This window comes from Humulus lupulus, chromosome 1 (assembly GCF_963169125.1).
Source record: "Humulus lupulus chromosome 1, drHumLupu1.1, whole genome shotgun sequence".
NCBI classification, from domain to species: domain Eukaryota; kingdom Viridiplantae; phylum Streptophyta; class Magnoliopsida; order Rosales; family Cannabaceae; genus Humulus; species Humulus lupulus.
In genome coordinates this window covers 26338036-26410124 of record NC_084793.1, presented here as the reverse complement: position 1 = coordinate 26410124, position 72089 = coordinate 26338036, and the positions used below count along the sequence as shown (strand labels likewise).

Here is a 72089-nt window from a genome sequence, read left to right as displayed (position 1 = left end):
AAGCTTCAGCTGCTCTACTTGGCTCTCAAGAGTGGTGATGGCCTCGTCCTTGGACTTGAGCTCCTCACCCAGTCTCTTGCATTCTCGATATTGGACTCGGCTGGACTCCTGATACTCCTCCCTTTGCTTCCTTATAGCTGCCTTCGAAGCTTCAGCCTCAGATAGCTTTGTCACCGCAACATCCCTCTGCTGAACGACCGCCTCTAACTCCTTCGCATGCCTGACCTCTGCAGCCGAAAGGTCCTCGGCTGCTTTCACCTGGTACCTCTCGATAGCCTTCGCCCGAGCCTGGTCGATGGTAGCTTGGGCACGAGTGCGGGCGGCAGTTACAGTCAACAAAGCCTGTGGACAGAGGATAAAGTTAGAACCTGTTGCAAAGAATAAAAGACTAAGGCCAAAGAGATAAGAAGCACTTACGCTGGCCATTTCATTTAGGGCCCTGTTCAGAATTTGATCAACCCCCATAGTCTCTGCCTCAGACATCGCCTCCTTGCAACAGTCGTACCTCACGATGTGTGCAAGGCGGTCCTTGGCCGCTCACAGAGCGCGGTTTGAGAGTTTGGCCCCGAGGGCTTCGTCCCGCTGAGTTTGTTCCTTGGCAGCTGCAGGTTGAGGAGTCATCGTCGCGGGCGGAGCTTCCTTTTCAGTAGGAGCCGAAGGCTGAGCATAAGTTTGCCCAGTTGGCACGTCCTTGGAAGGATCTTCTGTTCGACCCTTCTTGGCAGGAGGTCCTTGGCTTGTTTACCAGAGGAACTTCTACTTCCTCCTCAGCCTCGTATAAGTAAAAAATGTTGGGAGTGGCCATATCTGCATACAAGTAAACACATGCAAATGATAAGATAAAGGCAGATAAAAACTCTCGATAAAACAGAAAAGAGGTCACAAAGTTAATACCCGAGCTACAACTGCTGGTTGCTACACTATTGACTCTATTAGTCATACACTCACTATCTGGCATGAAGAAGTCTGGCCCTAGATTTGGAGTATATGTAAAGTTGCCCTCCCTGTCAAACAAGTGACAGGGAATTGGAAAGCTATTTAAAAGAAAAATAATTGTACCGTTTTCATCAGAGGATTCCCCCAAGTCCACAATCGGCTCTTTCGCCTTTTGTTTCCCCTTGCCTTGGGGAGCAGAAGGCACTTCTGTAGAAGGATTGCCTGTGGGTTCCCTGATTGTAACCCTCGTCGGCCTCCTTCGTGGAGGGGACGCAAGAGGTTGCTGCTCGGGAACCCCCTCGGCAGTGGCATCGGCTACCACGGGTCCTCTTGTTTCATGGCGAGGAGTCAGGAGGCCAGCTAGCCTAAGATTTTCATCAGTAACCAGGGACTTGACGCTTTTTTCTGCGTCTGTCATCCTGGCCAGTGCGTTGGACCTCAACACCATGTCTGGTGTTGGGGTCGGACGTAACCATGGGCCTGAAAGACAAAATGTACTTTAAGAAAAATGAAGGGAAATTCGCTGATGAAAAGTACCGACCAGTAAAAGCAGCACTTACCTCCTCGAGCGAAGGCCAAGTTGTTGCTGGTTATGTTCGGAGTAAGGAAGTACTCCTTGTTGTACTGCCCCACATTGGATATGTGCGTGGTGTCACTCAGAAACGTCCGGCTGGTCTCCTGGTGACAAAGATGGAAGAAGCCCATCCTATACTGCTGAGGGTTGGACTTGAGGTCGAAGAGATAGTTGACCTCATGCGGAGTAGGTTCTGGCCATTTTTTAAGTTTGTACAGGATATAGAGTGCGACCAGCATTCTATATCCATTTGGAGTAATTTGGAAGGGGGTGACATCGAAATAATTGGCCACCCTCTGATAAAAATGATGGAGAGGGAGGATAGCCCCCGCCTCTATGTGGTACCGAGACCAAGCACTGTATACACCTCCGGGGAGGTTAGCCCTTTGGTCTGCAGCAGGAATTTTGAGAGTGACCCCTGTGAGAGGATACTTCCTAAGATAGTTAGCAAGCATCCGAGGAGTCACTAGGCTGGTCGGGGAGAAATACCACTCAACATCAGGCAGCTTCTGATGGTGAGGGCGGGCTCTAGTTTGGATGTTAGGGTTAGGAGCAGGATTTTCTCGACCACTGGTTGAAGGAGCCCTGGCCTGTGAATCAGGCTGGGCTGGAGAGTTTGGACTATCTACGGATTCGAGTCTTTTCTTGCCTAAGGATTTAGAACAAGCCATTTGAGGAGGAGAAGGATGAGGTCTGGAGGAAGATCGTGAAAAAGGAATCTCATGAATTCGGTCGGCCGGTTGTTCTTCGCCTTTGAGCAGCTGGGCGAGAAGATCGTCGTCAATGGGCCGTTCACCTCCCCACAAATCTGGCATTAAAGTCTGCAAACAGAAGAATGAGGAGGTGAGGATAGAGTATTTTTTCTTAAAAGACTTTTTAGAATAACGCTGGTCGAGTATAAAAGTCAAGCTTTTATACAGCAGCATTCTAGCGAAAGTTAAAAAAATTTCACACGAGCAGTTTGAAAAATGAATCAAAGGGTGAAAACAAAAAGTTTTTCGTAAAAGCTTTTTCAACTCCCCTTAGGGCGGGAAAAACTCGTTTTTTGGCTGGTCTAAAAATCGAATTTTTACTTCGGTTTTACGTCCTAAAAGTATGATCCAACCTATCAAACTAACTCGTAACTTTTTTCACCCACAAGACATCCTATTGACAAACATCTTAACCCAAAAGATAAACTCAACAGTCAACATACAGGAGCATGCATTACAAAAATAAAAAACATAAAGATTCGAAGACTTACCAGAAAGAAGATCGTGGAGAATGATAAAGAGTCTTCGGAAATCGAGGAGCTCTCGGGCTGAGTCTTGAGAGTGCAGAAGAACGGTCTCTGGGAGAAGACGAAAGCTCTGGTTTTAGGGTTTCTGGAATGAGTAATGGCGTGCGTAAAAAGAAAAAAGAGAACTTCGGAGGTGTTATATAAGTTTGTCTGCGACATTAGAAAGGTGTAATCATCAGTTTCCCCTTTTTCGCAGTATGGGGAAGCGAGATAGCCGTCGAATTATTACTGGGGAATCGAAAAGTCATGATTAGACGAGAGTAGGTTGCTTTTTCCAAGAACACACGAAGGGTTCTGACACATATGGCGGGGCCACCGAAGGGTCATTCATTCAAAAGTTTATTTATTGCTCATAATAAATAAACTTGGGGGGCAAATATTATCCAAAAAATTGGCATTGATGACGTGGCAAATGATCCCTGGACACGTGGCTGACATCTGAAGGAACTCTGCTAGTGTATCGACCAGAAGATACATTATAGGCAGTGGGCGGCCCAGTCTTTCCTGCGACCAGTCTGGTCGATGGTTCTACATACAGCGTAATGTTCCAAATAAAGATCTTTGTAAATCCCGAAATTAACTCACACAATCTCCTGAATATCCGATTATTCAAGAGAGAATATCTATAACAATCTCGTGTTATCCCCCTTGAGTCTATAAATAGAGAAAGATAGCTCAAGGAAGGGACTTTTTGCTTTCGAATTATTTGATACTAGAGTAATTCTACTTGAAATATTGTATTGTTCTTCAGAGGTTAGTGAAACTCATTGGACCCTAGTTCTTTGATACTCCTTTGATTCCCACATCAATAACAATCTAAGTGGACGTAGGTCATTTCCAGATCCTGGGGCCGAACCACTATAAAACATCGTGTTCTTATTATTTTCGTCATTACGTTTCTTCCAACGCATTCTTTCACATCAAGCATATTTTGACTCCGTGTCAGTTGGCCAAAATCTGGGTCAACATCAACAATTATACATCTGGAAAGCTTATAAGCACGTCACAAATTATTTTGATTTGGTAGGAAGTATCCGACCAATTTTACTCTATACAATTTTGAATACATATTTAAATGTAACAACCACCCTTCTTAAATCAGTTTTTTTAATTTAATTAGCTTGGGAGCTTCTGAATTGTATACATGCCACTATTTTTTACAATAGTTCCCCTGTCATAAATGTAAATTTCAGTTTACATAACTGACATATGCACTGAACGTACTAGCTAGTAACAATGCAATGTAAATGATATTGTCAACGTTTATGAAACACTTTAATCCTCCGATGATGTTTTTTGAGAGATTAACAAAATACATAATTACCACAGGAGTTACAAATATTGATAAGCATTTGAAATACTAGAGTTAGGAGTAAAAAAATCAGTTAGTACCCATGACGGATTCCTCTGACTCTCTGCCTCCACTCAGTCCAGCTCCAAGCTCGGTATGACGTTTTTCTATTGAATCCACCTTCACATCCACAAAAGCTTCAGATTGCACGACGCCCTCTCTTTCTCGACCACGTAATGATCCTGGAATCCTGGAAATATTAGTAATGTTACAGCTACAGCAGCATGAATCTATGTGCATACTATTAGATTTCCATTCTACGTTACCCTCGAGAGATGAAATCTTCTTCTTCAACGATTCAATCTTTTGTTCTTGTTTCTGACGGAATAAATTCCCACATTTTATCTCAAAAGACAGATCCTGAACCTTTTTCCTGAGCTCGTTAATGGTTCTCAAAGGGTCGACCAGAACCTTCGTCAACTTAACACAGCCGACCACCTCCGAATCCGGCGTTGAAGGTCTTTGAGTGCGGTCAACAGGGAAAACCTTTAAGTTGCATGAATCCACGGATGAGTCAGACTCCATTTGCAAAGGCGCAATAAATCATTGATGAACTTAACTGTAAAGTTTGAAAGTGTACTGCAAACGAGGATTGGAGGGCCAAAAATATGAACGAAAGAGGAGTTGAGGACTTTTACAGTCTCGGTCGTTTAAATTTAAATTTAAATTTTTTTGAATGCTTTAAGTGTAACGCCCTGGATAACCAAGACCGTTACACTGTGTGTTTAAAATAGTGCAAGACTTGCTAATCAAGTCATTTTAATAAAGTGTGGATTCAATGTCGTCAACAGATTAGGAATAAAAGATTTTGGTCACAAACAGGCTATTTTCATTAAAAATGACAGTTTAATACATGGAAACTCAAAAGAGGGTTTAGACGTCTTAGTTACAACAAATTCCAAGAGTTACAAATAATTCAAGCCACTCTAATGGAAAAATATACATTTTAGGTTTTCGTCCCTGTACAATTCCCCGACCGTGGTGGCCGAGCAGCTGACAATGTACACCTCGCCCCCAGAGCTCTCCAACTCATGGTTGATTTAACCTACCCTTGCCTCTACCTGCACCACGTAGCACCCGTGAGCCGAGGCCCAGCAAGAAAGCATGATAACATAGCGAGATCAACATCATTTATCAAATATCCCACAATGCACAACCAGGAGTTCAACATTTCATAACATTTATCCAATCAGTGATAACACACAACAGATTAACAGTTTGTCATCCAAACAGCCAACAAATCATGTTCATAACACAATATTCACGATCATAATCAACAGTTTATCACATCCATCAAATGATATTCAGGGTTAGCGCCCTTAGTCGCACCCTCTGTTTAACACACTGTTTTCGGCTCTCTTGGGCCGCCCCCAGTGTAATACTCACTGACTCCGGCCAGCTTAACTGAGCTCAGTGATAAATAAGCTGCCTCAGCTACCAGTGGCTGAGCCGCGCCCTGTGCACAAATATTGATTCTGACACTCTTAGGCCGGTAATCACATGTCCCATGGCATAATAATACCATCTCATGACATGATATACAAATGTAGGGAGCTCTTAGTCCCATCGTGTCCACATGGTTAATCACATTCACATAAAAATGCATACAAACATAGGGAACACTTAGTCCCAACCTAACCACATAATCAGGTGCAGCTTTCTTACCTTTCGATCCGCTAGCTTTGATCACTTGACTCCTTGAGCACGATCCCTCTCGAGCCCTAGCGCTCACCTAAACACAATCATAGGTCAAAGTCATCACCAAACCTCAAGTCCAAAACCTAGCCTTGGGACCAATCCCGAGCCCCCGAAAAGTTCTAGTTCCACCAAACAAGGTGGTTGAACCAAACCCCAAACCCTTGGTCAAAAACCCTTGCAAATAACCCTAAAATCCCTTTTTGAAAACAGGGCAGCGCTACAGCGCTCTTAGGAGGGCGCTACAGCGCTACAAATAGAAGCAAAATCCCCTCAGCACACCTGGCCTAGCGCTACAGCGCCCAAAGGCTAGCGCTGTAGCGCTAGTCACAGACAACCTAACTCCAAATTTCTCTTCCTGCGATTTCCTCGAACCAAACCCAACCAAAAATTCTCCAATCCTTTGCCAACCTCAAAAACAACCTTATAAACGTACTCCACTCATCCCAAGCACCCCAAAAACTCAAAACCCAATCACATGCATCTCTAATTCCAAAATTCACCATAGCTGTCCCTAAGCTCAGAAACTCAGCAAAACCAGTCAAAACATCAGAGTTAGAGGCTTAGAATTCATACCTTTAATTTAATGGAGTTTCGATTTCAAGACAGCCTCTACACCTCCTTAGCTTGCTCTTCCTCACCCCTTGGCCTGAATTCCCTAAAGTTTCCATCAAACTCAGCTTATGCACCATAGTTCAAAACCAAAACCAGAAACTAAAGAAACTATAGAACCTTACCTCAAGTGTTAGGGTGTTCCTGCTAAACCTCTGCCAATTCTCCAATCCTAGCTTAGGATTCTTGATGTTTAGCCTAACCCAGCTCTCCTCTGAGCTTTGCTCCAAGAAAACCCCAGAAAAGTGGTGAGAGAACCACATACCGACTCTAGGAAAACTACTATGTTTTCCCTTCCTTTCTTTTCCTTTCTTTTTCCTTCTCTTCAGACTTCTGTTACATTCTACCACCTCCACTAACATAAAGCCTCAATAATATCTATCTTTAAAAAGCCAGTTGACCAAAATGCCCTCCCTATTAATTCTAAACCCTTTAGTCCACTTAGGGGCATTTTAGTCATTTCACCCCAATTCCCGTTAACTCCTCGAGTGTCTCTAATATTTACCGCTTACTACCCAATACCTAATTAATCACCAGTAATATTCCTCGATATCAGAATAGACTCCAGTATACTCACTAAATTCCCATTTATACCCCTAGGCTCACCCCGAGCCGGGTATAAATCCCCGTCATGACTTTTCGCTAATCTGCTCACTAGGATCGTCTCGAGTCACAGATCACATATATATATATCCACATAATAATGTGGTCTCAACATTAGCTTACCAATATATACACAAGTACGCAATTACGCTCTCAATGAGCCAAATTACCAAAATACCCTCCCAACAGAGTATATAACCCCATGCATGCTTTTATCATCATATAATAATATGACCCACATAATCATGCATATAATCATATAATAGCACAATAAATCAATTATGGCCCTCCCAGCCTCCTAATCAAGGTCCTAAACCTTATTAGGAAATTTGGGTCGTTACATTAAGGGCATGTCCCACTTGCCTACATCTGTTTATGGAAATGGCGTCACTGGACACGTGTTGTCTTTATATGACTAGGGGCACCTCCTCTCCTCTACATTGCCTTACTTCCTCAGTCACGTCAATCAACTTTTACATAAAAATTAATGCATATGGTTATTAAGAATTTATTGATTACACTGTGATATAAGCCAAAACTTTTTCCACTTTTTATATCTACAAGGGGGAGTGCCACGTGTTGCCAAAGGTGGAAGATTTATTATTATTTTTTATAGTGATCATTTTGACACGTTATTTTCCACGCGCCTAAAAAAATTATTCATGTCTACAACATTCTCTTTTTAAAATATTTTTTATCACTGTAAATTATTATGATTTCGACATTATATTATTATGCTCTAAATAACTACATTACTCACGGTCATAAAAAGAACAACGCTAAAAATTGTTTACACCTCATAAATACAAAAGAGGCCCGCCGGTGGAGGTATTTCTAAAGCCCTTACCATAAAATCCTTCTAAAATCAATATCTAAATAATCATAATAATATGTCAAAGAGGGGTATGCTAAATAACTTTATAATCTTCTTTGTCCTTAATTACAAAAGTTTTCTTAATGTGGATTTACTTACTTATAATATGTTTGATTTTTATAATGTAAAATTTAACGCATGAACCAAAATAATTACAAGTAAATCCAAAATCCATAAATTCAAAACATAAACACAAAGACTTCAAAAAAATAATTTAATGGAAAAATAAATTAGGGAATTCAATCAGTTTCCTCTATCCACTCTAATACTTATCAATGCTTGTGTTACATTCTTTATTCTTATTAAGATGGCAAGTTAACAAAATCTTTTTATATTCAAATTACGAAATATAAATCTCAACCTAAAGAATCATTTTCTATATTTCTATGAGAAAATCAGCATTAGGAGGCAATCGATTCTAAAATCTCACTTTTCAAGTCTTGATTAAAAAACACGTAGGTTATGAAAAGTGATGGCCATTCAATTATCAATCAATAAACATAAATTGAGATGATGTCAATAGAGGAATAAAGAAAATAAAATTTTGCTTTAATTCGTAAAAGAATTTCCAGTGATTAAATTAAAATCCCTAATATAGAAATTAGTTGTTCATCATTAATAAATCCATAAACAAGAAATTAATCATAAGTAAAGATAAGAAGAAGAGAAAAGAACTCTATGTTGATCCCAAATCTTCTCCAAAATGATCCCACTCCTTTTCTCTAAGTATAGGTCTGCAAAAGTGCCTCATTTTCTCTCCTAACTCTTGATTTAAACCTAATTTGAGGTTTTTTTTAAAACAAAAATATGACCAAAATGAGTAATATGCATTTTCCACCTTTGACGACATAGCTTGCGGTCGCACGATGTCATTCCTGCGGTCGCAGGCATGCCCTGGAAATGCCCAACTCGTCTGGAACTGCGGTCGCATAATCCTTTACCTGCGGTCGCAGAAAGTGGCCCAAAACACCGTTTTCCCCCAACTTTTGTCCTTTTGTCGGTCTTTCCATCATGTTTCTACAGCTAAGTCACCTAAGCCCTTTGACACCTGAAAACACATGAAAACAAGCGTAAAATAGAACAAAACAAAACTAAACCCCTAACACTTAGCCTGAAAACACATAGATAAACGAGTGCAAAACTCACTTAAAATTTTCACCCCATATGTGCAGAGAAAACAAGACTGAAGACAAACGAAACAAAAAAATACAGACACTAAACAAATGAATCAAGATAACCACAATTTTTAAACCAAAAAAATAATTGAATGACAAGCATATAAAATCGTCGAAAAATAACTCACAAGTAATCCAGATTTTCAATACAACCACTTCTTCAATTTACCCTAACTCATTGATAATTTTTGTCTACTCAATCAAGAACAGTAAATAACACACATTTAAAATAATTTACACATGCTGAATTCTCACCATCAATCCATCAAATCTCATATTTCCATATGCTTGCTAACTTATTATTCTCCACGAATATATATATCAATGCATGTTCACGAATCAAAAGGTCTTTTAAAGCTTGTATTGAAAGGCTTAGGTAACGGTAAAATAGTCATTTTGGCTCAACTATACCATAAGCATATAATCCAAACAAACCAAACCTGATATCCACATTGTAATCCAAACAACCCCATATTTCCCTTTATTTTCCAAGATTGAGAAAAATTCACACTAGATATATCTTTTTTTTTTATTTCCGAATTTTCCTCTCAATCTTTCCTTTTATTTTTCTATTGTCACAACCAAATCACAAAAATAACACCCATTACAAATCAATCCCCATGTATATGTTTATATATATATGCTTACGGTATAAATCAAGGGAATGGAAAATAATAAAGTGTTCAAATAGGCTCAAAATAAGTGTTGTACAATAAAAAGATATTCTTTTAGGCTCAAAAAGGGTAACTAGGGATAAAATAATCAAGGTTGGCTTGAAAGGTTCAAACGTTCTGAAAAAAAAATTGCCTAAATCATTTTCCTAAACAAGCATTGACTATGATTTCGCCCCAAATAGCAAGCAAGCAAGTTCTAAATTTTTTCATACATTCTTTCCACATTCAAAATTCAGCAAGTGTACATACATTTAAATGCAAGAATTTACCAATCATGATCAAATATTCAGTTTTACTTGTTTCATAAAGTAATCCGAAGAAGTGGCCAGACCAAGCACACAGATTTTTTTTATATATAAAATCAAATATATTTTTCTCCAATTATATCACAAGTCATTCTCTTATTCTCATGGTCTAAATCATTGTTATCTTGATTGGACAGACTCTATAGATACTCTAACACACAACACAATTAAGAAACAAAACCAAACACTCTATAACAAAACACTAAGCGAAACAGAAACTGGACTTAACTAACCTGAAACAAATAACTAAAAAAAATCCCTCTTCCCCAAACTTACAAAAATCAGTTCTCCCCAATGGCTAAATAAAAGTTAAGGAAAGGAAACTTACCTCACGATGAAGGACCTGCCTCTTCATCCCCCTCAGGTGGAAGATACCCAAAGTTGGGTTGTTGTGGATATGGTGGGAATCCACTAGTGTCAATGCCAAAATGAGTGGCAAAGGCTTGGTTGTAAGCATATTGGTTTTGCGCCACATTGACACTCCATAAGTGGTGCTGTTGGAACTGAGACACCAAAGTGTCCATCCTTTGGCTTATGCTCTGAGTTCTTTGTGGTGGACGGGCGGACTGTCTGGAGGTACCTGCACTAGAAACAGCTGAAAAAGTTTTGACATTGTTAATCTTGACCAAATCACAAACTAGAGGGGGCAATTTCTCCTCTAATTCATTAATGGGGACCCCTGCTTTCAGACATAAACTGGTGATGAGGCTGGGAAAATACAGCCCCACATATCCAGTGACACAACACTGATTCAAATTAGAAGCAATAATATTGCCTACATCTATGGATTTCCCTTGTAGGACAACATAGAGCATTACCGCCTTACTAGGGGTGACAATGGTAAAAGCTTCAGTTGGTGTCAAATTTGAATAGATAAAATACAACCACACTCTTTTCTCCCTCGTCAACAAATTGAAGGGAAACCCAACTCTGTGAGTGCCATTAAAGGTCCATTCTGTTCCAGGCAGGGTTAAAGCTTGCAGGATAGTGTCCCAAGTGCTCTCCTCACATAGTTGGTCCTGTAATTCCCTATACTCATCAGTTTCTAGGGTAGGCAATTTGAAAAAGTTGTTGATATCACTTTTGTGAAATTTGATAGTTTTTCCCCTAACAGTGGCTTCCCATGTATAGTCATGGTGAAAAGCATTAGCATAAAATTCTCAAACTACGGGGATGATAGCAGCAATTGGAGGAGCACAAAAAACCTCCCACTTATGGGCTCTAATCACAGACTTATACTCTTCAGGGACAATAAACTCATATTTCCAATTGGTGGCAAACCCTTTCTCCCTAATAAGGCTACGCTCCTTATCTTGAATGTACCTAGAATTGGCCATTGGGTTGACAAACCTAGGCACATCCTCAAAATTTAGGTCTTCTTCATTCTCTATGGGTGGGGGTGGTGGTTGTTGTTTTTTTGTTTTTCCAGTTTTTGTTCTTTTTCTACTAGTAGACATTATTACATAATAACCAAAACTACACAAAATAATGCACACACCCTCACCAATTCACTGAAGACCACAAATTTCAAAAATTATAATCAATGTTCAATTTATAATTGTCCACAATCAAAAGAAGCACAAGAACAATAATCAATACCTTCAAATTTAAAAATCCCAAAATTTATGGCTTAGATTTGCAAAATGGAAATTTTCTCCAAATAAATTGATCACCCGATGAAATTGGACATGAATGTAAGCATCTAGACTTCCCAATTACACCAATGTCACATCAATTTCACAAAATCATAAAAAAAAAATTTATCCAAAACTAGGTCAAAATTTCCCAATTTCAAAATAAAGCAAACTCAACACAAATGAAAATCCACCAAAGTTCAATACAATTGGTTCAATGGTAGCATAAAAATCCAGAAATAACATACGAGGTGAAACACGACACACAAATTTCTGATTCACTAGCTTAGCATGAAAAATTTCTGGAGAACACAATGTAGAACTTAATAAGAAAATGATAAAGGAGACTTACAATGATGGATGATGGTGGAGAGAAAGTTGGCAAAGATTAAAAAGGAAATATACTTACAAAATCTTGGAGTGGTAGGGCCTCTTGAAAAATAAAAATTTTGAAGAGAGAAGGAGAATGAGATAAAATGAAATTAGGTGATAAAGAGAAGAGGAAGATGATAAAATGAGGGTGATAAGAAAGTGAGTATGATAAAATTAATTTTTTAATTAATTAAATTCATATAGTTTTTTATATAAAATAACGCGATCATGCGGGCGCAAGAAACCATACGTGCGACCGCAGGAATCTTGCCAAGGTGTGTTGCCCACTGGAGCTACAGCCGTAGAAAGTTGTTCCTGCGGTCGCAACAGTGTCTTGGAAATGACCAAATTTTATGTAGCTGCGACCAGAGAATCCTTTCACTGCAGTCGCAGAATGTGGCAGGAAACAATAAGAGATAAGACCTTCAACATACGAGGCACGCCACTTTGACATATTATACGAAATAACTAATTAAATATAATATATTACTCAAACACAAATTTGGTACAATAAACCATGATATTAAAACTATGTGTTTTGTTTTACTAACAAAATTTAAATTTTTTATACTCCTACATTAAAAATGAAAATAATTAAAATTATACTTTTTGACAATTTCATAAAGAATTCACTCAAAAATTTTAATTATGGGTATTTGAGAATGTCGACAATAACGGAAATTGAAGGGTGTTAATTATGATTAATGAAATGGTGGAATCGAAGGGGGAAAGTTTCAGGGCGTTTCTGGCTGAGTGTACGGCTAGGGGGTAGCGCTACTTTGTTCCATCAGATTCCTGTTTTGGGCATTTATAAGGGTTTTTGGCTCGGGGTTTAAATTCCTACGACTCGGAGCGAATCTACTCACCGTTTGGGTACAATTCAAGGTCCTGGGAGTGAGGTGTAGGTCTACACCCTATTATTGTTGATTTTTATGAATGGATGTTATAATTGGTTATGACTAGGTGACTGCTAAGGAATCAAAAGGTCGGTGGTTCTGAAGGGTCGTTCTGTTACTATTTCTCGCTCGAACCAGATGTAAGAAAATTGCACCCCATATGTGACATGCATGGTAGAAATTGGAGGCATGTTGAATGTTTAAATGTGTACATTGATTGCATAAGTGTGTACATTGATTGCAGATGTAAGAAAATTGCACCCCATATGTGACATACTGACTACTAGTCACATGGTATTGACTAATAAGTGAAGAACGATATTTTCTTGTTTATGGGCTCATGAACAGTTTTATGTTATAAATAAAACATATAATTTCCTTTTGATTGGTTTTTCACCTAAACCTATTAATAACACCTAGATGCACGTTTATAACCAAAGAACTCGATCAGTGAGTTAAGCACAGGTCAAAGTTCACAGCAACGGTCTTGGAGTAACCAGAGCGTTACATTGTACATGTACTTTTATTTATTATTATGGAAATTTTTAATATTACAGACCTTTACATTGCACAAACATTTTATACCTCTTATACATAGACAAGAAAACTTCTACAACTATTAATTTGCATTCTCATATGATAATACATGGAGGTAATGTTTAATAGAAATACTTCTACAAAAATAAAATAAAATACTCCATATAAAGATTACCTGAGTTGATACTAAAGGTCGTATATTAAACATATTATTGAAATTACATTACGTAGTTGCTGTGGATACTCCCCAACCTTCATAGAGGTCATCATTTTCATCAACATCACAACCTATACCACCACCTACTAATTCTTATAGGCTTTTCGGGTAGGTGAATTTTTGTACTGTTGGGGAAGCGGTGTGGCCGAGACCACCTTATATAAGTTTATTTGTTTAGATGTTAAACAAATGTGGGAAAGTAAATGAACTTGAATAACCTGCATAATTTTTAGTCACCACTATAGATCGATTGGTGTGACCGTATAAAGAAGACGTTAGGATTGAAATAGAAAGTTGTAACATAGCTGGAAATCTTACTTTACCAATTTGAAAATGGGTTAAGCCAGAAACATTTTGTTTAAGAAATTCTTCAGGTGTCCACGTCTCCTTCATCTCTTATTTAGAACCCATTTACATATGGAAGTGATGTGTAGAGGTGGGGGTATAAGGTACACTCCAACTTTCCTATAATTTTCATGTGGACATTGAACATATCTCAGTCAAACAATATTGTAGAAAATGAAAGTTATTTATAGAATAAAGAAGGGTGAGTGGGATGGTGGATGGACGATGTCCTCCGTGGGTCCCAGTAATTTTTATGCTATATAGTGAAGGCAAACTCTATTAATATGGTGGGAATTGAATGGTCAATGAAAGGCTAGTACATTAATAAAAAATATGCCCTACAGAGAGGCGTGCATCAATGTCCGAAACACTGCTCAAAGAAATAAATCACTGGATAATGCCTTCTCGGTACGTGTGCCATGTCAAAAGCTGCCCTGCAGAGAGGCATGCAGCAAGGCAGGCTGGGAAAGTGGCCCGGACTTGGATTATAAAGAGGGGACAAGACATGTAATCAGTAAACTGAAATTATTGGTATGGATAGCTGTTAACTTATATGAATTCACATGTGAGAAGTGCCACAATAAACAAATCATATACAAACCAAATCTCTGTTGGAAGTGACCACTGAAGCTCTATTTTACTGCAGTCTATGGAAGTGACCACTGAAGCTTTATTTTACTTTTTCATTGGAAGTTACCACTAAGATAAATTTGGGGTAAAATGTAACTATTATATATTTTTTTTCATGTGACTACTCAATAATTTAAAGCCTTAACTGTATGTTGTATTATTGTGAAGAACTTTCTTATAGATACTAGTAATTGAGCGTAAAACAAATTAGAGACAAGGGAAGGTGGAAACACACAACTCACCTATCATAAGAGCACTCCCGATGGAAGAGGTAAAATATCTAATTCTTTATAATATAGAGAAAAAATTGTTAAATAATCTTCTATTGAGTTATGTAAAGTTATATTTTGTTACCCAAATGAGTAATATTTCTCTATATGTAGTGGAATACTATTCATCAAGCTATAAATATTTTATTATTTTTTTATAAACTTTTGTATATATATGAGTGTGATATTATTATATTTAATTATATTATTTCTTAAAATGAATAAAATATATTTTAAAAATATAATATTTAAATGATGTAGAGAAAAAATAGAGAAACTAGTGTATGGTATAATGTAAAAATTTGAGGTAAATTATAAAATAGTATGTTTTGGTGATGTATTTTGTAATATATTTTCTCTATAATATTTAGCTACAAATCACAAAAATATCTTCCATCAGCTCCTTTATACATATATTTATAATAGTTATGCACAAACTCCAATTAATCAATATCTACATTTACATATCTGTTATATACTATTTTAATATTATTATTTTTCTTTATAAGCTTTATCTCTCCCATTTAGTATATATATTTATTATTTCTTTTTTCTTTTTCAATTATTTTATTTTACTTTAATTAATAAAATATATTTAAAGATATAACATTTAAATGAAGTAGAGAAATATATAGAGAAAATGATGTATGGTAAAATGTTGAACGTTTAATTACAAAGCATGATTTCTCTTTAAAAAATCTAATGCATTAGAGTTGTTGAACGTTTCACATTAACCAAAGGGAGACATAAGATTTAAAAATTGGTAAAGGTTATACGAGTTACAATATGTTAGCATATAACTGAAGTTAGTTGAAAAGAAATGATGGACCCTGCTAATTATAGTGTGGCTGAATCTATAGTTAAAAAAAGGAGTTTTATTAATAGGTTATGTCTGCCATTAACCAAGGAAAAAAATAAGTTGTATGTGGATTCAAATTGGGGTGTACAAATGGTATTCAATTATAATTTCATCAGTAGCTTAGATTTCTCATATGTTTGCCATTAATAGGTTATGCCTGCCATTAACAAAGGGAAAACACATGTTAGGGGAAATTTCGGCGACCGCAGGAAGAACATGCTGCATCCACAACTCCAAGGAAGATATGCCTTTCTACGCTATTCCTGCGACCGCAAGAATACGATTCTGCGGCCGCAATTCCAGAGAGGATAGTCCTTTCTATGCTATGCCTACGACCGCAGGAATAGGATACTGCGGCCGCAATTCCAGAGAGGATAGGCCTTTCCACAGTATTCCTGCGACCGCATGAATAGAATTCTACGGCCGCAATTCCAGGGAAGATATGCCTTTCTACGCTATTCCTGCGACCGCAGGAATACGATTCTGCGACCGTAATTCCAGAGAGGATAGGCCTTTCTACGCTATTCCTACGACCGCATGAATAGAATCCTACGGCCACAATTCCAGAGAACATGGGCATTTCTACGGTATTCCTGCGATCGCAAGAAGAGGATTCTGCGGCCGCAATTCCAGAGAAGATCTGATTTCTTTTCATTTCTATTTATATTTACTTTATGTTAGTTTATTTTGTATGGATTTTTTAATGATAAGCATGACCTAATTTTAGTTTCCAGGGTTTTCATTGTAACCACTTTAATCTTTGTTGATTTCTATGAGGAATTCATGATTCTTTATTCACTTATATTCTAAATTATCTAAATAACAACTTAATCCACAAATATCCTAACTAACCATAAAATAACAAACTCTAATTCTCTAGGCTGATTTTGAATTTACTAGGCCCAAATTCTTATTGGGCTTTAGGCCTTTATGTAGACTCGATCCATAAATTTTTTTAATAATACCATAATTAATTTATTCATACATAATCACCAATTTTCCCACAAACAAGCCTACTAATATCATAAAACTATACTATACTATAATAATTATAACCACTAAATTTTTAAAACATAATAAATAAAAATAGAGTTACTAAACACTGTTTTATGTTTAATTGTCAAATTTTGTATTAATTAAATAATTTTTTTTACGTATTAACACACAACACCTAAGCTTCTTTCATATACATCACAGTCCTTCAAAATTAGAAAAACAAGCTTGGTAATTTAATGCCATCAACATTTATAGGATACAATGAAGCCAAAAAAGTTGGGAAAATCTCAATTCCTATATTTGTGTTTAACAGTTACAAAAGGCCATGTGTTTTTGGAAATTTTTTTAAGCTGCCCATAAATTAACTATATAAAACTATGTTTTCTGTAGTTTATGTAATTGGGCCGTGACAATGGCTTATGTTTTTGGAAAGGCCCAATGCAAATGAAAAGGCCTAAAACCAGTTTGGGGCTCTGTGTATCCACAACGGAATCATCCCCCATTCTGCACATGGAGATCGAAGGTGGGTACTTTCTTGAATGAGGGAAATAAATTGATCAACCGCCTTCCCAGTAATGATTTTAGGCAGTTTGATGGAGTGGACAAGTAAGGGTTATGCATCTCCTTTTCATTGTGAATAGGGAATATTAACCAGTAACCGGAATAGTCTATCGACCATTGATAGGAAGATTTAGAAGCTCCTCCCCACTGTACAACACCAGTGTCATCAAAGAACATCAACTACCAGGAGTCATAACTGCCCCTAACTGTAAGGTATTTCTTACTGATCAATTGATTTTCAAAGGGACCTTTTTGTTTCGTGTCAACGTGAAGATTAGGGAATAATCCATGAAATAGTCATTTAAATGTTTTTCCCTTTGCTGTGTAATATAATGCATTAATAAAGCCCTAACCACATGGCATAATAATTGTTATCATAGTGAAAAGTATTATGGACCTTTGCAACTCACTCTTTCTAAGAATCCCAGTTTGTACATATATGTTTTGCCACTTTTATTAAAATTATTTAAAACCTGATATGCACAAATTTTCTAACTTTCTAATTTAATTATATCCTCCTCCATTGTGTCATTTAAGGAATAAACATCTGCTGCTCGATATGGTATTAATAAGAAATGAAGCGCTCTACAAGCTTAACCAAATACCTCCTCGGGCCCTCGGACACCGATGCCTTCGTTGGGGGCTCCATTTCAAGTCACACTCGAACTGAATACTCCACCGTCGACCCACTGAATATAAACGAACTTATAAGTATACCACTGGGCCAACATGGTCTGAGGAAGCAAAACAAAAAAAGATCACTACGTCATATTGAATCTGTCAGGCTACATGAGCAGGACCACATCTCCTATGAGGTAAACTTCTATGTGCTTATTTTTACACAAAAGTCACAATAGGTAAAGTATCATATTGGTAATGCATTGAAGTACCATGTTAATTCTAATTAGCTAATTTGTACATAATTGAATGGAAAATACAAAAGTGTGTACATTCTGAATGCTCACTTGACGTTTGATGACTTCTTTAGGATAAAACAATTCAGATAAAAGGAGATGGAAACTCTGTACTCCTACTGAATTGGTATATGGAACTACCAACTGCAGTCAGAGAACGGGTTCGAGTTACAGGACTGCAACCACTAATAGATGGCCTCAATCGAGCCGATATGGACGTCCCATTAATGCAAGCTCTTGCTGAAAAGTGGTGAGATACCACCCATACATTCATATTCGAACAATTAGGAGAGATGACAATGACTCCTAAAGACTTTAGTGCCATTACTGGAATACATGTGTATGGGAGACCAATAAAGATAGACAAGCACATTCACAGGAAGAAGGATACCATACGAAGGTTATTGGGACGACCTTTAGCCTTTGTTAACCAAAGAAGAGTTGATATCAATTGGTTGTACTAATCATACAAGAATATGAGTACGACAACTGAGGAAGATAGTGACATATTATCCAGGGTCTTCATTTTGGCTCTTTTAGGCGGTACCCTTTTCGCCCGTGCCAATGATATGGTTCACCTGTTCTATTTACCATCTTTAGACTGTATTGCAGATATAAATAATTTCAATTGGGGAGGGGCTGGCCTTGTGTTCTGTTATCAACAAATGGACGACTTATGCAGACAAAACACAACCAAGATTGGTGGCCTATGGAAATCTTGGGAGGTAAACTCAACCACATAACATGCTTAGTACACAATATATTTTATGATGTTATCAATAAACTTAATTTCTTATATGCCAAATAAATTTGCAGGTTTGGGGTAGAGAATACCTTCCATGTATGCGCATCACACCTCAATGCATATCATCTAAAGTATTTCCTTGTAGTTTGTTATGGAATAATTGCCTCCCACCAACCATGGAAGCTAAAGTGTTGTTGAAATACTATAGGCTGAAACTGACCCAAATAACTTCTGAACATGTACCAATCCAACTATATTCGCCAATAAAGATTTACTACATTCTTGGAACATCCTCATTTACACTATTGTACATAATTAAGCAGAGCTTACAATATTGTTCTCCTCATTTTCATAAAGGTTGAGTGGTATCCATGGGGAGCAAATACATTTCATCCATACTATGTCGTACAAAGTGAAGAGCCAAATACACGGCGGATACTACTTTTTGGGCCAGACGAAGGTGAGTGGTATTTGGGCGAAAGAGTCACGATGCAGACTTCTGCCATGGTACCAACTCCAATCCCAAAACAACCTCCAAAGTCAATGCTAGTTAAAGAGAAACTAATAATCATTACGAAACCATGGTGTCTTACTAGGAGGCCAGCTTATCATTTCTGGGAAGAAACCACGACCATGGATTACAATGAATACAGATCTAAGGTTTTGTGTCGTAAGGCAAGGGAGAAGGTATGGTATTCCACTTTCTTAAAGGAACAGCATGAAGATTATTCAATTCAAAATTACTTGATGATAAAGGAGAATCAAGAGGACGAGAGGAGAAAATGAAGGTTTTATACTCCACCAAAACACATAAACTATGCTAATGAAGTGATGTTTTCATTCCTATTTCAGGAAATTAACAAGAAATCAGATGACATTAATCACATGACATTACTTCACAAAACCAATTCATCATCAAATTCAGAGGTACGTTGCAAATTTTCAATCTCTTCATAATTACTCCTATATCCATTACACCTAAAAAATATATTCCACTCCCATCTTAGAAAATACAAAGCAAGATCAACCAAGTTCTCACCAAAATGGACGATGTTCAACACAATCTAATAAACCAAATTACAATAATAAGGGAGGCATTGCAGAGTTACACAAGTGTCTTACAGACCGAGCACCGACAAAAGCTAACATATCCATAAACCTAATAAGTGTTTAAAACTTCAAATGCAACAACATCCAAGAATGTTTCTTTTCTGGTTTACTAATGAAAAGTTCTGAAAATTATGGCAGAAAAAAATTAAAATTGTCGACTTAGGAGAAGGAGATCTAGCCAACTAATTGTCGTTCTTCAAAATACCAAGATTGGGATCAATAATCAAAGTTCTTGGCCAGGGACACCGACCTTGCCCCACCAGAACAATGTCTGCATCATTTTCAATGGCATAACATGATATTTTCTTATAAATCTTGAAAGACAACTTATCATTCAGTAGTGGAATAACCAATTTTTTATTTTATTAGTGTTGAGCTTTATATCATAAATTTCAGTTACAATATATTACATTTATTACACTACCACTTTCAGGATGGTTAATTATTTAAATTCCAAACTTAAATTATTTAACTGTTGTTGAAACATGTCGTCCCCTAAATTATTTCAAACATATTTTTAAAAGTATTATATTTCAAGCTTTCTAAGATGGTCCTCATCTTTGTCAAAAAAAATTCTACACAACTCAATATTTCCATTCCATATGACCAAATCTGAATTTGGATCCTAATTACTTTAAATAAGACTGTCAAATCATTCAAATTTAATTTCCATTACATTAGTATATGGTATGCTCAGCATATAAAAAATTATAACTGAACTAAACTTGATAAACATAGACGTTCTCCAAACACATGCTATCAAAATCTGCAACCCAAAAAATTAAACACAATTTTATTGTAAACACCTTAATATGCCCAACTTCATCACATAGTTCAACTAATGTAAATTCATCACCTTATAACCTTTCATATCTACCACAAAATTGTCCAATAACTTATAACTTAACAATTGCTTTTTAGTAAAGAAAAGAAAAAACCAATCCCTCCACCCACATAGGTTCCATCTACTCAACCTTCCTTTCTATCCTGCATCTTAATAGCTTTCTGAAACATATTATCTCTTACTTTGTTCGCCCCAGATGTGAGGATTCTTGCACCAATAAGTAGCCTATCAATCTCCCTAGGTACCTGCACAAGTTCCACGAATAAAAATAGAAATCAAAATATGGTACACATGTAACATTCAAAAGCAATTTAAACCATGTACTACAATATAACTAACATTGGTTGGTCCTGCCCAAGTACATCTCCAGTCCAAGTCGGCAACGACATCGTCTCCTCTTCCACCTAAAATTCCATCCACGTACTCTTGCAGCATCATCTTCATTACGTACACACCGCAGTCATAATCTACGCACTTCTTACGATGGGACGAAGGTTTTGCTACATCAAAGTCGGCGAAAGCCCAATCACTTGTGTGTACACTCTTCACTGATTCATAGAATGCATTATTCATCGACCGCAACTAATGACCCAAACAACCAACACATTACAAGGCACATTTTGCTAAAAATCATTTATATTATAAATAAATCATCAAACAAAAATTACAACAAAACTAAAATAGTAGCACCAACCACTGTGTTAATTATACAGAATCCGAGGTGAAAAGAAGGAATTTCAAAATTATCATAAACATCCACTTTCTTCAACGCCAAGTTAAATACTGCTAGGAGCCAATGTCTTTTTCCAAGGGTTGGGGCATAAACCTATAACCATTTAACAAAAAAAAAATATGGACTTACATAATATGACAAATAATTTTCATTTAAAGGTCTCCAACCTTACCTTGTCACAGTCAGCAAGTTCTCCACGCCAAGCACGCCATTTTCCACCATCAATAATACTAGAGCAGGATAAAGGATCGGGTCGCTGCTACCACGTTTAAAGTACAAATACATTATTAACACATTCATCCAAATAAATCTACACACATATTAACCACAAAAAAAATATACAAAAACAAACCGATAAATATGTCGGTATCCAGCAAAATCTAATCTTGTTCCCACGCTCACCTAACTCTGTTGAAGATAAAATCTCAACTAAGCAATTCACAACATTCAAACACTTTAAAGAGTTAGCATACCACAACCTTCTTCACATCATTTAATATAAAATACAATCAGAAATCCAAAACAATATAAGGACATACTCTAGCGCTCACAAGTTGCTTAGTTGACAATGTTAGGAAATCTCTCCTCCTACCAACAACTTTCTCACCAAGAAAAACAATCTCACTGTAAATAGAAGTTTAGAAGATAAGCTTAAAACTCTACAAATTAATACTCCAACTAAAAAAATTTATAAATTAAATTATGCACTGATATTTATATAATTACTCTGCCGGCTTCGTATGGTCCATCACATACTCCATCAAAACTTTCTCCTCATTATTGAGATCGTGCAAATTAGCCCAACTACTACGATTCAGAATACAGGGTGGAAATACACTCTCCTTAACACTTTCCTGCGTCATATTAGATACTAAGTTCATCTCCAATCAAAATAAATAAAAAGTTACAAATAATAAATTTATTAAAAATACATAATAAATGTGAAAAATATAAACAACCTCACAAGATAGGTTCTGAAATTCTCTTTCTTCTACATCAAAAGTATTACAATCAAATCCAGATCTACCAAACTTAAAGACCAACTCATTCTCCTCTTCAAAGTGCAACATTACTTGATATTCAGATTTGAAAAATTCACCTTTGCGACATTGTTCACTGGCACTAATCAAATTAATTAAAGTGACAAAATGTGAAGACAACCCATCTCCTTCTACAAACACATTCCTCACCAATCAGTTGACTAGATTCTCCACAAACTACCTCACCATTTTTAAAATAACAACTATTGTTGCAAGTATTCTCCTCCAAATCAACTATATCAATTCCATCTCCTTCCCTACCGTTTCCATCACTTAACAAATTACATTGGCTAATCAATGGAGGATCTTCCATCTTTTTATTCTGTAACAGATCTTGCTCCAACTCTCCCTCTGCATCTTTTTGTTGGGGTTTTATGCCCTAATTAAAACCCAAATTCTTCGTAATCTCATTTTATTATCAATAAAAGAATAGAAATCATTTTTTGACTTGGTTAATCACTTTGCTCACATGTTTTATTTTCATGATTATTTGTTTAATATAAACTTCTATTAAATCCCGAGCATATAGCTAATCTTATTTATAGTGACGTAATCACAGTGGAATATAAATATGATTATATGTTCAAAATAAGTTAGTCCTAAGATTAGTCAGTGCATAGGATTTACACTGACTTGCCAATCTACGATATGATCTAATTACACATTACAGTGTTATGTTCTTTCCAGAACATTAGCAAAGTAGATAAGATCGGATGTATTTGTTACATCGGACTGGATATATATTGACAGTTGATAAGATAAGTAAACATACCGTTATTATCTATTCTAGTCATATCATATAGTTGACCATAGGTCAATTCAATCTCAATTCTGAGTGGTTAGTATTCTAACTGATTGTATTATTTGAGTTCTTTGACTTGTTCGTTACCAGCTTACCCTACGGACTAGCCCATACTTACATCTTGGGAACTCGGTAGTATAATTGAGTGGGAGTGTTAATCATAGATATGAACATCTATAGCTTCTGATGAAGAAGTGAAACGATGGTTTCCTTTTAGTTTGGTTCAAGGTGTTAAATGATAGAGATCTCATTTCAGTAATTAAATTAGTTTACTGAAATATCATTTACAGGAACTAAGTGTTTTAAGGATAAAATACAATGAGGGGTAAAATGGTATTTTAGTCCTATCTCATTGTAGACCGTCTATAGAGGATTGAGTGACAATTATGGTTGTAACAATTGATAATTAACAGCGTATCTATATTTGTTATAGAGCGTTCGATGAATTCAAGAGTGCAATTCCGAGTCTATAGTGGAGTCACGAGGAATTAATAAGTTAGTAAATTTATTTGTTAGATTTATGATAACTTATTGGAGCTTGATTTCAAAGGCCCATGGTCCCCATTGTACCTTGGATAAAATCATCTAGATAGTCTCAATTAATTGATTTAATCATCAATTAGAATTATCAAAGTTGACCAAGTCAATTTTGGATAGTTTCACAGAGTTGTGTAATTTTGAGAAGAAAAGAGAAATTATGACAGATTTATTAATTAAGATAAATTGGTATCTAAATTAATATATAAATTTAAATCAAGGTTCAAATTATAAATAATTAATTTGATAAAGGATTTAAATAATTATTTAATTAATTAAATCAATAGAAAATAATACAGGCCTTGATTTTAAGTCCAATGGGCTTATAATCAAATGGGAAATTTCACGGGCCTATAGCCCATGATAATTTCGACCTAAGACTTCAAAATGACTGTTATTTTATTGATTTTTTAATTAAATTAAATGGCCTAATTGAGTCTATAAAAGGAGTGATTAGAGAGAAGTCAAAACATAAGTTTGATAAGTCACAAGCCAGATTTTCTGATAGTTTTAGATTCTCTCTAAACACAAGTCTTCTAAGCCTCTTTGTTATTTTCCCTTCTTCTCTCTATATCTATCTCATGTGTTGAGAATTGCCCACACTAGTCTAGGTGGTTCTAAGGATACATTGGAAGATTGTGAAGAAAATAGAAGATTGGTTCAGTTTATTGATAATACTTTGCGACAGAGATGATACAAGAGTTAGAGAAACTGAAGGAAGGACTCTTTAATTCCGCAGCGTATATTGTAAGTATTCTATTCTTTGTTTCTCTTTGAATTCAATTTTAGAAACATGTTTTAGGCTATCTCGTATTAATTTGTTTAATATTAGACATACATGAAAATAAATAAAGATCCTGTATAAGCTAATCCTACACTTCTAGCGTCAAATCAACCACACCAATGTCTTCCAACTGCCCTTCAAATATGTCTAACGCTTCTTCTCCATTTTCTCCTTTCAAATAAACCAAACCAACAACTTCCAACTGCTCTTCCCCAACTTCTACATTCAAAGGACAAAAGTCTACATTCGAAGATCCTAACCCATCATCATGAAACACTCATTTTCCATTTTCTAGTTTCAAATCCTCCCGCCCAATGACTTCCAACTGCCCTTTCCCATCTTCCACATTCAAACCACTTAACGAATCATGTTTCAACTCTGCATCTCCATGTTTTGCATTGGAATCCACTCCACCAATGTCTTGCAACTCCACCTCACATTCTTTTACATTCAAATCAACTAAATGAGCCCCTGCAAACTCTGAATCCTCATTCTCTATATTAACATCACAAAACAAATTTCTATTTCGAAATTTCTTAGTCAAACTATTAAAATCATTCATCAACCACATGCTTCCTCAAACAAAAGATCAAATGAATTACTTTGCTCATATTGTCTAAGCTCATTCAAACGGAGCTGAGAAACATCATGTCTTAAATATGATATCACTCGCTTCAATTCCTGTACTTCACACTCGTGGGAAATCAACCCCGACAGAATATCATGCAACTTATTTTTATCCATACCACCTAATACAATAGCAAGTACAAAGGGTCAGCCAATATTCCATGAACATTAGCTACTTAAGTCTTTCTAAATTATCCAAACCATGTCAAATTACCACAACAAGATTTACTATTTCAACAAACAAAGTGAAATTTGTGGCAAACAAAATTTATTCAAACACAACATAATTAAACGACAAGCTTCTACTCGGGAAGAGTGCTTCAAGTGCCTTTAAGACCTCTCGCTTGTTCACCCTTCAACCCAGCAGAAAAATAAAAAATATGACTGTGATTTGCAAATCAAGAAGAACACAAGTATGAGATGCTTGAGAGATGAAGAATAAAAACTGAAAATGTTAGGGAATATCGAAATCACCAATACACACCATAACCTATAATGTTAGGGAAATTAATAAGCATTGCACATGCAAAAACTTCTACAACCCACTAAATCTCCATCAAAATTATCTCCAAAGAAATTAAATCCAAGGGAAAAAACTTATACAAAATGATAGGCTCAAATGAAACAAATGAAGCCTAACAAATAAGATATATTTTACTTGATCAGTTTTATAACAATGCAAAGTCATAAACAATCAAGATTTATAACAGTGCAAATTATTTATGCTTCTATTTTCAAACACACGGGTTTCAAGTTTTATCAAGGCTATCAACTACAAAAAATCAAACATATTCACTAAAACATTTACTAAAATGAAGAATTTTTTTTTGAAAACTTTGGAGTTCATCAAAAGAATACCAATTCCATTAAGCTATGAATAAGAAGAAATAACATTGATTGCAGCGAAATTGAATTCAAAATATTTATTACAACATTTACTTAATTTTCCATAAGTAATATAGTAACTGAATGCAAAATAAGGGTTCATATATTTATAATTGGTTGTACAAGGTGAAAGAGTTAAAACATACATCCAAATACCAAAGAAAACTAACACCATCACAAAAATGACATTCAATTCAACCATTACAAATAAAATACTGATAACAAAGAAAAAATTAACTACACAAACAACCAAAATGAAGATCCATTAACAAAAATATATGGCTATACGCAGTATGGGAAACCCAAATAAAAATAATGAGAAGCAAAGAATGAGAAACCAACCAATTAATTAATCCCCAATTTCATACACACTACACACAACCCTCCAATACAGAACTGCAGTATATGCAAACAAAAATTTTCATACTAACCTGGGAAAGTGACTTTGGTTGGAGCGCAGAAATGGCTGTAGGCAGAGGGGTGAGTGGGAAGAAGACTAGCTCTGGCTTTCAAGCGTGAACTAGGTCTTGGATTCGACATTGGTTGGGCATGGCATAGTGGACAGATGCTTGACGATGGGGATGTACAGCTTCGAAACTTGCTCAGATCTTCGACGAATGGAGGAGCTTGGCTCGCGTGTGACGAACACAGGAGGAGCTTTAGGTAGACGAACACGGGAGATGGGGTGGAGGAGCTCACTGTGTATTTGTTTGATGAGAAAAAACAATACCCACCAGCAATTAATTATAATATACACCCATGCCTATTTTATTAAGAATGGTTATATAATATAAAACCCAATCATGTTGTAAAAAAAGGTTCCCATGGGTGGGGACGTTTTTAAAATCCGCACAACAGACTTTTCCAATAATATATGTCTTGCTAATAATGTATCTTAAGAAAATTTTAAAAATTAAAACTATACTTAGTAAAAAATTCATCATTCAGCACGCATATAACAAGTCATAAAAATATATCTAATTACATATAAATTGTCTTGAATCTAAATATCATTTTTTTCAACAAAAACAAAAATCACAACTTCATATTTTACAGATGCATTATATATACAATATATGTATGTTTTTATATATTTGCATATGATGGGCATGTACTAGATAATATGCCTTATTTATTTTTATAACTTATTATATGTAGTCTATTGTTATTATTTATATGATTTTTCTTTTACATATTCACTTTTTTTATTATAGGATAATAGGTATTTAATGGTAGTATAATTGTAATAAAATTAAAATATAATGACTAATTATATTGTAAAAATAGACATGATTTAAAAAATTACACATGTCATCAAATTGAAGACAGAGTACAAAAGAGAGCCATCAAGAGAATCTCTTTAACACTCCTCATAACATATACATTAACTTTTATTTTAAACGTTAATATATATAGGACAATTTTTCTATAGGAGCTTCACTTTAAGCTTTATCGGTGTGGCTTTCAGTATTTCTCGACCTGTAAATAGTTTTCGGCGCGATTTTTTTATGACCGTGTATATTGTAGCTATTTAGAGCATCCTGCAAATTTTCAGAAAATTCCGAATAGTTTACAGTACTGAAAACTAAGTTCAAACATATTGTTTTCCACTCGCATAAAAAAAAATAGTCATGCATGCAACATGTTTGAACTTAGTTTTCGGTACTGTAAACTATTCGGAATTTTCTGAAAATTTGTAGGATGCTCTAAATAGCTACAATATACACGGTCATAAAAAAAAATTGCGCCGAAAACTGTTCATGGGTTGAGAACACTGAGAGCCCTACCGGTAGGGCTTAAAGTGAAGCCCCAATATAAAAGTTTCCCTATATATATATATATATGAGAATTCTCCTATAGGGGCTTCACTTTAAGCCCTACCGGTAGGACTCTCAGTGTTTACAACCCATGAACAATTTTTTGGCGCGATTTTTTTTGTGACCGTGTATATTGTAGCTATTTAGAGCATCCTACAAATTTTCAGAAAATTTCGAATAGTTTACAGTACCGAAAACTAGGTTCAAACATGTTGTTGCATGCGTAACTAATTTTTTTTATGCGCATGGAAAACATGTTTGAACCTAGTTTTCAGTACTGTAAACTATTTGGAATTTTCTGAAAATTTGCAGGATGCTCTAAATAGCTACAATATATACGGTCATAAAAAAGGGTCGCGCCGAAAACTATTCACGGGTCGAGAAACACTGAGAGCCCTACCGATAGGCTTAAAGTGATATATATATATATAAACTAATGTATCACTCTTTTTATTTTTCCTTAAATTATTTTTTTTGAAAAATCATAAAATTAACTTTTTATGTTATATTTTAGACTAAACTCAAACAATTTTTTCATCTCTTACAAAAATCAGAATTATATATAAATATTTCTAAAATGGAAAATAAATCATTATTTATGCATGAATTATTGTTCGTAATAACATAGTAGTCTCTTAAAAAAATTCAAAAAATCTTTCAAAAGAATTAATAACAAAATATAGATATTTAAATTAAAATATCTTTGACTTTGTTATTGACCGTTTTCCCATAAATTTTATAAGAGATGATGGCTAAAAAAAATATATATTATTTTTAAATTGAAAAAAATAATGACAAAAGTAATTAATAGAAAGTTATCATATTAAAACTAATTTTGTAAGAGAGAAAAAAAATATTTCTATACATAATTTTATTTTTTGGGTGAGAACTTAAGATAGAGGACTGGGAAGAATGGGATACAGGTAATGAAAGAATTCAAATAACAACCTATTTCAATTTCTTCATTAATTATTTCCTTTATTTTTTATGAAGAGTACAAATAAAATACAACCAATTCTGTTAGAGAACCTACTTGACTAGTCAGCTAAGTTTGTTAATTTTATTAATGCTATTGTAATCTTGGTTTAGTTCTTGAGGGTATTCTTGTAATTCTGTCTGACTCTCCTTGTAACTCGTTCAGTATAAATAAGATGCCTAGCTCTCAGTTCATTTCACTGAGACTTTACCACAATTTACAAATTCTATTCTATGAAAGATGCAATCTTTGGGACTTTGATACTGAAAAAAGAAAAAAAAAAGTCTGATTTTAGAACGGCTAAGAAAATTTTTATGAATGCAAACTTGGGAATCTTAAGGCCTTGGTAGCAGTGGTAGTGTTGCAGTAATAGAGGAACCAACAAAACAAAAAAAAGAGTTGTTGAAGAGCTCGACGGAAAGAAAAAAAAAATAGAAAGAAGCTAATATTATTTATGTATAGAGAGAAAGTTAACATGCATCCATCTTAATTCAAAAATTGTGCAATCTTAAAAATTAACCAATGACATTGCTTAAAAAACAGCCACACTTGTAAAATTCAAATTTTTTCAATGAAAACATAAAAAAATATTATTATTTTGTATAAAAGAGTACCGGATACAAATTTCTCAAATAAAAAAAAGTACTTTACAAAAATACCTAAGATTTAAAAAAAAAACACTAAAAATACTAAATTTGGAAAAAATTACAAAAATACTAAGAGACATAATAGTAAACAAGAGTTTTTTTTTTAAACAAAGTTTACACATTTATGATAATATACTTTTTTTTTATAACCAAGCTTACAGTTTCTAAATATATGTTTCAATTTCGTAAACAATATGCATTGACTATATTAAAAATTGTAATTGTTGATAATTGTTATTCATATTTTTGTATTTTTTTTATTCCGTATTTATTTATTTTTTTTAAATTTACCGAACTGTGTGTAATTTTTCCATTAAAAAAAAGGATTTGCATGTGAAGTTTGGTTTCAAAATATGTATCTGAAAAAAAAAAAAATCATTCGTCAAAAAATTAATTTTTATAAGAAGTTTATGAAGTAAAAACCATTCCTTATACTACAGCCATTTGTGTACGATATCCAGAGATATGTAATTTTAGATTAATTGGGAAATTCTTTTGTTGGTTTGGGATAGATATGAGATGTAGTTAGTTGGTAGATATTTCCGTTAGTTATTAGAAAGTAGTTAATAACTGTTATTGAAGGTTGAAAATTCTTTTGCTAATTAGCCTCACTTTTCAGTCATAAGAGATAGAAAAATCTCTGCTTTCGAGTGACAAAGAAACTACTGAAGAAGTTACACAACAGCCAGCCAAGTGAAGACCAAGATATCATGATTATTGATCATCAAGACCCTGAACTTGATGTTCCTCAACAGGCTATGGAGAGTTCGAGAGGAACCACATTGAGGAATAATCCAACAACAGGAACTTATGGGCAGGAGCCTATGGACCGGTATTTCATTGATCTAATGTTGGAACAGGTGCGTAAAGGCAACACCACTGATGGGCTCTTCCGAAATCAGGCATGGATTGAGATGAGTGCGTCATTCGAATCCATGTTTGGGATTAACTACGGCATTGTTGTTCTTAAACATCGGTACAGGACTTTGAGAAGACAGTTTACTAATTTTATCAAGAATCTACTTAATTTTGATGGTTTTGTTTGGGATGAGACGCAACAAATCTTTACTGCTGATAACAAAGTCTGGCAAGATTATATCAAGGTATGCAAAGAACTTTTACATGTCTTTCATTTCATATTTCTGTATAATAAGAATATTCTGTTTTTTTAATATGCAGGCTCATGGAGAGATTCCACCGTTCATGACCAAGCCTATACCTTATTATAGAGATTTGTGTGTGTTATGGGGTCCAAGATGTGATGAAAGAGAGAGCTCCTCTGGTGAAGATCAAGACACCAGGTCTCCAGCTACACCAGTTTCAAACAGTGAACATGTCATCGGCGATGTTAAGAACAAGTGTCAACTAGAGATGGAAAAATCTTTACTTTCGAGTGATAAAGAAACTACTGAAGAAGTTACACAACGGCCAAGTGATCAAGATTATGGAATATTCATGGCTAGTTCTGGAGGAACCACATTGAGTGATCGAACAAGAACTCATTGGCAGGAGCCTATGGACCGGTATTTCATTGATCTCTTGTTAGAACAGGTGAGAAAAGGCAACATTGTTGATGGCATATTCCAGAAACAGGCATGGATTGAGATGAGTGCGTTGTTCGATTCCATGCTTGGGATGAACTATGGCATGGTTGTTCTTAAAAATCGGTACAGAACTTTGAGAACACAGTTTAATTTTATCAAGAATTTACTTCTTTATGTGAGCGGTTTTGTTTGGGATCGGACGCAACATATGGTGGTTGCTATTGACGAAGTCTGGGAAAAATATATAAAGGTATGCAATTTCAGTGTCAATGGAAAAGATAGATTTATAAGAATTTTCTTTTAAATGATAATATGTATATATGCAGGTCCATGGGGAGGTTCCACCGTTCATGGACAGGCCTATGCCTTACTTTAAAGATTTGTGTGATATATTTGATCCAAATTTTTATGAAAGAGAGATTTGTTTCGGTGAAGATCAGGACACCAGGTCTCCAACTACAACATTTTCATACGGTGTTATGTCTGAGGAGAACAATCAAAGACATGATCAGTTTCAATCGGAAAAATCTCAGGAAAAAGACAAAGGAATAATGGCTACTAGGGCAGTTTCTTTTGTGTCAGATAATAAGAAAGTGAAGAAGAAGTCCATTCCAATAGAGAAGGTGATAGAAGCAGTGCAAGCTTTGCCAGAAGATGAGTACAAGATCAAAACTTTAAGTGATTGTTGAGAACAAGGTCAAAACTTTCATGGCATTAGATGTTAATTTACGTAAAAAGTAGTTGAGAAATCTTCGGCCGCAAGCATGGCCATCTTAAGTGCTTTAGTCCAATTTTGTTTTGGTACATGGATTAGTCAGAGTGAATTATCTGTGAGTTAGATGTAGCTCATGAAAGAAACTATTGTATGTATGATTTTTCATATATCAACATTATTTGTAGAAGTTATTCAAATGATTGATCCAAATAGTAGTAATAAAGAGTAAAGATTTTTATTAATAAGCAAAGAAGCCATAAAGAAAGCTTGAAAATGACAAGAGTCTGAATCTTCTCTGGCTTATACATATATGAAGCTGAATTATATAACATGCATTGCATTGAATTCCTAAGATCTAGCCTATTTATGTTAATATATCAGTAAAATCTTAATCAAACACATAACAGGGGTGTACTGGCTCTCTCCTTAAAATATGAAGTGGGCAGCCCGTACTTGTAAAATTCCTCCCCATTTATAAGTCATCATCCAGGAAAGTTGACAGTAGTAGTCCCTGTGCAAACTTGGATCTCAGTGCTTTCTCTTCTTGGTCCTTGTCTGATACAGGAGGTTTGTGATCAACTCTGCAACACCAGTAAAAACGATCAGATTAAAGTACAATGTTCTATACATGAGAGCACTCGAGGAAAAACAATATGATACAACTTAAGCAGGAAATTTAAATGGAATTCAATTGGCAGATAAGTAATAGTTATCATTATAAACTGTTTGGTATACCTCTCTAACAATGCTTGCTCGGATAATTTCTCTTCTAAGCTCACTTCATCAGAAACATTTGGCTGTGCAGTATCTGGCTTGTCCTCAGCAGCATTTGCAAGTTGAAGAAATGACAACAATGGATCAAGTGCCATCTTCGAGGTAGAAACCAGTGAAATTGGCTCGGCAAAAATTGATCGATAATGTTCATCCTGCAATTCCTTCCTCGAGAAGGCATAGGTTGAATACTCATCTTTATGATGTTTCAATTTCTGCTGACCGTAATCTTTGGTTAAGGAATCGAAAAATATAGTGTCACGTTATTATTACAGTCAAAATACCAACCATTGAGATCAGAGAGAAAATTCAGTGGGAAAAGTAACAGAATGTAAATAGAAAACAGAGAATCTGAGTTATAATTAACTTAACGAAAAGTCAAGAAAAAGAAAATGGAATGATAAAATCTAAGCTCAGTCTTTCTTCTTATAGAAAAAGGATATCTTAATAAAGTTCACATGCTGTGTCGTAATGTGTCCCACCATATTCATCCCCACCACCATAGCACAAACAGGACATACCTGGAAAAAAAAATATAAAGTTGTAAGCAAGTATAATAAAGTTTAAGATAACTGAAAACAAGACTTTGTTATATGAATGATAAAGCTTAGTAAGTAAGATTCAGGGCTACATAAGACAGAAGCAAACAAAAATGTACAAGGAGATTACTTAATGTAGAGGTACACATAAGTAAAGTGAATCTTACTAATGAAGGGTTTTACACGTTAAAAAGTTACTGCAACGGGCAGAGATTACGTGGAAAGCCAAAGAAGATGGCCAATGAATTCAATATAAAAACACACCTAAATGGTTAATGACTTTGTATAGACCGACCATAAAGTTAGAAAGTATAAGCCTTTCTACTTTGATCGTGCAAAAGTGATGGAGGCCTCGTGGGCTTCAAAATGTTCTCATAGGCTTTTCATCAGAAAGAAAGAAATCACAAAACCCAATTGAAAAGACTAAACTTGAAAAAGAAAAAACTACAAATTCTTTCCAAATAAAAGAAATCTGTAGAATCCGATGAATACCCACATAAGTTTTCTCATCTGTAAGTTCTAAAAAGTAATCAAAACGAAGATTCATGAAGCGAAATACATACCCCAGACCCAGAATTAGGCTCATCTTGATGCTCATCATCGATATGGCAACAAAGCCCAACTATATCAAAGTCCTCCGCACAAAATGGGCAGGGAAAATCCACCCTCATATCATCATCTCCATCAAAATCATCTAAATCGATATAGAAATCTGCATAAAGAAAACCCCAAAATTAAGTTAATTATCAATCATACTTTCACAAATTGAAAGTCCAACAGCAGTAAAACCAATTAAACGAAGAAAAAAAAGACTTTTGAATTCAAACCCACCTGAGGAAGACTTAAGCGTGGACTGATAAGCTCTTGACGAAGCTGAAAGACCATAGCTCCAACTGTCATCTTCCATTGAATTTAACTGATAAGTAAGCTTAACTCCTTCTTCTTCCTTCTTAACCCAAGTGCGTCTGAATAAAGATAATGGTGTTGAACCCGTATGAGAGAAGATATCAGCAGTAAGAGATGTCTATATAGAGCGTGGTAGGGTTTAGGGTCCAGAGAGAAAGAAGAAGCTAAAGTTAGAGACGTGGAAATGACCAAGGACTTTCGAGTCTTTGTGGTTTGGATTCTTAGCGAGCACGAATTCTCCTTTTGCCAAAATATCCCTCTACTCTTGCTTATTATAATCAACGACCCCCAACTACCGTGGACCGACAATTCTCCATTTCGACTCTTTTGTCCTCAACACTCTTCGAGAATTACGATAATGACCACTCTTCTTTCCCCGTTTACGCGTTTCATCGCAAGGGCTTTATTGTGATTTCGTTTTTCTTTGTCGGTTTTCGTTAACTTTTTCCCGGGTAATTGCAAAATGGGCCTAAGGCCCATTAATTCTGGCCCATCTATGTGATCCGTACTCTGACGAGCAAAGCCGTGTCCGGAGTCGGAGTTTGATTCAGCTTCGTCGTTATTTTTTTTTTTTTTGAAAAATTCTCTTTTTACGAAGTTGGCTTCGTCGTTCTTCTATTTCGCGCTCGCGAAAGAGTTTTGGTCAAAATTGGAGCTTTTGATATTTGATTTCAGTGTTAATGGCGACGCGGAATCGAACCGTACAGTTCAGAAAGCATAGGGATGCAGTGAAGAGTGTCCGTGCTCCGTTATCTTCTTCGGCGTCTGGTTCGGGGGGTCCAGTGATTGAAATGGCATCGCTTCTTGGTTCCAATCGATCTTCTTATGCTCCTCTGAGCAGCGAAGAAGATCCAGGTCCTTCTAGGTAATTTTCATCTTCATCTTCGTTATTTAGAACCTAATTAATCTAAATACTTGAGTTTATTTACTTTGCTACAATGTCTGAATCTGATGTTTATAGTGATTAGAAATTTTCCTGTTCTGCTAACAAAAGAAAACCGCTCATTTTTGTGTGCTTTGTGATGAACTTACGCAATTCAACGATACTCTCAGAAGGTTATTTCACGGAAATATGGGTATCGTTTGAATTATTTTCTGTTAAAGAAACTTTCTGATGCATACAATTATGGGAAGAAAAATCATGATGGTGATGAAGACTTATAAAATGCTTAGCTTTTACTATGTAATTTGGTTGTGGGTGATTAATGTTAATATTATTTGCTGTGTAGTTGTTTACTTTGTTCAGTGAATGAATTTGTAAGGGGCTTAGAACCTCTTAATATCTGGCTCTGTATTTGTTGTGTAAGATGTTTTTGGGAATTTTGTGCTCTGGCCATTGTGCCCTTTTCAAGCATTCATTTTGATTAACTTTTGGTTTGAGATTTGATTATTTCACGTTATGTTATGTACTATCTGTTGTGATGGGGAAGGGATGCATTTACAGTGGGTTTACCACCGGATTGGGTGGATGATTCTGAAGAAATAGCTGCAAATATTCAACGTGCACGGATCAAAATGTCTGAGCTATTTAAGGCTCATGGGAAGGCTCTGATGCCCTCATTTGGAGATGGAAGAGAAGATCAACGAACAATTGAGGCTCTTACACAAGAGATTACAAATTTGTTGAGAAAGTCCGAAAAGAGATTACAGAGATTTTCAGCCAGGGGGTCCTCCGAGGAGTCTAATGTTATGAAAAATGTACAGGTATGGTTTACATGGTTAATCTTTGCTGCCATTAAATTCCCACTTATTTTTATGTAATGCTTTAGTTATTTTATGAGTTAAATTCTAGTTTCTTTATACTCAAAAAGTAATAGTGCTGGCATGCATGATTTATAATTTCATATCAAGTTGGAGTGGATTAGGAGAAACTTTTAAAGCCATTATCATATACAGAAATTTCTGTGGATTTATTGTATTCTTCTGTCTTGCGGATTGATTGATATTGGAGAATTTTGACAGCGATCACTTGCAACAGATCTTCAGAATCTTTCAATGGATCTTAGGAAAAAACAATCAACATATTTGAAGCGTTTACGGCAGCAAAAGGAGGTATGCTATTTATTTATCTTATATAAATGGTTATTTTGCATAATGCATTCTACCTGGAAGGAAAGAAGTCCATAGAACTGTCAATATAAATACAAATCTGCTGTTTTTAGCTTCTTCTCATTTGTCTATTTGTTATGGTGTAGGGACAGGATGGTGTTGACTTGGAGATGAACTTGAATGATAACAAATATAGACTGGACGATGACGACTTTGGGGATGTGGTTTGTTTTTTTTGTCTTTGTAGTTGGTTGTAGGAGTACGTATTTTACTGTTGGATAATTGATTCGTTAATTGACTTTGGAATAGCCTTTGGATAAATATTTTTATCAATTTTGAAAATTACATGTTTGAGTTGTCGTGTGTGTACATATAGAGAGAGATTTTAGAAACAATATTTGATTTAAAACAGTTTATTTGCATGTCTCTGAATACGCTATCTCATTTAAGATTTGAAGTATATTTTCTGCGTTTGCTTCTTATTATGATTCTGATTTGAAAAAAATAATAAACAAATCCTCCTTATTCTCCCTCTTCTATGTGACATCGAGTTTCTTGTAATCTGTTTAATTTCAGGGTTTAAGTGATCACCAAGTGAGTAAGCTAAAGAAGAGTGAGAAGTTCACAGAAGAAAGGGAGAGAGAGATCAAACAGGTAGCTGACAGCACCTGATCTAGTTTTTGAGCAGCAATTCTGTGTTGCTTTTCAATATAAAGAAATTAACGACTCTGGTTGCAGGTTGTTGAATCAGTAAATGAACTTGCCCAAATCATGAAGGACCTCTCGGTTCTAGTGATAGACCAGGTGAAACTCAGTTCCCTTACCACTATGTACAACAGACATACTAGCTACAATACAAGGTGACTAATGAAGTTCCGTTGTCATACCAGGGTACAATAGTAGATCGGATTGACTACAACATTCAGGGTGTTTCAGCTTCAGTTGAGGAAGGTTTAAAACAGCTCCAAAAGGTTCTATATCTCGCTCTTGCTCTGTCTCGTACTCATACAAAGATGAAATTCAAGACGCATTGTTAATCTTTTTAAATATCAGTGATTACAGCGCAGCTCTTATCTAGCTCCATAGTTATGGAGTTGTGTGTGGAGATATTATAGGCCCCCCATTAAATGTATAACATATGTTAGGCGAAATAAGATAGTTTAAGTCTAGTAATTGATTTATGTATTCAATTCTATTTCTGTATTAGGATAGTTAGTTATATTCCCGCTAGACCTTTAGGAGTATAAATAACATTCCTATGAGATTGAATAGGCATTCGGGTATTGAGTAATTAGGTCCTTAGGAATTTGGATTGGGGCACAGTGGAAAGTCTTTCGAATTACCTTCAAACTTGTTTTTGCTTTTCACCTATTCAATACAGAAACTTATTCAGCTCCTATTACTACTGTTCTAACAATATTTAATCTCCTAGCCTGATATCACTGTAATTGTTTGTATATATATGTGGTTATGGTATTAAAATGAGCAGTAACCATTTACTTTGATTATGGAAACTTTTGAATGGCAGGCAGAGAAAACGCAGAAGAAAGGAGGAATGGTGAAGTGTGCAACAGTTCTAGTTATCATGTGCTTCGTTATGCTAGTCCTGTTGATACTTAAGGAGATAATTTTGTGATTTTTCTGGTTTTTCTTTTGTTGTTGTAATTTTCTCAGTTTGGTTGGGGTTTCAGAATGGGGTAAAGGGGTACTGTTATTGATAGTGTTATGGTTTTTGTATGACCCATCTTTTATTCTTTCATTCAATATTTCAATAAATGAAAATGCACACACAGGAGCGTAAAATTCTTAAGTGGATCTTTCAATTCCATGTATCCTTACACCTTTTTTAAATAAGGAAAATATATATACCTTGCCGTTTACTTTTGCGGGGGTGATAACCCATTGTTTATGGTTAATACCATAAATAATTTCGTGTTTTTAAAAAATTGCAAATTATTTTATGAAAATTCCAAAATACTCTTAATTTAATTATAAATAATGATATTATGTATGAAAATTAATAGGTAGTGATTGTTTTTAATTATTACTCGTGTGTACTTGTAGGTTGTAATTTCATGAGAGTAGATGATGTAGTTTTAGGGGGTTTATTACAAATTTTTAAAAAATTCTAAATAATTTAGCACGTTGAAATTATGATTAAAACAGTTTATTGTACACACGCCTATTTTAATATTTATATGCGTGTGCAAAAAGTTAAATTTTGATTTTGATATTCTACATTATTTAGAATTTACTTAAAATTTGTGAGAGGTGCCTTATAACTACATTATACACCGTTATATATTTCTTTTTGTTAGCTTGTTTATTTTATTTAATTTTAAATAATTAATTAATATAAGTTAAATAAGAGTATTTTAAGAATTTCTTAAAATTTATTAAGAAGTGGGCCAAAATAAGATCAAAGGTTATTTTTGGTTTGTTATGAATTTTTTTAAATAATTATATTTAGTATTTAGCAAAAATTCATAGTATAAATTTTATGCTATTTTAAAAAAAATTATGTTGAAATACATTAGCAAGTGTAATTAACTTTTACTTTTGTCTCTTTTCTTGGCAGGCCCCACTTATTTTATCTAAATTACAAACATTTTTTTAAATATCAAAATCTAAATGATTTTAATCACAAATCATCGATTTAAAATAAATATTTTTATGACACCCTTATCGGTATGAGTCGACTGAGCCCAATTATAACGTTTGGGGTTATTACGATCATGTTTCGAAACTAAGTCAGTGTTAGACCCTCATCAGGCTACGCGCGCATATGTGCGCGCAGACAGGGATGCGCGTGCGCGGCGGCACGCATCAGGCAACGTGTACGCGGCAGCAGGCGCACGCGCGTGCATGGGCGCACGGCTTGGGTCATTGGGAAACATCTGAGTCGAATTAATATTCCTTGGGCGGAGTATGGTCGAAAAGTATCCCAAAGGGGTCTAGGATGTGAGGGTAAAGGGGCTTGAACATTCTTGTTTGGGAAGGTTTCCAAAAATGGAAATATGTCTCAAGCAAAAATCATATAAGTTCCTGCCAGATTGTTAAATCTCCAGAATCCTCCTTAGAGGGAGTGACCCTTGTGCCCCCAGGGAGGGTCTTCGGCCATGGCCTAGGGATGGTGTCTAGGCTATGTTAAGGTGTGGCTAAGCTTGTCAAAAGGTGGGAAATCAAGTGTTGGATTGTTGGCGCCAAGTTGGGATGGGCGTGCACACAGGTGCGCTCGCGCCAGTGCATACACGTGGTGGCTTATTGATGGTGCCTTGTGAACAGATGTGATCGGGTGGTTACAAGACGGTTACTAGGGATTATCAGGAGGATCCACGTGGAGTATCTTGATCCTTTGAAGGAAGAATCCAATGGTGTTTGTCCCGAAGGCTTGGTTGAGCGACATGTGTCTATTCAATGGGCATGTGGCTTGCCTGATGGACATGTTGCAAGTAGTGATGCACACGGGGCGGGGAATTGGCGGGGAGAGCTCCCCCCGTCCCAGTTTCCATTTATATTTTTAATCCCCGTCCTCGCCCCATCCCCGCTTATTCCCCGTTGGGGACGGGGTGGGGAATCCCCTATCGGCGCGGGGAATCCCCACAGGAAACTCATTTATTTAAAAAATAAATTTTAAATTAGAATTTTAAAATAAAAATCATAAATTATATGTAAATTAAAATATTGTACAATATTTATTATTTAAAATACTAAACACTATCCTAAATAGAATTTAAAATATTGAAAAAGTTACTACTATACTACAAAAACATATAAAGAAAGATATAAAATATTACAAAAATATATAAAAATTTAAACGGGGCCCGTCGTGGCGGGGAGTGCTATCCCCGTCCAGCCCCATTTAACATTCGGAGATTGAAAGTTATCCTCGTCCCCGCCCCGTTCCCCATTTAGACGAGGATTCCCCGCCCTATTATTAGGGGCGGGTCCTCGCGGGGCCCTATTCCCATGGGGAAAATGTGCATCCCTAGTTGCAAGCTAGTTGGTCCAGCTAACACCTAGGCGGTTGGGGTTGTCAACCGTTGCCTCTGCTGGCATGATATTAATGTAGCCTAGGTGCCTGAGGAGGCATCAGTGTGTGATGTCCGGTGCATGAAAATTGAGAGGAGGCTCCCATAAACTGTGTGTGCCTTTACTTGTGTTTATGCTATCGTACTTACTTGATAGACGAGTGTGTGTGTTATTTGCTTGGCGTTTCTGTTTGTGTGCGCTTAAGAGAGTGTTGTTAGCTGTCTAAGTTGGGTGACTTAGGCCATCACAAGCAAAAAATTCTAAGTGAAGTTTTGACCCTGTGACAGTCGACATGATAGAGTCCTTCCTCAAGATCACCCTCGATGGTTTTGGCGCCCAGATTTTTCTGCATACCTTGGTATCATCCAACACTGCAATACGCAATGAAAATTGCAACCTTTCGACGCTTGTATCTTGGTTTCTTTGTGTCGTCGGTGGTTGCGGTAGCGGCAGTGGTGCCTTCGTCTTCTGAAGTGGTGGTCGCGGACATCTGAAGCTTCTTGGAGTCTGGTTCCTATTCCGGCGGTGGTAAAGACCTTGTCGTTTCTGTATTAGGGTTCTCCATTTTCACCTATGAATGAGACAAGGTCCCATGAAAGCCCAACAATATCATACATAACATGCATATCAAGATACATAACTAAACTAAGTTTCAATTTTGATATATATATATATATATATATCATTTGATTATAGTCTCTTCAGATCTTCATCTTTGCATTTTATAGATTATTGTTTCTTCAAGGATATCCCAGATATCACCATATATTCAGTCTTTTATTAATGAATCTTTTTGATATCTTTATTACTTTATATTTTTATTTTATTTTCTGTTTTGATATGTTCTATTATAATTAAAATTTGTTAACTTTGAAGGATAGTCTATTGAAGTATTACAATTCACTGTATAAGTTAGAATTTTTTTTGGTATCTGATTTAAATTGTTGATAAGGTCTATTGTGGCTTTTGATGTTTCATGATGATATGTTTTTCCAGATTTTTTTTTTTCAATTATCTTCTTTCTTTTTACTTAATTTTATTTAATTTATCATTTTTTTATTTTTAAATAAATTATTTGAATCGTTGTGTCTTTTCCTCAGTTGAGAACAAGTTTTTTTTAAGATTAACTGTTAGTTGGTTTTTTATAATCTAATTATATATATTAATATTTACAAATTTTTTATTTAACTTCAATTTGAAATAGGACTGATAGTTAGTTCTTTCACTTTTAATATTTCATTTTTCTAATTTCACAATTAAATTAAAGTTGGTTCTAATTTCTTTTTATGCTTTATATAACTCATTTCAAACAATTTCAATCCTAATATGCTAAAATTTAGATATTAGATTTGTTATTTATATTATTGTGTTATTTAATGTTATTATATTACTATCAAAGTTATTCTTTATATGGGTTATTTGACTTTATATTTTGTTATGTTAAGTCTTATTTATTGTGTTCTCAAAATTGATTGAAGACTATTACGGATGTTGAAGTATGAAACACTAATAACAAATAAATTTTATTTTTTATTGTAAGAATAGGGTGGAATATTTAATTTTAAATTATTGTCATTATTATTAAACGTATTTTTATTATTGTTTTCTCTTTATTTCATTCTTAAATATTTAATACTTATATTAATTTTATTTTTCAGTATTATTTGTAGGTTGTTTTGTTATCCAAGGACAATGTGTGACTTTAACATGCTGTTGACAATAGTTTTATCTTCTTTTGTCCATTATAATTGATAATTTTATAATTGTCGTGGTATTTAATATTATTGTCGATTGAATTTAACATTAATTCATTTTCATTAACTAATATTGTTTTTGTTTGTATGATAATTTTATTTTGTAGGTCGCTTCTTCGTTATAGAAGCAGAATGTGTGGAGTAGATGGTGACGCTGAATTTGATTATTTGGCTAGATTTTTCGGTGGATGTAATTGACACATATTGTTTGTTTAATAGTTGTGTCTACTTTTGCTAAGAGAGCTACATTTTACAATGACCTTGAGTCTTTATTAGAGGTTATAACAAGTTTGCTATCCAAATTTCTAGGAGTGTCCCTAGTCTATGATTCCTTGTTTCATGGTTAGCTATGCATGCTCTTAGGAAGGAAAAACAACTAGCTTAGTTAAAAAATATCACTCATTTTCTTTACAAAATTATATATATATTTTTTATCAATGAAATTATCATTGTTAAAAAATATATATTTATATTTTAAATAGATGAAATAAAGAATAGATAACATTTTTGCCCCATTAACTATGACCACTATATGATCGTTCCCCCTGAATGATTTGCGATGTTAAAAATTCCACCTGAACTATGCATGTTACTGGAATATGATACTTTTGTTAGATTTCGTCCTAGGTGGCTAACAGATTGATGATGTGACATTTTGTCTGTTGATGCAGCACTCCCATGTGTAGAATAGTTAACAATTTTGCCCCCCGAACTTTGACCGCTACCAAATAATACCCCTTTATTAAAAAAATAATTTTTTTTTCTTAAAATAATAATTTAATCCTTAAAAAATAAAAAATTTAATTAATAACAAATAACACTTTTTTAGTTTCACTTTTTTTTTTCTTTTACAATATAAAATAAATCTATTTTAGAATAAAAATTTAAAATAAATACTAAAATAAAGAAAGAAATACTACTGGAGCAAGTTTGTGGAAGCCCACACTCGGCAATCGACGGACAAAATGGCCCGATCTGGGATTCGGTGGAAGCCGCCTGAAACTGGGTCCTCCAAGATCAATGTCGATGCAGGTTGGGTGGCTAGCGGGGATGCGTGGGTTGTTGCTGCGGTGGCGCGTGATGCGGAGGGGCGGTGGTTGGGTGCTCGCCGTACGGTAATTCGGCAGCCATTGGAGGTTACTGCTGCTGAACTGTGTGCAATCTAGGAAGGCCTTCGGCTAAGCTCAGATCTGGAGCTTCAGAGATTTGGGATTGAATCGGACTGCTTAGCTGCAGTCTCTTGCGTGAGGAAGGAGGCCATTGACTGCAACGACCTTGAGGGGCTGGTGCGTGATATTAAACTACAGATTGATAACCCCCTCTGTAATGGGGTTGAGTTTGTTTGCAGGGAAGCTAATTCCCTTGCCCATACTTTAGCTAAGTCCACCGTTCATGAAGGTGGTTCTGCTCTCTGGATTGGGGAAATCCCCTGTGTTGCATGGTCTGTCCTTTGTACAGACATGCCTAATCCTTTGTATTAACTGGTTTCTTGGTTTGTTCTCTGGTAATGAAGGTTTTCCTTTCAAAAAAAAAAAAAAAAAAAGAGGTTGACGAATAAAGAAGGGCTTAAATAAATGAAATTTTTTTAATTTAGGAGGAGGAGGAGGAGAACAAACTTTGTTTTATGATTTATTTTTAATTTTTATTTTAAGATATACTTATTTTATATTGTAAAAAAAGAGAAAAAGTAAAAAATAATATTTGTTATTAATTAGATTTTTAATTTTTGAGTATTTGAAAAGTTATTTAATTAATTTGAAACTTTTAGTATTGTTTATTTTCTTAATTTTTTAAAATGATTTATTTTTAATTTTTTAGGATATAATTATTATTTTTAAGAAAAATATTAGGTTCTCTAAAAAAAAATTAAAATAGTTTTAATAAAAATGACACAATTTGGTAGTGGTCAAAGTTTGGGGGAATTGTTAATTATTCTATACATGACACTGCTATATCATCAATCCATTAGTTACCTAGAACAAAATATAAAAAAAATATCATATTTCAGTAACGTGCATAGTTTATGAGGAATTTTTAACATCGTGAATCATTTAGAGACATAATCATATAGTGATCATAGTTCGGGTACATAAATGCTATTTATTCTAAAATAAACTTCAAAAGAAATTGAATAAAATTGTAAAAGATTACTTTTAGGAATTCTAGTTTGAATATAAAACAAAACACATAGAAGAAAAACATTAAAGAATTGAGTCAATCACTACTAATCTCAGTACTTACTAAAGAATTTTGTCAACCAATCAATAAAAAAAAGTTAAAATGCATAAGAAATTAGAAGAAAAAGTATACATAATAATATTAAAAAGAAAAATTGAAAGCTTCTTATCTTCTCTTATGCAGTCATTCATAGATGCTTTTATATAAAGTATATATTTTCTTAGGGGACATTAATATTTTGGTATCTTTTAATTAATTTTTTTAAAATATACCCGGTTGATCTATCTTTTGTATATCAGTACCCTCATCATATTTGATTTTGCTACATAATGATACCCTAATAAGTCACACTAAATATCAAAAATACCATTTATTAACTTATTTAATTTAACATTGTTGAAACCTTTTCATTTAGGCGGATTAGATATAATTGTATCCAAACAATCCAACCCTAAAATGGAACTACAAAATAATTATCCAAGAAAGGAATGTTTGGTTACATATGTACTATAAAGTTACATTAGCCCAAATTCAAACGAAAACAAGGGTAACTTTTGGATTTATAATAAAAATATTTTGCAAAAAAAAATCAATATTATTATTATCCCTTGTGAGATTACCAAAACAATAATAAAAAATAAAAAATTAAATCTACAGTAACAAATAAGCCATAACAAAGATAAGGCTAAGAAAAATGGTCTTCACGACCACACCTTTTTTTTCATTGTCGTTTCTGGGAAACATTGTCGGAAGAACACACTCCTCGCCGTTGAACAAAACCCTCGTCGGAAACCCGTCTACACCACTCAAATCCAAATCTGGATTCTTCTTCTTGAACATAATCATCGACTGTTGTTTACCAGCCACTCTTGGATCTTTCTTCGGATTATCACCATTTTCAGCTGCATGAAGATAATTCAATCCCTTTAAACCTTTCATGAAAATAATACTGCCGTTCGAGCCTGGAACAAAGCTTGCATTGAACGAGTAAGCCTTTTTAAATACAGCTCCAGGTTCGACCAACTCCACCGCTGCAAACCAGTCCACAGACGCTGTTTCAGCCCAGTTGAGCAGAGTCATTCTCGCCGTCCAACCACCCCTGAAATCCGAATCCAAATGCCAGTTTATGTTGATCCCACAATTGTCCACGCAGGGTAGTAACTCCGGAACGTGCAAGTCTTTCATCTTGGCCCATTCCAAGGCTTCTTCGGTTCGATTTTCCGATGGCAGTAGCAGAGCTTTCGGCCGAACTAGTAGAGATGGCTCAGTTGGGTTACAAGTTCTGGTGGGGTTTTGATTACAGCCACAAGCGCAAGTTTTACAAGGAACAACTGAATCATTGGAAAAGGCTGAGAAGGAAACGCAACATTTTGGGTTTTCTTTTTTGGTTGTTTTGATACTACAAACGACTTGCCATGTAGCTATGGATGTTGATTCCGAGGGTAACCCAGATGGTTCCGGGAATCGAGTCGGGCTCACCTGTGATAGGAATAGGATCAATTCATCTATAAATATATTTATAAAACAATCAAAAAAGCACTTTGAATACACAGAGATGAAAGTGAATTTTAGCTTGCATATAATAAATAGCAAAAATACCTGGTCAAAATTATCAAGAAATGAAATGAGAACGAAGACAAATCTTGATCCATAATAAATTCATAGTAGGGGGTTGTGCTGTGAGCATTGTGAGTACGTATTTTTATATAAGTATTTATTTTTTTATGTGGTAAATTATTATTTTTATTTTGAGAAATTATGTGGTAAATTATGCATATGAATATATATATATAGAACTACGACTGATTTCTTAAAAAAAAAAAAACTACGACTTTAAAATAAAAGATAATTAGTCATTTTTAAATTTTGTCCATTTTAAAGACTATCTTATAAAATATAGATGGAAAATAGAGAGTATCAAGAAGAATTTTTAATAAGATGCTGCAAGGAGTTAGGTGTCTAAAGATTATTTTACAAAAAAATTATCAAAATAAAACTTTATATATACTATAAAAAAAGGCTATTTTACCGACACTCTTAAAATTATAAATTTAATAGGTTGCTCCAAAAAAAATGTTATTTCGAACTTTATTATATGTTTTAAGTTAAATTATTCCCTCCTCGCCCATAATTGGGTAAAATGGAAAGAACCTTCTCCGGATTGCGGACCCAAAACTATGGAATTTGAACGTGCGTCCCCAAAATATGTTTTCACATACAGCTATAAAATTACAATGAAAGCCTCTTTCTCATGCCTATTTTACGAATGAAAATATAGATATTTACTATCTAATTTGTATCCTTAATGCACCATACCATAATATGTTTTAACCTTAGTCAGAATAATTACTATATATTGAGTTAAATTATAAATTTCCAATACATCACCTTAATCGGAGACCCACATTGGTAGTCGGGTCCCCAAGTGGCGTTGATCTTCCAGTTCTGAGGTGGGGTGAGTTGGGTTAGGTTCAGGTCCGGTGGCATTTTGTAAACTTGCATTTGAAAAGCGGAAATGGATTTGGTTGAATCCATTAATGGTGAAAGGATCGTTCCATTCCGGCAGCAGAAGGGAATCATTCCGAGTTTAGAATCGTTTGCTCTTGTTGGAGGTAGATCGATGATGGTGGGTCTTTTCTTGCAGCTCAAGGCAGTAGAAAAATCCATGTCTTTGTAATACTGACCTTGTGGTCCGAAGATACAGTCTCTTGTGTCGATGGCCATGGGATAAGCTCCTTTCATGGAGTTAATGAACTCGCCCTTTGTCCATTCCCAACTCAGTTTCCAGTTCTCTAAACGACTGAGTGGGTTGTCGTTTGAGATTGTGACTTGTGCCCAATAATTTGTGTCGTATGAACCAATTATGTCGTATGTGATAACAAGATCACCCTTTTGACGAGCTTCGATTTCCTCTTCAAAATTAGTCACTTTTTCATTACTTGGATCTCTAGTGCAACATAAATGCATCTCATTGTTCCCTACAATAAATAATACAAAATATTAATTTTATCCTGATATAATTACATACTTATAGGAAGTTATTTTATCTTTAGAAAAATGAGACTAGTCGTATACAGATAATTTTATTACAAGTACAGATGTTTATCTACATGTATAAAAATTTCAGTTTAGTTCTGAACAGGATCTGTCCCAAACAAAATAGTTGATCTCTATATCTTTGATTTTAAATTTTATCCCATAACTGGACTATATCGTTTATGTTTATATTTACTAAAAAAATAGGGTAAATAAATTTATTATAAAAGATTATCAATAGTTCATATTTATAATATAGAATCTATCCGTCTATATCTATTTCTTTTTTTGCTCACCTAATAGATACCATCTTCCTATCTATATTTATTGAGAAATTTGCATTAATATGGTTTTTTTAAAAAAAAACTTTTAATGATTCTGGCTAAAATATATATTTCAAAATTTGCATATCACACACATTTTAATTTAATAATTATTATAAATATTAAGGTGTCAAATAAAAATACTATTTTATTTTAATATAGATATGGTAGGTTCATATACGGCTACAATTAAATATTAATATCAGCTAGTTTTGGTATTAAAAAAATTACCAATTTATGTACTATAGTGGCAAATATCTCTTTGAAATAACTTATTTTTATTAAAAAAAAAACTCCTAACAAAAAACTTTCAAACACTGTAAAAAAAATTACAAAAACATAATAAATAGTCTCTTTTTTTTTTTATAAAAATATCATAAATTATATAACCATGTATGTATACCATATAGCTGACCTTGGTTAATTTATAAATTTTTAATTAAAATATAAAAGAAAAATAATTAAATTTATACAATTTTATTAAAATTCAAAAGTTGCTAAAAAAAATATTAAAAAGTTACTATACGAGACACGAGTTTACCTGGCAAAAAAAAAAAAAAACAGTCATGAACCCACCCATGTATGCATACCTTGTGTAGTGGGACTAGGACAGAAGTATCCCTCATTGGCGAGAGAGATATTCACTGGCATGGGAACATCAGGGGTCCCAACTCCAAATTGGGTACCCACCAATTGGATTACGACACCTGTTTGTTTTCCATCACCGGCGGTGTCAACGGCTGACTTAAGGTCCTTCAATGCAGAGCCAGCAAGAACGACGCCGTTTCCAACTTGAGCAGGGAATGAAGCTCCGTCGTCAGCCAATATTACAGAGTCAGAAGCAGAGACCAGAACTTCGTCGTGCTGAAAACCCAGAAAGACTTTCCATGATTTGAGCTCATCCAGGCCGTTGTTCAGCAGGGTCACAGAGGATTCGAACCTGTACGGCTGGTCTATTGGGTTCGCTACGGTTGGTGGGATGGGACGGCCCCCGGTATAGGCGTAGGATAAGAAAACACCGTTGCAGAGACTAGAAGAAGGTGTTTGTTGGGGTTGGGACAACGTTGAGTGAAAAGATACAGAGGCTATTAATATTATGGTGAAGAAGATGATGAAGATATTAGTGTTGTGATTAGCCATAGCCATTAATTTAGAGATGGATCATCATGATAATACACACATATATAGATATGCACGTAAGTAAGGTAAGATGGTTTTGTACATGTATTTTATTTTTGCTGGGGAAAAATGTATAATATAATGAATCAATCTGTAATTCACTTGTGCCGGCTGAGCACTATGGTTCAAGAAGTTGGCCATTTGTTGAGAAGATGGAAGTAGCACGAACAGGTCTCCTCAATATTATATACATAAATATATCTCTCTCATAAACGACAATGCGTACAGGTGGATTTATATCAAAAAGGAAATTTCATAGTCAATGCTTAATAGTACAGGCATCTCAAATATATGTCATTTTGTAACATTTTAACTATAGTGCCCATTTCATTAAACCCCACCTCTCTCTCAAACTATCTCTCTCTACCATGGCAGCCCCACCACTACCACCAAAGTTTTTATTTCTCTCTTACAAATCGTCTCTCTTTCTTCCATTTTTCTTTCTATGTACTCATGGCCATCCGAGAGCAAAGAGAAAAAAGAAACATACAACTATTGAAGCACCTATGATTAATTTTTGTGTTTTACATACAAAATTTAAGGCTTTAAATCTTCTAATAGTGTAGATCTCGAAAAAAAAATACTAAGATTAAAAAAAATCAACTGAAACTAATTTATAAGCGAAAAATTACGCCTCACCAAAATTTTCATCAAATTTCAGCGCAAAGCATGCACAAGCATCGCAATGCATCGCATTTGCATTGTTTTGGGCCAAAAAATCAAGTTTTTGTGGATGCATCATAGAAGCATTGCATTTGCATCGTTTTGGGTAAAAAATCAAGATTTTGTGGATGTATCGCAAAAGCATCGCATTTGCATTGTTTTTGGCCAAATAATCAAGTTTTTATGAATGCATCACAAAAGCATTGCAGGTGGGTGTAAAAAATGTGTCAAAAGGTGGGTGCATGTTCCTCAAGGACAATCTCACCTTTTCCTCAAGATCTGTGCTGTCGAGTGTATAGACTGGACAATACGTACCTCAAAGTCACAACGGTTGTCAGAGGTCAACAGGCACACGTTTTAGTGGTCCATATGCATCCTTGTGATGATACGTGGAGGAAGTTCCCAACAAAGAGTACAAGTTGGTAGATTCCTAACGGGTGGTAGGTGTAATATCCAACATTTTCATAATACATTTATTTATTATAAATCAAAGTTTTAATACATAAAATGTACAACTTTACAAATTTAAGAAATAGTAATGGAAAAATAGTGTTTAAAATATGATTTTATGTTTTTAATGAGATTAAAGAAAGAGAAACTTGAGTAGTCAAGTATTGGACCCAAATGTCATATAATTTTAATTGGGGATTTTTATAAAATTAAGAAAGTTTGGCTAAAGGGCTTATTTGAAAAGAATTTTAGTATTTTGGGTCCAAGTGTAATTTTTAAAAATAAATAAATAAATAAAATAAAATAAAAGGCTTCAGCCTTTCATTTTACCCGAGCCCCTCTCTCTCTCTCCTCAGAAACTCTCTCTCTCTCTCTCTCTCTCTCTCTCTCTCTCTCTCTCTCTCTCTCTCTCTCTCTCTCTCTCTCTGCGTGTTACTGTTGCCGACGACGCAGGAGTACTTTCCGGCCACCATTTTTAGCCACGCGCCGGACCGTTGGATTCAGAGGCCTCCGAACTATCGACCCACGCGGGAATCTAGAGCTCACTCGCCGATTAAACGCCTCAACCACTCGATTTAAGTTCGGCCACCCCGCGACTTCAAAGTTGCGATTCGGCCACCTCGGGCATCCGTTTGCCGATCCGTCACCACCATCGTGCTCCTCGTGTTGTGGGCTTCAAAACCCAATAACTTGTTCCTACATCTACCATAGTTGGGTGGTGGGCCCACCACGAGCCACCGCGATCCACCGTAGATCGACGGTCGAAACTTAGTGTTCGAGGTTCCGAAGTACGTTTTGAGTCTCAGAAAATCATCGTTTGACTTATTGTGGAACCCGATCATTTTGGATTTGTATGGATTTGATTGATTGACTCTTGGTGAGGAATTTTAAAATAAGCTAAGGACCTAAGGTAAGTAAATCTCACCTTTTGTGCTTAAGTGTAAGATGCATGACTACATTGATTGTGTACATCTGATGAGTTAAGTATGGTATGATGATGATGCATATGATAAGTATGTGAAGAATGGTTATATGAACACCATAAGGGTGTTGTGTGATATGTAATTGATGAATTCTGTGATATGTGAAAGATGTCTTACTTGGTTGAGAATGATATGAATTATGTGCAAGTATGTGTTCTTATGTTGATGGATATGTGGATTACTCTATGTTCATGATTTGTTATATGTTATGATATATGAAGCGTTTAAGTTTTTAGGCTGGAAACCTTAGACCTGAGCCATAGCTCTACGTTAAGGTATAACAACGCCACCAACCCAAAGCTTCATGTATTATGACTAAAGATGTTTTGAGTTATATGAGATGTGATACAATGCCTTGATTGAATACCATCAACATCAGTCATGAACACGAACATTGGCATTTCAGCATCAGCATGTATGCATGGCATGTACAGTTATGTGATACATTATTATGTGATATAAGACCATGCATATGAATATGAGAAAAGTTATGAAATGTCTTGAAAAGTCTTATGTAAAGTTAAACATTTTAATGACACAAGGCTTAAGCAAAGTGATAATAAGATGTTTAAAAAGGGTGCCACTGTTTTGATGAAGCAATCAAGTAAGTTCAGTAAAGAAGACGGAAGTCTATAAGACTTATAGTGGCTGCCCACTAGTGTGGGCTAGGTCAGAGTTGACCATTCAGATATGTTTGCCATGTTTCCGTCTTTCTCCTCCATATGTGTAATAAGTATGGCAGCTATGGCAACGATGAAATGAGTGTTATGATGAGCCTAGCTGAGATGATGGCTAGCCGGAGGAGAACCCATGGGATTCTATATGATATGTGTAACAAGCCCTGCAGGCATTGGCTGAATCAAACAGTGTGCACAAGTGATATTGGGCCCATAAAAATGTGAAACTAAAAGAAAGAGCATAAAAGTAAAGTTTGAAAGTGCATGAGCAATAAATGAAATGCATAAGTATATAAGTCAGCATATTAGTATATGTGCACTACAAACTCACGACATTCATGTGTATGTGTATGCATGAGATTTGCTTACTGAGCGTTAGCTCATTATGTTATTTTCCAACATTTTTCCAGGTGTGGCTTTAGCTGTTGAGCAACTTGTGGAGCACGGACTCAGTAGCAATGCAATAATGGTTTAGAGTTTTCATATGGCTGCCTTAAATTTAAAGTATTCATACGTGTAATAATTTCTTCTAATAAGTTTATATAAAAGTTTTAAATTTTTCTGTATTTCTTCGTATCATTTTATTTAATTCTTTTGGTCAAGTGCCTTACATACTCGTAAACCCTAGAATTACGAGTATGTGGCAGACGTACCCTACCTTAGGGACGTTACAGTAGGCGTGCTGCTCGGGGGTTGACTTTTGTGCTACCCTTCGAGTAGGTTGCCTTCAATGGTTTGCTTAGATGGCTGCTTCTTGGGGAGGGGGGGGGGGGGGGGGGGCAAAAACTCCATTATGAATGAATGTATTGCATACACTCAAGAGCAATGTTGAACAAGAAAAAAATATATAAATAAATTAATTTCTTTTTATTTTCTGTAAAACGTAAAAAAACAAAAAAATGATATAATTTATTTATAAAAGAAAAAAATGAGTCAGTCAAAAGAAGAGAAAAATGAGAAGAGATTATCGCCACTTTCCACTTCCCCACTTCTCCTCACTTTCACGTTAAAGTGGCTGAAAATAAAAAAAATAAAAAAAAATCAACTTATAAAAGGGCAGGGAAGAAGAACGAAAAAATAAGATTGATTTTTGGCAACAAGAGAAAACAGAAGAGAGAAAAACTTTTGAAAGAAGAAAACAAACTGAAAAAAGTTACCTATTGTCAAAGAACTTTTTTTAAGGTCTCCAAGTGTAAGTATACTTGCATTTCTCTCTTACTCTCTACTTTTCTTTGATAGAGTCTCTCAAATTCTCTTTGGTTCACTAGACAAAATGAGTCAATATGTGACATATAATCAAAGAGGAATGAAAGACACTATGATTTTCTTATTGTTATGATGTTGAAATCATTGCCATCAATTTTTAATTTTTTCTTTGATTCACTAGACAGAATGAGTCAATATGTGAAACATAATCAAAAGGAAAAATAAAAATCTTAATAAAATGGATCGTTGTGCTGCCAAAATCTCCATAGGATTTTTATACTTCTCTTTGATTCACTAGACAAGATGAGTCTACATATGATACATAATCAAAGAGAAAAGTAAAGATCTTTAATAAAATATACTGTTATGCTGTCAAAATTACCAGAAAATATTAATTTTGATTAAAAATAAGTTAAACAAAATTGGTTGAATATCTCATACCCCAATGGAGAATGCAAATAATCGAAGTATTTGTCTAAGCTGATCTTGGGTTTGGCCAGTCGATTGTTGTAAAACAAATTTCCTGGTAGATAAAATCGTTGTGAAAGTTTGAATGAATATTTACATATATGTGAATAGTTTTACACCAAAGGAATGAAGCAAAAACTAAATGGGCTCATGGTTCTTAGAAGCCCAGTTTGCAAATTGGTGCAAATTGATTCAAAATTTATATGTTATACAGATGTATAAATGTCAAAAGGAAATCGTCTTGCGTACACATATATACGTTACCATATATACAAAGAAACAAATTTTATGGATGCATGTTGTAATGCCCTGGTTACTCCAAGACTGTTACTGTGGACTTTAAACAATGCTTAACTCGCTAAACGAGTCATTTGGTTATAAACGTGCATCTAGGTTTTATTAATAGGCTAAAGTGAAAAATCTCAAACAAAAGGAATGGATATATTTTATTTAAAACATAAAACTGTACATGGGACCATAACAGTATTTACAAATTTATTTACAATCCAAAATGGTCATTACAGTGTAAAAAATTACAACCCGGCGACCTAAGCGGCAAAAATAGGGTTAACCCCTAGTTCCTTTGAGAAACACCTTGGCCGTGGTGGTCAAGCGGCCGCATATGTACACATCACCACCTATGCTCTCCACTCAAGGTTGGGTGAGCTTTTCTTTCCCTTTACCTGCACCACATAACACCCGTGAGCCAAGGCTCAACAAGAAAACTTAATACTGCATGTATACAATATTAATAAATGATTATGGTAATCATTATGGGGCTTGCAGCCCAATCAAATAAGTGAATATCAATAATGATTCTGATAATCTTCCTGGGGCTTGCAACCCCATCAGATAAGTGACTTTTGAGTCACACACTGTGCAGGTGACTAATAAGTCAACCTCTAAGGATATGTTCCCTGTATAGATGACTAATAAGTCCATATCTAGGGGTTTTCTCCTTAAATAGATGGCTAATAAGTCCATCTCTGGGAATTCGCTCCCTAAGCCATGTGACGTGTCGGTCACCTTAACCTTTTGGCTCTGGCTCTAAGTAACTAGCCTTTAGACTAGACAAGCGCTTTTGTTTTCATTGAACTTAAGGTCGGTCAAGCATTTCATGCTTATGTTGATAATGCTTGTGTCGATTAGATCTAATCTTTTTAGTTTGCGTTAAACACGCTAATACCATTCTTGACTTATAAGCCAATATCATACGACCAGTGCTCAATACTATTGCCGAACTTGACTAATAAGTTACAGCTTCACAATTAATACTGACACCATTGCCGTTTCCTGACTCATAGGTCAGTGCCATACACAGAAAAGCAAGACTGCTAAGCATTCAATATGCAATCCATATTTACAAATAGAGCATTCAACATGCCTCATCAATAACCATGTATGTCACATACTAGGTGCAGTTTTCTTACCTCTGGTTCGAGAGTGAAATAATAAAAGAATGAGCCTTGAGAACGATCAGTCCTTAATTCCCTTAGCATTCACCTAGTCATAACCAAATATGGAATTCCATTAATAAAATAAATGATAAAAGGTTCATGGTCTAAAACCCCGCTTCCGGGACCATTTCCGTGCTCTCGGGACTTCCAATCCACCCAACGGGATGGTGGAACCATCCCCCGAGCCCCCAAAGTCATCCCAAGCCCTAAAAATAGGTCTTGCTAAAAGTGACATAGCGTTGGGGCGAGCGCTGCCCCAAGTTAGAGAGCACCCCAAGCTCTCCTTTGCCTAGTGCTTAGGCGCTAGTTGACAGACCAGAAAATTCTGGTTTTTCTCCGCTGCGTTTTTCCCTGAATACCAAGCTTCAAAACCAACCTAAACACCATCCAAACTTATAATTTAACCCAAAAACCTCATCAATACCTCAATCTCATCAAAATCCAAGCTTTGAACCATTTAAAACCACCTCAAATAGCCACTTCTATAATCAAAACTAACTTAAAAACAAAGCAAAACCATAAAAACATGGCTGAAAACCTTAACTCAAACTTGAATTGAATCCTCTTTAATGGTTGAATGAAGGTCCTAAGCTCCAAACCTTGATCTCCTAGCTTGAATCCTCAAATAAAGCTTCAAAAATCCAAAGGGAGAAAAGAGGAGAAAGATGATCGTGGAGGAGGAAAGAACTACTCTGTTTTGTTGTCTAAGGCTTCCTTCTACAACTTTCTGGTTTAAAATATATCCTAAGGTCAAATGACCAAAATGCCCCCAAGCCTAATTTATTTCCTTAACAGGCCCAAGGGCAAAATCGTCATTTCCCATCTATCCCGTTAATTATAATTAACGACCTCCAATTCCTGCTACTCCCAATATCCTCAAATAATTACCAAATAATTTCCCCCATTACCCGATTTCGGTAATGTACTAAATTACCAAATTACCTCTAGGCTCACCCCGAGCCCGGTATTTGACCCCGTTATGACCAAACCACTAATTTTCTTCTTAGGATCGTCTCATGTCGAATAACTCGATCATATCCACATAATAATGTGGCCTCATCCATAAATTCCCAACATGCATGAAAATATACAAATATGCCCTCAACTGGCCAAATTACCAAAATACCCTTACAATGAAAAGTGGACCCACATGCATGCATTTATCATCATATAATAATATAACTCACATAATCATGCATATAATCATTTAATTGCATAATAAATCAATTATGGTCCTTTCTGGCCTCCCAATCCAAGCTCTAAGCCACATTAGGGAACTTGGGTCATTACACATGTTTAGGATAAGATACTTAAGGAAATTGTAAGATATTGGTTCTTACAGAGTACTTTATTAAAGAATAAAGTGTCAATTGATATAATTATTACATGCAATGTTAATCCTCTATTAATGGTTTATAATTAAAAGAGAATAAAATTACTGTTTTACCCTTTTAACTATATCTAGTTCCTAGTGTACCATTGACTTTACTAGTGAAGATTGTGTCACACAAAGTTTGCGATGTGAGCGCTCATAGCCTTTTCAGTTCCAAAAGTCAACCCAATAGGGAACCATTATTCAATCTATAAGAAGGTATAGATTCTATATCTGTTAAACTATGTCCCCAACCATATATATAATTGAGTCCCCAAAACAATTGTTCTTAGTTTGATTATTATGGAAAACCTTAACGCATGAATCAAAGGATCATATGACATATATAGGAGTTCATAGTAACCTCAGGATTAAGATCATCGTGTATATGATCATCGTTTGATGTGTTTGATTAATACTACGAAACGATGTTTAAACAAGTATTAACAAATCACATCTGGTCCAGTTCTATACATCACTATATATAAAGTACCTTCACTAAAGTGTCCTGCTACACTAGTGACCCGGATCTAGGTCACTTGTATTCATAATACTAGCGAACTGTATTAGCAGTAATTAATCTAAAGATTCCATAAATTTATTTTACCACGAATTGTTTTAAGTTCATTATCTCAATCTCGATCATCTCATACCAATATGAGAATAAGACCACATAGATGAACTTTGGAATTTTTTTATATTTACTTAATATTACCAACATAATATCGAACATAGTCTATATATATAATAGTTCAATTCAATTATTTATTTCATTTAAAAACATTTTTCAACTACAATTGCTTTAAGGGCACTATTCCCAACACCATATCCCTCAGAGGAGGACAACATGGATCAGCATAAGGAAACAAGGTAATGCTCCTCGCCCACGAGCCTCAACACCTTCTGTTGACAAAGGAAAAGGCAAGAAAGTGCTAGAAGTGGAGGAGGATAAGCCCATGTCTTCTGAAGATGAGGAGGGGATTCCACGTAATATAATATTCCATTTTGTTGTGTGTATGATGTGGCCGTAGGCTGTTTTGAAAAGTCTTCTGAGTCCTATAACATTTTGTATAAGTGTACTGCTTATTTATATATTTCCATGATCTAATACACTTGCATTTTTTAACTACAGTTGTAACGCCCTAGTACCTTAGAGTCGTTACCATATAATTTTTTTTAAATGTGCCATTAGCTCGCTAGTTGAGGTTTTAGGTTAAAAAGTGGGATTAAAGTAAAATAAAGACTTGTTTCATGAACATTAGGTATAAATAGTTGGCCATTCATTAAAATTCGTAAAAGTGTTACATTGGGATCCCAAAATACTGTTTTGAAATACATTTACGATCCAAAGATATAGTACAGTCGACTAAGCAACAAAATCGAACGTTTACCACGTGTTCCCCAAAACAACCCCGACCGTGGCGGCCAGGTAGGCCAAACATGTATGCACCGCTCTATGCCCTCCAACTCATGGTTGATCGATCATTTCCTTGCCCTTACCTGCACCACAGGGCACCCGTGAGCCGAGGCCCAACAAGAGAACTTCAAAGCACATCATACAATAATTTATTTCAACAAATACATATTTAATCAAAAGAACAAACAACTACAAGTTCCTATTGGAATGTACAACAACACAGCAGTATAACAGCACAATAACACAATGGCATAACATCCTAATAGTACAACAACACATCAATACACCATCCTTCTTCAATCAGTGTGCATTATTAGGCACCAAGTCTGTGGTCTTAACCGAGCGGGTGTGTACGGCACCCTTAGAGGGTCTTGCCATGGCGGCCTGCATTCAGCATGCTTAAAATCAATCATGGCCCTTTGTTGATCCCAGCTCTCGCCGCTTCTGGCTCTTGCCACTCCCGACTCTTGCCGCTCAGTCACAATCACATGTATGACATAACCCTTATAAACAATACATACATCACTACACACCACATAGCTCTATAGGCACAAACAGTTCTCTTACCTGGTGTCCCAAGCTGACAACCCAAAGCAATCCCGAGCATGATTTCTAATCCTGAGCCTGAGCAGTAAAACCTAGTCACGACGTATTAATAAATAGAAATCCATCAATTTCTAACTAATTAAGAACTTCAGGTTATTATACTAGCCTTCGGGACCTCGAATTCTACTAAACCGGGTAGTAGAATCCTTCCCGAGCCTTAACATTTGGGTCCCCGAACTTAAAACCCCATTTCAGTCATTTTCCCTAATTTGAGCCGTGGCTAGCTGCAAGTCAAAGAGCACACTCTCTCTCATTTGGGGAACACGGGCTGCGGCGCGCCCTGCTTGCATCGCGACGCCTGGAAAAAGTCAAAGACTCTCAGGCCTCTTCGCACACACGGGTTGTGGCGCTTGAAGAACAGGGCCGCGGCGTGAACCCCAAAACCCAAAAACTCCACCATTTTTCTGCGTTTTTTCCCAAGCCTAAATCACTAAATCGCACCCCAAACCATATTTAAACCTAGAATCAAGTCTAGAATCCTCATCCACATAACCTAAGTATTGCAACAACCCCAGAATTATTCTACAAGCTCATTAAAACTCAAGACCAATCTTAGAGTTCAAAAACTCCCAAAACACTAAAAAGACAGAGAAATCCACAAAAAGAGCTTGCTCTAAACCTTACCTCTGTGTTGATTCGACCTTGATCTAACTCCAATGACTTCCAGCTCAAATCCCTTTGAATTCTAAGCTCTCTCCCCTTGAATCCAGCAAAATCCCTCCTTAGCATTGAGAGAGAGACAGAGAGAAACGTGAGGGAGAGAAAGAGCTGAGAACAGTCTAAGTGATTATTATATTTCCTTCTAATTGACTCTAGTGTTTTGATTTGCTTAAGCCTATCCCCAACTACCTAATGACCAAAATGCCCCCAAGTCTATCCTCAATCCTTTAGTGCCACCAAAGGAAATCCCATCATTTTCCACGTTTCCTGCTAATCCTCAAGTAGCCCTATAAATTCACAATTAATCCCGACGTACCCAAATAACCGCTAAATAATTACCCGCTACCTGATCAACCTTGGCTACATACTACTTTCCCAAAATACCCCGAGGCTCACCCCGAGCCAGGTATTTTACTAGTTGTGACTATTCTGCTAATTCTCTCTCTAGGATTGTCTAGGATCACACATCTCGAATATATCCCCATAACACTGGGGTCTCACTCACAATACATGCATAATTACATTTATGCCCTCAACGGGCCAAAAATTACAAACATGCCCCAATTACAGAAATGAGCCCACATGCATATTTAATACACACATGCATGTCTAATCACATTACCACACAATTCATTTATATCACATAATCAAGCATATATTCCATTACTCGCTCATATAATCCCAATTAGGCCCTCCAGACATCGTAGTAAAGGCACTCAGCCTTAATATCAAATTCGAGACGTTACAACAACCATGTCTGATTCAGAGATGTTCAATATCTATGCTTCCCCTCCAGCTCCGGCCAAAAATAGCACCAAGAGAAAGGTGACTTGATAACTCTACAAAATAGAGTTATTTTACCACTTTTTATGTGCTAATTGTTGCTTAATTCTTGAGTTTTTAAATAATTTATTAAGCTTTTAAGTAATTTTGAATTTATTAGTCTTATCATGATTTTATATACTTTTGTGTGTTTTTATAATTATTTTGTTGTAAAATGTTGTAATTAATTATTTGAATTATTAGTGGTAAAAAAATGTTGTATTATTGAACTTAAATGTAAAATATAATTAAGTTATAATTAATATTTTCAAAAAAATTAAATTGATTTATTTTATAATTGAAAAATATTGTATTATGATTTATTTTATATTTATTTTGTAGGGAATTTTTGCTCTTGAAAAGCAAGAATAATGAAGAAGGAAAATTGATATTTTTAAGGAAAAGAAAGAAGGGAAATGGCATTTTAAAAAAATGCCATGATCAAGCCATGGGCCCAAGCCCAATTTCTCCTTCCCAACAGCTCCCCATGCTTCTCCCCAACGTGACCATGACCACTTCCTTGCCTCCAGCAAGTCTCCCACAGCCGCCACGTGTCCAGCTGCACTTCCACCTTCACGTGCACTTCCAAGCTGCCATTTCCCAGCTGCTCCACCATTCGGTCCAAAGCAGCCCAGCAGCCCAAATGCCAGACCACGCCCAACCTATTAACCAGGCCACTGCCAGCCACTTTTTCCCATTTATTGAGCCCAACAAAATGCCAATGTTCTCTTGTCCCACAATTGCCAAAAATGCCAACTTTTTACCCTACTTTTTACATATTTTACCCCAAAACATCATTATTACACCCTATATTTTACCCCTATTTTCCATATTAGAATTAATTAAATTAATTTAATCAATTTAAATTGATTATTTTAATCATCATTTTTGGCTATAAATAAGGGATTTGGGGTGTCCATTTTAGGGGGAGGTTACTATACCATAATTTCTACACATTCAAAACCTCTCAATTCTCTTCCTCTTCTTCTTTTTGGTTATTTTCTATGTATTTTTAGAGGAAATTTTGGGGGTTTCTCCTCCAAATTTTCCCATTTATGTTTGCAATTTTTAGTTTGTATTTGTTATTCTAGTTATGTGTTTCTAATCTTTTTAAGATTATTAAGGCGATGATGAAACATTATGTAACTAGATAGTATCTATTTTGTATGTTGATTTCCCATTTTGTGCAACAAAGTTTATGGAATTTTTTTCTTCAAATATCTTCTTTCATCTTAAATATCATGTATTTTGGATTGTTAGCACATATTTACACTTTGTTCTTCATTAGTGCTAAAACATAATATTCTTTGTGTAAGATGTGTCATTAAATTGTACACGTCCATGCTTAGAACAAAAATATTATGTTTTGCCTTATAAATAATGTTCATTGATTTATTTGTTATTTCATTAGATTGATTTACACTAAATGCTTTGAAATTATAATTTTGAAAAGTGAAGAAAAATCCTATATTTTTAGAAGTAATTTGTGCTTAAAATTATAAATCTATTTGGAAAATGATAGTTTGAATTATTTTAACTATCACTAAAACTTGGGAATCAATATACTAATAAATATTATTAATCTTACATTTTGTGGATTCTAGTATCTTAATAATCTTTTCTTTTAACACTTATTTTCAACTCATTATTGCTTTATTTTTATTCTCTTAAATAGCTATATTTTTCAATCTTTTATTTTATGTTCATAATATTAAAACTCATCAATCTTTGGAGCTAGGTTATAATTTATTACTTTTTATTTAAAATAGTTTTCTCTTTTCGATTTTAGACAACTCCTTTGGGTTCGACATCCTTGCTTACACGATCACTATTCTATATGAACGATTCGTGCGCTTGCGATTTATAAATTTTTAAACATACCCGTTTTGGGTCCATCAAGTTTTTGGCGCCGTTGCCGGGAAGTTGCAAGAGAAAATAAACGAAATTTATCTCAAGGTTAGTGAATTCTTCTACTAGTTATTTTAATTTTTTGCACTTAAAAAAAAAACTAAAAAATATATATCTATAAAAACTAAAAAAAACTAAAAAGATAAAAAGAAAATTTGGGACGGTTCTACCACCCATAAAAAAAAACTTACTTATATATTTATATATATATTTTTTAGTTGACGACATTTGTGCCTCCTATTTATCTTTTTAATTTTTATACTTGACGGCACTTGTGCCTCCTATCTATCTTTTTAATTTTTTTAGTCGATGGCACTTGTGCCTCCTAATTTTGTTATAATTTTGTTGTAATTTATCTTGTAGTTATTTTTTTAATTTTTTTTTAAGTTACTAGTTGATGGAAATTTTGCATCCTAATATTTTATTTTATGTTTTAGTTGATGGCACTTGTGCCTCCTAATTTTTACCTTATTTTTGTTATGGTTGATGGCATGCTATGCCTCCCTACTCTTGCCTAATTTTTTTTTTTATAATCTTATTTAATTTTGCCTTATTTCTCTTTATCCTTTATCATATTATTGTGAAAAAAATATATACTTGAAAAGAAAAAAGAAAAAAACTTAAATCTTGTCCTAGCTCTTGTTTTCATTCCTTAATATTGTTTATGTTATCTTAATTTTTTTTATTTTTTTATTTTTGTGTTTAGTACTCTTCTTAATCTCTGTTTTAATTATTTTTCTTTAAAAAAAATATATCTTGAAATGGATCATTTTAATTATAGTTGGAATTCTGAGTACAACTATTCCGAGCAATCAAATTCAAATTATGGAGAAACTAATAATATGTATGATATGCATGAATACTTTGATATCTCATATGCGCCCACCTATAATCCAAATTTTTCATGGAGTCATACCCAATCTCCAATAGGGCATGAATTCAACATGCATAATCAAAGTCATGCCCAATCCGACCTATCATATCCCATTGAACTAGAAACGAGCTCATCTTTAGAGGATACCCTACAACAGTTCATGCAATCAACCTACCAAATCTTACTAGCCCAATCTCAGTCAATCTGAAAAATTGAAACAATAGTAGGACACCTTGCAACTGTTATAGAGTCGGAAAAATAAGTTTATCCCAACCAACCCATTCCCAATCCAAATAGTCAAATTGAAAATGAAAAGGAGAATGAAGTTGTTGAAGAACTTGTAATATGCATCCAACCCCCTAATAAAACCAAAGAGTTGGATGAGATAATTTTCGAGGCTCATGAGGAAAATGAAAAATATATAATTATATCTCAAGAGCCCATAAATGAACAAATTTGTATATTTACTCAAAATGAAAAGTAGCCTAATATAGATATGCAATTTTCGTATTTTATTGATATTCCATTGAAATTGCATATTTCTAACTTTCTTGTAAGTGTGATGTTATCAATTATTATTTATGGCATTTGCATCAAAGTCATAACTCACCCTACTAATGAAATTCTACACCATCGATTGGGTGTAGGTTAAAAAAAAAAATTATAGTCGAGCTAAAGACTATAAACTAAAGCGCTTTGTGGGAGGCAACCCATACTTTAATGTTTCATTTTATATTTCACTTTTTGTTGTGTGTTTTTTTTGTTTCATGTTTTTCAAAAAGCTTGAAGGAAACTTCTTGCCAAAAAAGAAAAGAAGAGAAGAAAACAAAGTAGCCAAATCAAAGAAGCATACCTCAAAGGGAGTAGTTCTTAATCTTTTCTATTTTATTAAACATTGAGGACAATGTTTCATTTAAGTTTGGGGGTAATGTGTATGTATTTTTCTTTGTGTTTATTTGTGTTTTTCTTTGTATTTATGCATGTTTTTCATTTGTTGTAAAATTCAAAAAAAAAAAAAAAATCTTTATTTGTTTTTGTTTTTATGTGATTTTCATTTGTTATATAATGTAAAATATATATTTTCTTTGTTTTGTTTGAAAAAAAATATATTGGTGATTTTTCATTTTCTAATGATAAGAATTATGATTGAAATTGTTCTTAGAAAAATATAAATAATTGTTAAGATTTACTTTTAATTTTTAAGTTAGTTTTGTTTAAATATATATTTTTCATAATATGTCAATTTTCTATTCTATTTGAATTTGTGATATTTGGATATAGTTTATTTAAACATTAAATTCTTTAAATCTCTAAAAAAAAAAAATTGAAAAAAAAATCCTAGAATTTTCTTGATTATCTCTTGAGATTTAATTTATTTTTGTTTGCATAAGCTTGTCTAATGTTCACATGATTTGATGTTTTTGTTAAAAATTTATTTTGAAAACAATTTTAACTTTTTAATTAATTACATAAGCTTTACTTTTATTTGTGATTTTCTTTGAACTATTTCCATTATGTAATTTTTGAGTTAAACATTTGATATCACCAATTTAAAAAAAAATGTTTGTGTTTTTAATTTTTCTTTTGCTCAAGGACTAGCAAAATATTAAGTTTGGGGTGTGATAACTCTACAAAATAGAGTTATTTTACCACTTTTTATGTGCTAATTGTTGCTTAATTCTTGATTTTTTAAATAATTTATTAAGTTTTTAAGTAATTTTGAATTTATTAGTCTTATCATGATTTTATATACTTTTGTGTGTTTTTATAATTATTTTGTTGTAAATTGTTGTAGTTAATTATTTGAATTATTAGTGGTAAAAAAATGTTGTATTATTGAACTTAAATTTAAAATATAATTAAGTTATAATTAATATTTTCAAAAAAATTAAATTGATTTATTTTATAATTGAAAAATATTGTATTATGATTTATTTTATATTTATTTTGTAGGGAATTTTTGCTCTTGAAAAACAAGAATAATGAAGAAGGAAAATTGATATTTTTAAGGAAAAGAAAGAAGGGAAATGACATTTTTAAAAAATGCCATGGGCCCAAGCCCAATTTCTCCTTCCCAGCAGCTCCCCATGCTTCTCCCCAATGTGACCATGACCACTTCCTTGCCTCCAGCAAGTCTCCCACAGCCGCCACGTGTCCAGCTGCACTTCCACCTTCACGTGCACTTCCAAGCTGCCATTTCCCAGCTGCTCCACCATTCGGTCCAAAGCAGCCCAGCAGCCCAAATGCCAGACCACGCCCAACCTATTAACCAGGCCACTGCCAGCCACTTTTTCCCATTTATTGAGCCCAACAAAATGCCAATGTTCTCTTGTCCCACAATTGCCAAAAATGCCAACTTTTTACCCTACTTTTTACATATTTTACCCCAAAACATCATTATTACACCCTATATTTTACCCCTATTTTCCATATTAGAATTAATTAAATTAATTTAATCAATTTAAATTGATTATTTTAATCATCATTTTTGGCTATAAATAAGGGATTTGGGGTGTCCATTTTAGGAGGAGGTTACTATACCATAATTTCTACACATTCAAAACCTCTCAATTCTCTTCTTCTTCTTCTTCTTCTTTTTGGTTATTTTCTATGTATTTTTAGAGGAAATTTTGGGGGTTTCTCCTCCAAATAGCACCAAGAGAAAGGTGACTCTGGGAGCCGGCTCGAGTAAAAATCCGGCAGTAAAGGAACGATCCTCCTGCTCATGGATCTTCTGCTGCTCCTCCGATGGTGCCTTCCAGCTAACCGTCAGACACTCTTCCTGATGTTGCTCCTGAGCAGCAGGACACTCCATCCCCTGCCCGCGAAATGGATCGTCTCACAGACGAGAAGGAACGAGTGAAGGAGAAACTAAAGGCAACTGCTTGCTCCATCTCTTCCCGGGTCCAGACCCTTGTTCAACACTCATCAAGGGTTAATGATATCTTTAAGCATTGAAATGCATCGGTCGACTCCAACCTTGGACGAGCACTGTCCGAGATCCTTTCGGAGAGTTGCTCTCTATTTGCCTCTCAATTTTTTCTTTCAAGTCTTATAATCATTTATTCCTTTCATGTGCTTCATCCCATCTTGCTTTGTTTCTGTAGGGTGTTATTACTCTCACCAATACCCACATTGAAGTAGTCAAACTTAAGGAGGCCTTGAGAAAATCGCGGGATGTCGTGAAACATTTTAAGGACAATCACACTCTCCAATTTTAAGCTGCTCGGGAATTGCAGAAGGACCTCGTTAGCAAAAACACTGAGATCGATAATAAAATCAAAGTGATCAAGGTGCTCGAGGAGTCAAAGGAAAAACTCAAGCGCTAGCTGGAGGAGCTTGAGGAGAAGAGGAACAGTCTCAACGTTCGTGTTAAGGATCTCGAGGTGCAACAACTCAAGTTAGAAGAGGAGAAAAAGCTTCTCGAGGAAGAGCTTCGGCGTGAAAAGAAGTCTCACTCCTTGAACTTGACCAAGTTCAAGAGTGCGACCTTTAATTATTTTTTCATGTTCTGGAAAAACAATAAGGATGCCAACTTTGACTACATCCCAGATCATCTTTGCGACAAAGGAATCACCAAGTGCGTTGCTCATGAAGAAGAGGAGCTTGCTGCTATTGCTAAAGAAGTCTTTGCCACTCATGGAGTCGAGCAAGAGGAGCCTGAAGGGGAAGATGCTGAGGTAGTGGAGCCTTGAGGAGGGCATCTTGTTATTATTTTTTTTATTTCACCTTGGACCTTAGGGTCCTTGGTGCAAAAACAATGGCTGACCAAGCAACTTTTAATCTTAGATAATACGTGTGACAATTTTTACTCTTGCATTATTCGTATTATATAATACATCTTGGTTTTGTTATATGTCCTCATTAGACAAAACAAAATACTTTATAAATTTATGAAAATTTTCTAAGTATTACCCAGTTGTGCTATTTTAACTTATTTACTTATGTTCGATCATGTATACCCTATATGCCCCCAAGTGATCGATGAGGTCAGTCCTAGATAACTTGCCAAATAACTAGACTGGCTCGAGCTAACACAACTTCTTGAATATTGTATCATATAGTAGTATGCTTGGATTTTTCTTTTAAGAATCACACATGTTAAGTAATACTTTTTAATAACAAAATTGGCAACAATGAGTGTGTCAAGCACACTCCCTTGTATATATCTCGTAACAAAATGGACAAAACATGTTTATTGAATTGAAAAATTCTACGAGTAATGCATGTTTTTGAGGAAAAAACATAAAGAATTGAATTGAACTAGGTTATTAGTCATTTTTTATGGTCAAAACGTGCCTGTTAACCATATAACTAGAGTGGATTAAGAATAATGTTGGTCGGATTAAGTGGGAAAAATGTGCTTTCGACCAATATTCATTGATAATACTTTCGAAAGTGTTCACCTTTCCAGTATCTTGCAATTAGTTGAACATTTAGTTGAGCAAGTTTGTATGTTCCTAGTTGTAGTACTTCTACGATTTGATATGGTCCTTCCCAATTTGGTCCCAAAACTCCTGTTGCAGGATCATGTTTTGGAACACTTGTCAAAATACTAGATCTTTTGGGGCAAACTTTCTATTCTTGACTTGAGAATTTAAGTATTTGGCTACTTTTTGTTGGTAAGTAGCCTTTCACAATTGTGATTTTTCTCTTTCCTCCTCGATCATGTTGAGGCTTTCAGCTAATAATTGGTGGTTTTGATCTTGGTCATACATACTTCTCCAATGCGATTGTTTGGGGGGGGGTTAACTCAACTGGTATCATTTCTTCATATCTATAAGCTAGGGAAAATGGAGTATGTCCAGTTGAGGTTCGAGCAGTAGTTCGATATGACCATATGATTTCCGGCAAAATATTCTACCATTTGCCTTTGGCTTGCTCAAGACACTTTTTCATTGTGTCCTTTAAGGTTTTGTTGATAACTTCTACTTGTCCATTTGCTTGGGGATAAGCAACTGCAGAAAAGCTTTTGGTGATACCAAGCCTTATACAAAAATATGTAAATGTGTCGCTGTCAAACTGAGTGCCATTATCTGAAAATATCTTATTTGGTAATCCATATCTGCATATGATGTTTTTAACTACGCAATCCAGCACCTTTTTGGAAGTAATCATAGCCAGTGGTTTGGCTTCGATACACTTTGTACAGTAATCCACTGCGACCACCGCAAATTTCACTCCACCATTTCCTGTTGGGAATTTCCCGATCAAATCAATGCCCCATACTGCGAAGAGCCATGGGCTCTGCTTTTGTTTGAGTTCATCAGGCACTGCTTGAGGGATTTTAGAGAATCTTTGACACTTATCACATTTTTGAACATACTCCATGGAATCTTCATTAATCGTGGGCCAAAAAATATCCTTGTCTTAGTATCTTCTTGGCAAGAATTCACCCCTGCATTGTTGCCACATAATCCCTCGTGCACTTCTACCATTGGCAGTTCAACTTCTATTTTTGTAACACATCGGAGCAAAGGCATAGAATACCCACTTCTATACATTACTCCATCAATAATCATGTACCTAGCAGATTGCCTTGAAATTTGTTGGGCTTCATTTCTGTCTCGAGGCAATGTACCGTGCTCCAGGTACGTGGCTATAGGAGTCATCCAGCAGGGAGTATTATCGAGCAATAATGTTTGTTGTATTGCATTAATACTTGGTTGGGCCAGGTGCTCAACTGGTATTACGTTTAGGGTGTCTGCATCCTTGGCATTTGCAAGTTTTGCTAGGGCGTCTGCATTGGAATTTTGGTCATGAGGCACTCGTTGGATGGTAAATTTTTTTAATTGTGCCAGGAGATCTTTTGCTTTGCTGAGGTAGGATGCCATTTTTATTCCTCGAGCTTGGTATTCTTCCAACACCTGATTTATGACCAGTTGTGAATCATTATATATGTCTACCGCCACAGCTTTAACATCTCTAGCAAGTCATAATCCTGCTAGCAAGGATTCATACTCCGCCTCATTGTTTGAGTCATTGAAGGTGAACCTTAGTGCCCATTGAATATGATGTCCTCCAGGTGTGATAAGTATAAATCCAGCTCCAGAATTATGCTCATTTGAGGATCCATCTACAAACAGTCTCCAAATGGGACAGTTTTATTCGTTGTCCTCAGTCTTTTTTGCTTGCTCATCATCTTCTTGTATTCTAGTGCATTAAACTTGTCTCTGTTTATATTTAGAGCATGGTTGATAACTGTGTGGCTTATGCCAACCATGTCTTTGTGCGACCAAGCGAATAAGTCCTAATTGTTCCTTACAAAGTTTACGAGTTCAAATTTGACTTCCATAGCTAAACTTCTTCCAATCGTATGTTGGGAATAGTTCCCTTAAAACAATTGTAGTTGATAAATATTTTAAATGAAATAAATAATTGAATTGAATTATTATATATATAGACTATGACCGATATTATGTTGTTAATATTAAATAAATATAAGAAAATTCCAAAATTTATCTATGTGGTCTTAATCTCATATTGGTATGAGATGATCAAGATTAAGATAATAAAATTAAAACATTTCGCAGTAAAATAAAGTTATGGAATCTTTAGATTAATTACTGCTAGTACGGTTCGCTAGTATTATGAATACAAGTGACCTAGATCCGGGTCGCTAGTGTAGTAAAACACTTTAGTGAAGGTACTTTATATATAGTGATATATAGAACTGGACCAAATGATTTGTTAATACTTGTTTAAACACCGTTTCATAGTATTAGTCAAACGCATTAAATGATGATCTTAATCCTGAGGTTGCTATGAACTCCTATATATGTCATTTGATCCTTTGATTCATGCATTAAGGTTTGTTATAATGATCAGGCTAAGAACAATTGTTTTGGGGACTTAATGATGTATATGGATGGGGACATAGTTTAACAGATATGAAATCTATACCTTCTTATAAATTGAATAATGGTTACCTATTGGGTTGACTTTTGGAACTGAAAAGGTTATGAGCGCTCACGTCGCAAACTTGTTGTGACACAACCTTCACCAGTAAACTCAATGGTACTCTAGGAACAAGATATAACTAAAAGGGTAAAACGGTAATTTTATTCCCTTTTAATTATGAAACATTAATAGAGGATTAACGTTGTATGTAATGATTATATCAATGGACACTTTATTCTTTACTAAAGTACTCAGTAAATATATGCTTATAATTATAAAGAGTTCAATCTCATATTTATAGTGGATTAATCATGAGGTTAATAAATATGATTATTCAATCAAAGAGCTTTGATTAATGATCTAATATTTATTGGAGCTTGATATTATAGGTCCATAGGTCCCCAAGGTGGCTCTATCAGCACCATATCAAGGTAAGAGTTAATACAAGGGTATAACTGTAATTTGGAAATTTGAGAAGAATTTTATTCTTCGGGTCAAGTATGCAATTATATGATAATTGAGGTTGAATTATTAATTTTTGAAAATATATTTATTAATTTAAATATATAATTTTCAAAATTCGTATATATAAATAAATAAATAAATAAAATTTTGAAATTAATTATTTTATTTGAGTGGGAGAAAAGAAAATTGGTAAGTCAAAAATAATTTTTGGTTTATTGAATTTTAAAAGATGAAGATAATGATGATCATCAATTTGAATTTTGAATTTTGAAATATGATTGTCATCTTTTCCTTAAAAAGATAAATACCTTATTTTGTGGAAGATTGATTTTAGTTATATAAATAAATAAAAGAAAGATGCAAAATCCCTGAAAAGGGAATAATAGTCCACGCATGACGAAGCCTGGATATTGTGTCATGCGTGTACCACTGCAATGATATTGTATCAGTGTTGACTTTATTTTATTTATTTAATTAATTAATAATTTGAAAATAATTTTCAAAATTTGGTATGTTAGATATTTACCTAAATCAATTCCTATCATCATTATGATATTATTATTATATTACTATTATTATTAGGAATAATAAGGTAATATAATTATCTCTATATATATATGATATAGAATAAAGAGAATACAACACAAGACTTAGACATAAAACACAATTCAGAATAGTTCTCATAATTTTTTGTCAGACAAAAAGTTTATCATCTCCTTCTTTATTCTAACCATTCTCATACCATAATCCAAGTTCTCATGTGTTGAGAAATACTTGTGATTCCTAAATTGCAAACTCATGTTCTCTATATACCCACACACATCTTGAGGTGTAGAGAACACTCCGGAAGATCATGGTTTGAGTGCTCAAAGCATTGGATAGGAAGATCGATAAATATACGAAAAGACTCATGGACACTTGATAGGCTTCAAGAGGTAAATGTTTATGTTCTTGAATATTTATATGTTTATGTGTTTATATGTTATATAAAAATACATTGTATATTTATATATATGTTGCATGATTAATAATATTGTATGTTAATGTTTCTGTCTGGATGTTTTCTTTTTCATATAAACTATTTATATGAGTGATGAAATTTTTAATTGTTGTACAAAATGGGCCCACCACGCCTATTCCCTTGCGTACTCTGAATGTTTTTCCAACATCTTAACTATCTTCATGGGTTTGTTCTGGTCAAGTGGGACTTCCTCCAGGTCTTCAGTAGGTTCCACCCCAGTACCAAAGTCCCCAAAGCGGGGATCAATATCTTCTCCCTCGTTTTGGGAAATTCCCTATTTGGAGCTGCTTGCCTCTTCTGAGGATGCATTATTTTGTTGCTCGGTGTTGCTTATGCACATCGCTGTTGTTGGCTTGCTATTTGCTGGTCCAACAAATATCATGTTGATCGTGGAAAAACCTTTCATAGCAGTTGTAATGGAATAATTATAGCATTCTCGAGATTCTGTCTGATTTCCTTTTGCATATCCACAACGCTAGAAATTTCATCATGAAATGAAGTACGGATGTTACGGTTCACAAGTCGATCAAGATCAGTCTTCCTAAGAGGGCATTGAAGATCGAGGGAATATCGACCACAACAAATGTTGCCATAACCATGTTTTTTGCAAGTACAATTCCCACTGTTACTGCTAACATGATCATTCCTGCGAGAGTCAACCCTTCTCCGGTAAAACCATATAAAGTTTGTGTGCACGGTTCTAGGTCTCGAACCGACAACTTCATTCTTTCAAGGGTTGTTTTGAACAGAATGTTCTCCGAGGAACCATGGTTTATCATCGTTCGTGGCACGATCATGTTGGCAATCTTTGCCTCAATTACCAAAGGATCATTATGCGGAAATCTTACATGTCCAACATCATCCTCACTGAATGTTATTGGCTTATATTCATAGTGAGGGGTTTTTGGGGCATTGCTCCTCGACTGCCAGTACGTCATTCACTGGTTCGTGGCGAAGTGTTCGAGCATAATGTTCTAAGGCTTTTCTACTTTTGCCTGCCAAGTGTGGTCCTCCGCATATCATATCTAGCCAACCAGTTACAGGAGCTGGGTGTAATGGTTGAGTTGGTGCGTCCGCATTTGGAGTTGCAGCTTGGGTTTGATCAGCAGGACGTGGAACATACCTTCTGATGGCCTGATGGTTTTGGTGGATGAGAAATTCGATTTCATTGTTGAGCTGGTTACACTCGTTAATGTCATGTCCATAGTCGTTATGGAAATGACAGAACTTGCTCGTGTCTTTCTTACTTATGTCTTTCC

General features: G+C 34.9%; 4 protein-coding genes and 1 long non-coding RNA gene across 6 annotated transcripts; 3 read left to right on the top strand and 2 right to left on the bottom strand.

Annotated features, from left to right (window-relative positions):
- Nucleotides 1–30565: 30565 nt before the first annotated feature.
- Nucleotides 30566–32088, top strand: LOC133803018 (L10-interacting MYB domain-containing protein-like). The gene is made up of 3 exons (XM_062241050.1): nucleotides 30566–30958; nucleotides 31035–31649; nucleotides 31726–32088. The coding sequence occupies exons 1-3, from the start codon at nucleotides 30566–30568 to the stop codon at nucleotides 32086–32088; spliced, it is 1371 nt and encodes a 456-aa protein (XP_062097034.1).
- Nucleotides 32089–32327: 239 nt separating this feature from the next.
- On the bottom strand, nucleotides 32328–34557 carry LOC133789755 (protein DEHYDRATION-INDUCED 19 homolog 3-like). Its single transcript, XM_062227511.1, has 5 exons — nucleotides 34256–34557; nucleotides 33988–34136; nucleotides 33329–33406; nucleotides 32850–33109; nucleotides 32328–32695 (listed from the first exon to the last, which is right to left on the bottom strand). Exons 1-5 carry the CDS (start codon nucleotides 34329–34331, stop codon nucleotides 32587–32589), a joined length of 672 nt encoding a protein of 223 aa, XP_062083495.1. The 5' UTR covers nucleotides 34332–34557; the 3' UTR covers nucleotides 32328–32586.
- A 298-nt stretch (nucleotides 34558–34855) lies between these two features.
- Nucleotides 34856–38189, top strand: LOC133789737 (tlg2p-like protein a). 2 transcript variants are annotated; one of them, XM_062227505.1, is made up of 8 exons: nucleotides 34856–35195; nucleotides 35761–36034; nucleotides 36293–36382; nucleotides 36532–36603; nucleotides 36956–37033; nucleotides 37118–37183; nucleotides 37270–37350; nucleotides 37908–38189. In XM_062227505.1, exons 1-8 carry the CDS (start codon nucleotides 35011–35013, stop codon nucleotides 38013–38015), a joined length of 954 nt encoding a protein of 317 aa, XP_062083489.1. In that variant the 5' UTR covers nucleotides 34856–35010; the 3' UTR covers nucleotides 38016–38189. The 2 variants fall into 2 exon arrangements, with proteins under 2 accessions (XP_062083489.1, XP_062083484.1); XM_062227500.1 differs by having other exon boundaries at nucleotides 34860–35195; nucleotides 36526–36603.
- Nucleotides 38190–44698: 6509 nt separating this feature from the next.
- Nucleotides 44699–49081, bottom strand: LOC133789727 (COBRA-like protein 7). Its single transcript, XM_062227492.1, has 3 exons — nucleotides 48293–49081; nucleotides 46732–47321; nucleotides 44699–45822 (listed from the first exon to the last, which is right to left on the bottom strand). Exons 1-3 carry the CDS (start codon nucleotides 48846–48848, stop codon nucleotides 44995–44997), a joined length of 1974 nt encoding a protein of 657 aa, XP_062083476.1. The 5' UTR covers nucleotides 48849–49081; the 3' UTR covers nucleotides 44699–44994.
- A 1219-nt stretch (nucleotides 49082–50300) lies between these two features.
- Nucleotides 50301–52216, top strand: LOC133819222 (uncharacterized). Its single transcript, XR_009886290.1, has 2 exons — nucleotides 50301–50904; nucleotides 52065–52216. It is a non-coding gene; the product is annotated as an uncharacterized LOC133819222 (long non-coding RNA).
- The last annotated feature ends 19873 nt before the right edge of the window (nucleotides 52217–72089 follow it).

Excerpts from the sequence above, each read along its gene's own strand:
- LOC133789737 (XM_062227500.1), top strand. The coding sequence starts at position 35,011 with ATGGCGACGCGGAATCGAACCGTACAGTTCAGAAAGCATAGGGATGCA. Across the intron at positions 35,196-35,760 it reads GAAGATCCAGGTCCTTCTAG|GGATGCATTTACAGTGGGTT; the intron begins GTAATTTTCATC and ends GTGATGGGGAAG. Across the intron at positions 36,604-36,955 it reads ATGACGACTTTGGGGATGTG|GGTTTAAGTGATCACCAAGT; the intron begins GTTTGTTTTTTT and ends GTTTAATTTCAG.
- LOC133803018 (XM_062241050.1), top strand. The coding sequence starts at position 30,566 with ATGATTATTGATCATCAAGACCCTGAACTTGATGTTCCTCAACAGGCT. Across the intron at positions 30,959-31,034 it reads TCTGGCAAGATTATATCAAG|GCTCATGGAGAGATTCCACC; the intron begins GTATGCAAAGAA and ends TTTAATATGCAG. Across the intron at positions 31,650-31,725 it reads TCTGGGAAAAATATATAAAG|GTCCATGGGGAGGTTCCACC; the intron begins GTATGCAATTTC and ends GTATATATGCAG.
- LOC133789727 (XM_062227492.1), bottom strand. The coding sequence starts at position 48,848 with ATGGCTATGGCTAATCACAACACTAATATCTTCATCATCTTCTTCACC. Across the intron at positions 47,322-48,292 it reads TCCTAGTCCCACTACACAAG|GGAACAATGAGATGCATTTA; the intron begins GTATGCATACAT and ends TATTTATTGTAG. Across the intron at positions 45,823-46,731 it reads AATGTGGGTCTCCGATTAAG|GTGAGCCCGACTCGATTCCC; the intron begins GTGATGTATTGG and ends TTCCTATCACAG.
- LOC133789755 (XM_062227511.1), bottom strand. The coding sequence starts at position 34,331 with ATGGAAGATGACAGTTGGAGCTATGGTCTTTCAGCTTCGTCAAGAGCT. Across the intron at positions 34,137-34,255 it reads CACGCTTAAGTCTTCCTCAG|ATTTCTATATCGATTTAGAT; the intron begins GTGGGTTTGAAT and ends TTCTTTATGCAG. Across the intron at positions 33,110-33,328 it reads AGCATGTGAACTTTATTAAG|GGTCAGCAGAAATTGAAACA; the intron begins ATATCCTTTTTC and ends ACCAAAGATTAC.